The 72,089-nt window shown below is 44.6% G+C and overlaps 1 protein-coding gene and 1 non-coding gene across 3 annotated transcripts; both read left to right on the top strand.

Annotated features, from left to right (window-relative positions):
• Nucleotides 1-34,228: 34,228 nt before the first annotated feature.
• Nucleotides 34,229-37,396, top strand: LOC123444715 (ubiquitin-conjugating enzyme E2-17 kDa-like). Of its 2 annotated transcripts, none has more exons than XM_045121531.1 (5): nt 34,229-34,342; nt 35,320-35,398; nt 35,890-36,017; nt 36,389-36,493; nt 37,050-37,396. In XM_045121531.1, the coding sequence occupies exons 2-5, from the start codon at nt 35,329-35,331 to the stop codon at nt 37,191-37,193; spliced, it is 447 nt and encodes a 148-aa protein (XP_044977466.1). In that variant the 5' UTR covers nt 34,229-34,342; nt 35,320-35,328; the 3' UTR covers nt 37,194-37,396. The 2 variants fall into 2 exon arrangements, with proteins under 2 accessions (XP_044977466.1, XP_044977467.1); XM_045121532.1 differs by lacking the exon at nt 34,229-34,342 and adding an exon at nt 34,405-34,435.
• A 999-nt stretch (nt 37,397-38,395) lies between these two features.
• Nucleotides 38,396-38,469, top strand: TRNAI-AAU. Its single transcript has one exon. It is a non-coding gene; the product is annotated as a tRNA-Ile (tRNA).
• The last annotated feature ends 33,620 nt before the right edge of the window (nt 38,470-72,089 follow it).

Here is a 72,089-nt window from a genome sequence, read left to right on the forward strand (position 1 = left end):
TCGCCGGCCTCCTCGCGCCCTCGATCCCGGCCAGAGTGCAGTACCTCGCCGGAGCCGGTGCTCGCGCGTGCCTTGCTCCCTCGTCCAACCGGTGGCCGGATCCGGCGAGGTCCGGCCAGATCCGGTCGATCCCCGCAGTTCCCCGGCCGCCTGCAGCTCCTCCGGCCGAGAACCGTCGCCGGCGTGCTCCTCGATCCAGCGGGATCGGGAGAGCCTGGAGGTGCCGCTCGAACGGAGCGTTGACCGGCCTCCCGTGGCCAGCGCGTCGCTCGCCCAGGCCGGCCCCGTCCCGCAGTGGCCCAGTGCACCGAGCCGCCGGCCCAGCTCCACACCGCCGCGGCCCACCAGCTCCTCCCCTCCACCGAGCCGGCCCAGAGCCGAGGTAAGCCCCGGCCTCCTATGTTGCGCCCGAGCGGCGTATAGCTTACCTGCACCGCCCTATTAGGCCCATTTAGTTTTAGGTTTTTCTGCGAATTTATATTTTCAGGAATTATATAGATATTCAAAAGTTCGTAGGTTTTAAACCGTATATTCGTTCAAGACGTGTAATATATGGTTTTCATGTAGCTTCTCGCGTAGAATGCGATTTCACGACTTGCATAATTGTTTGACGTCGTTTAGCGCACCGTATGCCTAGAAACACGTGTTGTCCTAATATGTTTTGCCCGTAGTTTATTTTTCACGCGTGTTCGGGTTGCTCAAATGCCTTAGATAAATGCCCCTGTTTTAGGGACCATTATTCCACGTATTTTAGAGCAGTCATTGATATTTTTGCGTGTAGGGATTTGCCGCTAGATTATTTTCTGTCTCTAGGATTATTTCTCGCATTTTTTCGTGTGGCTTTATTTTGTTGTGCAACCCCACATATTTTATATGTTTTCGGGTTAGAAAATCCATGGGATTTTTCTGTGCAATTAGTTTTAGCATTCGAGCAAGTTAGTTCGTGCATATTTTTGCCGTGATGCCCTTTTGTTTAATTCGTAGGATTTATTCCGTGCTTCGTTTGTCGGAGTTGTCAACTAGAGAGTTGATCTTGGGTGTTTAGACTAGCTCCTAGTATTTTTGGTTGCAATAGAAAGGCATGTTTAGGTGTTTTTTGATTGCCCTCAAGTTGCTAGAAATAGTGCTGTTTTAGACGTGCTGAAATATTTCTAAGTCTGAAATCTGTTATTATTTTGTTGCTGTCTTGTCTTGCTTGCATCTTGTGATCTGTAGCTCTTTTGAGGTTGGTCCAATGGAGTTAGTTGTACCCCTTGTGTTTCTCTAGGATGCTGTAAATTTTCATCCATTTGGAGTCCTATTGCTATAGGTTTTGCTGCTGTCAATATTGCTTCAGATCGAAAACTGCACTTTCATGAGGTGTAATATTCACTAAGTCTGAAATAGAGTGTGAGATGTCATTTTGTGTCTTCTTTCCCTAGTGATCCATGATGCCATGCTAGTTGTTGTTAGTTGGTTGTAGTAGTGTTTCTTGCCCTCTTCCATTCCATGCCTTGCTTGAGCATATCGGAGTTGTGTAGCCGTAGATGTGGGGCGTAGAAAATGCTATGTGGCTGATTTTGGCAGATTGTAGTCATTTCTTGTTTTGCTCGTAGTTTTTCAACCGTAGCTCCGATTTGATCGTGTCCTACATGAAACTTGCTTAGAATCTTGTGTAGTTTCATTTTCTCTTGCTGTTTGTATGTTTTGAAGTGCTCGTGACCGTAGTTGCACACATTTTGCATTCATGCCATCATATCTTGCGGTGCTTGTAACTTTTGATCCGTAGCTCCGTTGGAGATGTGCTTTATGTGTAGATTGCTTGAAATGACGCGTAGAATCACGTGAACCTATTTGTTGTGCTGTTTAACAACTAATTAAAGGTCTTAGTTCAGATCTGGTCAGATTTGTAAAGTAACATGTGAGGTCGTCTCGGAGATGCTATATGTCATTTCCGACCTCATTTGAAATGTCTAGATAGGTAGTTTAATTTGTGCTTTACCTCTTGCCATGTTTAACCACATTTAACATTGCCGTGTATCTAATCGGGATAGAACTAAATAATTAACGTGGAGTTTCGTCAATATGCAACTCATTGCATATTGAACTTCACTTAATGTGTAGTGTTTGATTGTGTGAATTATCATGCCGTGACGTGCATGTATCCAGCTACTCATGCATCATTTGTATTGTGCATCGTGTGGTGAATTCCGTGTGTTGATTTGTGTTTCCGGTTTGCTTCGTCTCGATAGAGTTCCGCAGCATGTCGGATTCTGAGGACCCGTTCGACTACATCGGTCCGTCTGCTTCACGGAGGCATTCTTCTTCCAAGCGGGATATCAGGCAAGATGATCATTTCCCCACCATTACTATCATTGCCATGCTAGTTATTTCGATGCTATTGCTTATGTCTCGTTGCCTACCACATGTTAAATATCAGCCTCTCAACAATGCCATGTTAACCTTCAACCTATTCGACCTAGCAAACCACTGATTGGCTATGTTACTGCTTGCTTAACCCTGTGTTAGCGTTGCTAGTTGCAGGTGCAGTTGCTTCCATGAGAAAACATGGCTTCCTTGTTATATCACCATATTTAAATGCTATTTAATTTAATGCACCTATATACTTGGTAAAAGGAGGAAGGCTCGGCCTTTCTAGCCTGGTGTTTTGTTCCATCTTTGCCCCCTTAGTTTTCGGCTACCGATGTTATGTTCCATAAATGAGCGCTCCTAACACGATCGGGGTTGTTATGGGGACCCCCTTGATAATTCGTTTTAGATTAAAGCTGGTCTGGCAAGGCCCAAATTTGGTACTACATTTGCCTAATAACCTAATAATAATGCATAGGGACCCGCCGGCACCCGCGGACTATTTTAATCAACCCCCGGGCCAGTGCTCCTCATGAGTGTTGGTCCCACCTGAGCGATGTCCGGCGCCCCTCTGGTCACCCGGAGGTTTAGCGATCCCGATGTCTAGCTCATCCATCGTGTTCTGAGAACGAGATACGCGGCTCCTATCGGGATCGTCGACACGTCGGGCGGCCTTGCTGGATTAGTTTTACCTTTGACGAGATATCTTGTGCATCGGGATTCCGGTGATGCTTTGGGTAATCTCAGAGTTGAGGTTTTCCACTAGGGAATCCGACGAGATCGCGAGCTTCGTGATTGAGGATTTCTATGCGGCTTGTCGTAATTTGTGATGGACTAGTTGGAGCACCCCTGCAGGGTTAAATCTTTTCGGAAAGCCGTGCCCGCGGTTATGTGGCAACGTGGAAGCTTTGTTTAACACTGGTTCTAGCTAACTTGAAGTTAACTTAATTAAAATATGCCAATTGTGTGCGTAACCGTGACTGTCTCTTTCGTGAGTTCCTTCTCCGATCGAGGACACGGTGGGGTTATGTCTGGCGTAGGTAGGTGTTCAGGATCATTCATTTGATCATGAGTAGTTCATGTCCGTTATGCGTAGATCTTCCCCTTCTTATTTCTGGTACTCGTAAGTTAGCCACCAAACATATGCTTAGTCACTGCTGCAACCTCACCACTTTACCATGCCCCACCTAATAAGCTTTGCTAGTCTTGATACCTTTGGAAATGAGATTGCTGAGTCCCCTGTGGCTCACAGATTACTACAACACCAGTTGCAGGTACAGGTAAAGATTACTTGACGCGAGCGCGTTGATTGTTCATTTGGAGTTGCTTCTTCTTCTTCTTCTTCATCGATCTAGGATGGGTTCCAGGCCGGCAGCCTGGGATAGCAAGGATGGACGTCGTTTCATTTTCTCGTTTGTTTTCGTCCGTAGTCGGACCCTGCTCTTACTCTTGATGATTATGTAATGTGCTGTTGTGACTCTGATGTAGCTTGTGGCGAGTGTAAGCCAAGTCTCTATGTATATCTCTTCTTTTCAGTACATGTACTTGTAACGATATCCATTCTTGCGACACAACGAGATGCGCTTCTATCCCTGACGAGGCCTTCATGCCAAATTGAGGATAGGGTCGCATCTTGGGCATGACAAGTTGGTATCAGATCAGTACCGACCTAGGAGCCCCCTTGATTGATCGAACTTCGCCGAGTCGAGTCTAGTGAAAAAACTGCTTTGAGTCTAGTTATATATCGGAGAGTAGGATTCTTTTTTCTCCTCTTCTATGATCCGGTGAGGACTCTTGACGTAATAATTTATTCTACTCCTCTTCTCACTCAAAAAAAATTAGGATCACGCGGATATTTTTGGAATCTATATGATGCCGATGTGACAGAGTTCTGTCTTGGTGCCTCCTATCTTCTTTAAGTCTAAGGGGAGTTGAGCTCTAGGGGATTCTCGAGCACATCGTTATCATTCAGGTTTCTTAGTATCTCAGGACGAAGGATATTCGTAATTGCTTCAATACTAGTAGTGGCGAGATAACCCCGATGTCCCCAGTACTGGTGCAGATTGTTCGGGAGTACTGCCATACTTTGTATCGTTGTGATCACGAGGGTCTGTTGTAGATGAAGGTCCGAGAATCTGGTCGTGTGTTGACGGATGTGATACAGGTGACGGGTTAGTATAGGAGTTGTGTGATATTACTCCTTGTATCCGTGTACCAGATTGCATGACCAGATATTTCGGGAATTCTTAGGTGGGAATTCAAGTAGTTGCTTATAGGACAATTTTCCAACAAATGCATGATGTTAGGTTGGGGTTCGACATCTAGTGGATTCCTGTCCACGAAAATATCGAACGAAATCTTTCTCATGAGTTCGTTCTGGCTTGTTTCATAAGCCTCATCCCTTGTTTTTGCTGAATATGGTAATTCAAGTTGCTTCGATGTCAAGTGATGTTTCAGATCTTTCCTAAGAGGTGTTCTCATATTTTTATGTGAATGCTAATCCTTTTGCTCAATCAATTGTCTTATCAATTATTGTCAACCGGAGTTGTTTTGTGTCAATTCTTTTCAACCGGTGTGTCTCTCTTCAAGTAATTTTATCCTTTCCAATTTTGTGAGATTATTCTCTCTTTTATGCCGGAGTTCATCTCATCTGTTCCAAGTCGTCTTTGTTTTTCCCCGCCCTCCCACCCTTTTCTTTAGTGATTGTATTTTCATCCAAGAGTTTCTTTTCATTGTGCTTCCGCTGTGTGTTCTTTTCTCTCTTACCCGGTGATTCATTGTGAAGATTCTCAGGAGTTCTAGTTTATCATTCCTTCAACCTGGTTATCTTTTTCCAATGAATTTAATTCAGCTATCCGTGTTCATTGTATCCTATTCATCCTTGTAATTTTTCCCATGTGGGAAATTCTCATCAGTCTTCTTATTGTTATTTCTCTCTATTCCATCCGGAGTGCTGAAGTTTTCTCAGAGGTTCTTATTTCCAATCCTTTTAATTATTTTGAGGTGCTATCCTCATCTAGTTTTCTTTATACCGGTGCAATCTCTCTTTCTAATCTATTGTTTTAACGGTGGTTTCTTTGAGTGGGCCCATAACCCACAGGTTTTCCCATGATCTTTCCTGGCTCTTTTAATCTTTTTCCGAAGATCATTAATCTTTCAACTATGACGTAAGTATGAATTTCATCAGTCATATCCCTTCTCCAAGATCTATTTGAATTAATTCTCATATTTGGCTCAACCTTGCATTCTTCATTATTCCGGAGTGTCTTAGTTATTCTTGGTGGTGTTCTCCTTTTCATTTCAGCTTTGAAGATTTGAAGGAGTGTTTCTCTTAATCTTTGTCCATTCTCTTGGAGATTCATCATTTCAGCTTGGTGTCGTCATTTTATTTGTTCCAATCATGAGTATCCCTTTCTTGCCATCCGTTGCGTTTCTGAGTTGTTTTTATTCTCGATCCTCCGAAGGCCATCATTTTAGAAGATTATTCGTTCTCAGCTTTCAGCTTTCATCCTCAATTCTTCTCCATTGTTGTCTCTTCGTTCGTCTCTCGATTATCCGGTGCCTTGTTCTAGTTTTATTTCAGGTGGATCATGATCTCTTCATTCTCATATATCTCCATTCATTCTTGGTATCCCCATTCAATTGTGAATTCTTGCCGGTGCTTCCTTCAATTTTGCCTCAAGTGCTGCTTATCTCTCTGTCTCTTCAAGATTCATTTCAAGAAGAATAAGTTGTATGCTAAATCCGTTGCTTGTCATCAATTAAACTTGATGAAGGATAAGCATAACATAATTCTTATTCTTGTTCATAATAATCTGAATTCTTCTTCCGGAGTGGCTCACGGTGTCAATTCCTTTTTATCAAAGTGTTCTTATCTTTTCTTTTCCGGAGTTCCAAGTTCTATCAAGTATCTCTTTTTGAAGCTTCATCTAAATCTTGGCAAGCTCATAATCTTATTCTTTCTACCTTCATATCTTTGCATCATTCATTTGTATATGGAGGTCCTTCATGGTGGTTCATCAAGGTTTCAATCCATTCTCAAGTGTTCTTCGGGATTCTTTTTGGAGAAACTTAAGTATCATTTCTCTTGCATTTATACGTGCAATTGTTCTTCCTTTATCCTTCGAGGTGGTATTATAGCATTCTTGTTAGTGTAGGAGCCTCGAAGAGTTTTCCTTTCAAGTATGAGATAATTAAACCCACCAATTCTATGATCATGAGATATTTTCAAACCATGATTTCTTCTTTGAGTTATCTTGGTTTGGATGTCACCTAAAGCTTTTCCTATGGATTGTGCTATCATGGTGCTTGTCATTAATCCAAGTTCTCATTGTATCCTCTTGGTTTAAGAAATTGTTCATATCTTGTTTCTCCCATCAACCCCTGTTTCTTTTAGTGATTGGTTGTCACCTCATAAATGTTGTGATGATTTCCATAAGCCCACTACTGTCTTGTTCTTTTCGTAGTTGTTTTTCCAACAACTTCATCCAATTCTTCTTGCAAGGATGCTTGCCAAGTTCATTGGAGTTAGTAGTTGTCATTCTCTCTTCATTCTCATCTTCCGTATGAGCTAGTTCCTATTCTATTGTTCCGGAGGCATTGTGTTGTTGCTCTTTTGGGTCAATCTTGTTGCTCTATCAAGATCATGGTGTTCCCTTGCTCTATTTACTTGTTTGTTGTGAATATTGTCTATTTCTTCCACCTTGTCGAATTTTTTGTCCCATTTTCCTACCGAAGTGCTGCCGAAATTTTCCGTGAATTCTGGCTTCTTTCTCATGTCATTCCTCATCTCCTTGCAACCTTCAAGGATCGTTGGTTTCACTCGTTTGTCAAGAAGCGACTAAATTTTACCTTGTTCTTTCTCATCCTCTCCCCCTTTCATTCTTGGATCTCGGGGCGAGATCCTCTTGTAGTGTAGGAGAGTTGTGACAGCCTGATGCCGACGTTCCAGAAGATTCCTTTTTCTTTTCGTTTTCGTCGTGTGGGTATTTTCATTTGTCGCATCATCAGCGCATCATTCACATCATCTACATTGCATCGGCGTCTCCGTTGCCGCCCGTATTCAAAACTTGCATCCGTTGTTAGTTGTCGGTTCTCGCCGTTGTCCGTTCTGAGCCCGACTGCACTCGCACGCGCCCGCGGCATCGTCGAAACCCTGTGTTTAAAAAGTGTGCGTAAAACTTTCTCTGATCGGGGTGAAACTTGGCATGTGGTCGTAATTAGTTCTAGCTAGGCCGCCTGTCGAATTTCGTCGCGATCGGAGACCGTCTGGTACCCGAACGGTCGACCGTAGCGGCACCGTATTCGGTCTACCGTCGGACGTTTGTCGGTGTTTTAAAAATCGTTGCCGCGCCGCCCATTCTCCCTCTCGTCTCCGGTAAACCACCCTACACGGCCACGTACCCATTCCCGCGTGCGTAATCGTCCGAATCCGACCGCACGGTTGGATCCGGATCGAAATTCCGACTAAGCTAGCCCCCCTTTTCTCTATAAATAGACCCCCTTCCTAATTATTTAGAGAACCAACCCCGTGCCTCAGGATCCGCGCACCTACCCCTCAAACCCTAGCCTCCCACCAGCCTCCAGCCGCCGCGGGCCCGTCGAGCCCATCCGAGGCCCGCCCGGGCCCGAACCGCCGCCGCCGCCTCCCGTGCCCCTGGCACCGAGCAACGCCTCCCGTGACAGCCACCTCGTCGGAGGCCCGTCGGCCGCCGCCTCCTACATGCCGTCGGTGGCCCTCCTCGCCTCCGCCACCCACCAACGCCGAGCAGCCGAGTCGCTGGCCTCCTGCCACCCTCGATCCCAGCTGGAGTGCAGCACCTCGCCGGAGCCGATGCTCGCGCGCGCCTTGCTCCCTCGTCCAACCGGTGGCCGGATCCGGGGAGGTCCGGCCAGATCCGGTCGATCCTCGCAGTTCCCCGGCCGCCTGCAGCTCCTCCGGCCGAGAACCGTCGCCGGCATGCTCCTTGATCCAACGGGATCGGGAGAGCCTGGAGGTGCCGCTCGAACGGAGCGTTGACCGGCCTCCCATGGCCAGCGCATCGCTCGCCCAGGTCGGCCCCGTCCCGCAGTGGCACTGCGCACCGAGCCGCCGGCCCAGCTCCACACCGCCGCGGCCCACCATCTCCTCCCCTCCACCTAGCTGGCCCAGAGCCGAGGTAAGCCCCGACCTCCTATGTTGCGCCCGAGCGGCGTATAGCTTACCTGCACCGCCCTATTAGGCCCATTTAGTTTTAGGTTTTTCTGCGAATTTATATTTTCAGGAATTATATAGATACTCAAAAGTTCGTAGGTTTTAAACCGTATATCGGTTCGAGACGTGTAATATATAGTTTTCATGTAGTTTCTCACGTAGAATGCGATTTCACAACTTGCATAATTGTTTGACGTCGTTTAGCGCACCGTATGCCTAGAAACACGTGATGTCCCAATATGTTTTGCCCGTAGTTTATTTTTCGCGCGTGTTCGGGTTGCTCGAATGCCTTAGATAAATGCCCATGTTTTAGGGACCATTATTCCACGTATTTTAGAGCGGTCATTGATATTTTTGCGTGTAGGGATTTGCCGCTAGATTATTTTCCGTGTCTAGGATTATTTCTCGCATTTTTTCGTGTGGCTTTATTTTGTTGTGCAACCCCACATATTTTATATGTCCATGGGATTTTTCTGTGCAATTATTTTTAGCATTCGACAAAGTTAGTTCGCGCGATATTTTTGCCGTGATGCCCTTTTGTTTAATTCGTAGGATTTATTCCGTGCTTCGTTTGTCGGAGTTGTCAACTAGAGAGTTGATCTTGTGTGTTTAGACTAGCCCCTAGTATTTTTGGTTGCAATAGAAAGGCATGTTTAGGTGTGTTTTGATTGCCCTCAAGTTGCTAGAAATAGTGCTGTTTTAGACGTGCTGAAATATTTCTAAGTCTGAAATCTGTTATTATTTTGTTGCTGTCTTGTCTTGCTTGCATCTTGTGATCTGTAGCTCTTTTGAGGTTGGTCCAATGGAGTTAGTTGTACCCCTTGTGTTTCTCTAGCATGCTGTAAATTTTCATGCCATTTGGAGTCTTGTAGCTATAGGTTTTGCTGCTGTCAATATTGCTTCAGATCGAAAACTGCACTTTCATGAGGTGTAATATTCACTAAGTCTGAAATAGAGTGTGAGATGCCATTTTGTGTCTTCTTTCCCTAGTGATCCATGATGCCATGCTAGTTGTTGTTAGTTGGTTGTAGTAGTGTTTCTTGCCCTCTTCCGTGCCATGCCTTGCTTGAGCATATCGGAGTTGTGTAGCCGTAGATGTGCGGCGTAGAAAATGCTATGTGGCTGATTTTGGCAGATTGTAGTCATTTCTTGTTTTGCTCGTAGTTTTTGAACCGTAGCTCCGATTTGATCGTGTCCTACATGAAACTTGCTTAGAATCTTGTGTAGTTTCATTTTCTCTTGCTGTTTGTATGTTTTGAATTGCTCGTGACCGTCGTTGCACACATTTTGCATTCATGCCATCATATCTTGCGGTGCTTGTAACTTTTGATCCGTAGCTCCGTTGGAGATGTGCTTTATGTGTAGATTGCTTGAAATGATGCGTAGAATCACGTGAACCTAGTTATTGTGCTGTTTAACAACTAATTAAAGGTGTTAGTTCAGATCTGGTCAGATTTGTAAAGTAACATGTGAGGTCGTCTCGGAGATGCTATATGTCATTTCCGACCTCATTTAAAATGTCTAGATAGGTAGTTTAATTTGTGCTTCACCTCTTGCCATGTTTAACCACATTTGATATTGCCGTGTATCTAATCGGGATAGAACTAAATAATTAACATGGAGTTTCGTCAATATGCAACTCGTTGCATATTGAACTTCACTTAATGTGTAGTGTTTGATTGTGTGAATTATCATGCCGTGACGTGCATGTATCCAGCTGTTCATGCATCATTTGTGTTGTGCATCGTGTGGTGAATTCCGTGTGTTGATTTATGTTTCCGGTTTGCTTCGTCTCGATAGAGTTCCGCAGCGTGTCGGATTGTGAGGACCCATTCGACTACATCGGTTCGTCTGCTTCACGGAGGCATTCTTCTTCCAAGAGGGATCTCAGGCAAGATGATCATTTCCCCAGATACCATTACTATCATTGCCATGCTAGTTATTTTGATGCTATCGCTTATGTCTCGTTGCCTACAACATATTAAATATCAGCCTCTCAACAATGCTATGTTAACCTTCAACCTGTTCGACCTAGCAAACCACTGATTGGCTATGTTACTGCTTGCTTAACCCTGTGTTAGCGTTGCTAGTTGCAGGTGCAGTTGCTTCCATGAGAAAACATGGGTTCCTTGTTATATCACCATATTTAAATGCTATTTAATTTAATGCACCTATATACTTGGTAAAAGGTGGAAGGCTCGGCCTTTCTAGCCTGGTGTTTTGTTCCACCTTTGCCCCCTTAGTTTTCGGCTACCGGTGTTATGTTCCATAAATGAGCGCTCCTAACACGATCGGGGTTGTTATGGGGACCCCCTTGATAATTCGTTTTAGATTAAAGCTGGTCTGGCAAGGCCCAACTTTGGTACTACATTTGCCTAATAACCTAATAATAATGCATAGGGACCCGCCAGCACCCGCGGACTATTTTAATCAACCCCCGGGCCAGTGCTCCTCATGAGTGTTGGTCCCACCTGAGCGATGTCTGGCGCCCCTCTGGTCATCCGGAGGTTTAGCGATCCTGACGTCTAGCTCATCTGTCGTGTTCTGAGAACGAGATACGCGGCTCCTATCGGGATCGTCGACACGTCGGGCGGCCTTGCTGGATTAGTTTTACCTTTGACGAGATATCTTGTGCATCGGGATTCCGGTGATGCTTTGGGTAATCTCAGAGTTGAGGTTTTGCACTAGGGAATCCGATGAGATCGCGAGCTTCGTGATTGAGGATTTCTATGCGGCTTGTGGTAATTTATGATGGACTAGTTGGAGCACCCGTGCAGGGTTAAATCTTTTCGAAAAGCCGTGCCCGCGGTTATGTGTCAACGTGGAAGCTTTGTTTAACACTGGTTCTAGCTAACTTGAAGTTAACTTAATTAAAATATGCCAACTGTGTGCGTAACCGTGACTGTCTCTTTCGTGAGTTCCTTCTCCGATCGAGGACACGGTGGGGTTATGTCTGGCGTAGGTAGGTGTTTAGGATCATTCATTTGATCATGAGTAGTTCACATCCGTTATGCGTAGATCTTCCCCCTCTTATTTCTGATACTCGTAAGTTAGCCACCAAACATATGCTTAGTCGCTGCTGAAACCTCACCACTTTACCATGCCCCACCTAATAAGCTTTGCTAGTCTTGATACCTTTGGAAATGAGATTGCTGAGTCCCGCGTGGCTCACAGATTACTACAACACCAGTTGCAGGTACATGTAAAGATTACTTGACGCGAGCGCGTTGATTGCTCATTTGGAGTTGCTTCTTCTTCTTCTTCATCATCGATCTAGGATGGGTTCGAGGCCGGCAGCCTGGGATAGCAAGGATGGACGTCGTTTCATTTTCTCGTTTGTTTTCGTCCGTAGTCGGACCCTGCTCTTACTCATGATGATTATGTAATGTGTTGTTGTGACTCTGATGTAGCTTGTGGCGAGTGTAAGCCAAGTCTCTATGTATATCTCTTCTTTTCAGTACATGTACTTGTAACGATATCCATTCTTGCGACACGACGAGATGTGCTTATATCCCTGACGAGGCCTTCGTGCCAAATTGAGGATAGGGTCGCATCTTGGGCGCGACAGGCAGCTCACAAGGATTAACCATTGAAGCACAAGATTGGAGAGAAGACATCACATAGCTACTGGTCATGGACCCGTGGTCCAAGGAGGACTACTCACGACACGTCCGGGAAGCGTCCGTGGCGGTGGAGAAGCTCTCGGAGGTCAATCCTCCCTCCGACAAGGTGCCAGGAAGAGGTCTCCTGAGGCTCCCAATCTCGGAAGCGCTGTGGCGGCGGAACGATGGAGAAATTCGCGATTCTGGAAGTTGTGGAAGGGTTTCCTCTCGGGACTCTAAATATAGGCGAAAGGAGGGCATCAGAGGAGGTGGGGCCCACCCAGGCGGCCTCCTCGCGCGGCCTAGGGCCTGGCCGCGCCATCAGGTTGCCTGGGCAGCCCGTGGCCCCCCTCTGGCTCATCTTCAGTGATCCAGAAGCTTCTGTTTTGCTGATTTTTTATATATTTTTCCTGGAGTTTTTTGGGCTTCGAGAAATTGGGTAAAAGCCCGTGCAAAATAGACATGAACAGACAGAAACTGGCACTGGGTGCACTGAGTTAGTAGGTTAGTCCAAATATGTGTAAAATGATATAAAAGTGTAGCAAAACATATAACAATGTCACATAAAAGATCATGGAACAAGCAGAAATTATAGATACATTTGGGACGTATCAACATCCCCAAGCTTAATTTCTTCTCGCCCTCGAGTAGATAAATGATAACACAATAATTTGTGTGGTGACATGCTAACACATATATAAGAACTTCAAAGTAAATCAAGTAAGATATGCAATTCAAGTCACGATAATAACAAGCAAGAGTCTATGTCTAGTATTGAGTTTAGCAAAGTAAGAACATAGAGGTGCAAGAGCTCTCATTGTCCGTGACTCGAATGTCTCCAAATGGTGTTTGTGTGCAAGAAGTGGGAGATGGGTTGAGATCATATTTTTTTTAATCGAGAACTCAATCTACTAAAATTTCACACCTGATCTCCTTCAGAATCTTATTTTGACTCATCCCCACACCACTAGTCAGGCACAAGTCAAAATGATCCTCTCCTTTTCGACTTCGAGCACTCATGCAATGGATGAGCATAAGCAAGATATGTTGGAACTTAGGATGGAAAATAGAATAATGATGGGGAAGGAAGACAAAAAGGTGTGAAAGGCTCACATTAATGAGGACAACCATAGGTGACAGAAAGCCAAATGATAGATATGATGTGAGGAGTAGGGATTGCCATGTAACATATGCACATATGAGCTAAGGTAAGCTCTTCAATGGAACTAGTGGGGGTGCATCCAACTTGTTTGCTCATGAAGACCTAGAGCTCATTTGAGGAGGCTCGTCATTGGAATATGCAAACTAAGTTCTATAGTGTAAGGGTCCCCACATAGTTATGCATGAATGATAATCTCTATGTAGTACAAATATAGCAATGGAGTACGAGTGTGGATCTTCAAAAGGAATAGTAGTGTTGCCCCTTTCTCTCTTTTTATTTCTTTATTTCTTTTCATTTTTCTCTTTATTTTTTATTTTTTTGTGGCCTCTTTGACTCTTTATTTTTATCTCTCATTTGTCCTCTTTGGAATCTTTTCCTCACTTAAGGGCAACACTCTATGTTTTACATGAATAAAAAGAAGATCATCACACTTTATAAGAAGTACTCAACATAAAGACAAGTGAAAACTATCATGATGTATGCAAATGTATGCAGGGCCGGGCCGGCAAAATCTGAGGCCCTGTGCGAAACTAAAAAATAGGGCCCTACCTCACTGAAAAAATGAATTAACGAGCAATTATAGAAACCAAACTAATATTTTCCACGATAACGCAAATCTGTATTATTGGAGCATAAGATAAAAAAGATGAATTAAATTAAATTAAATTATAAAGTAGCATATATTAATTGGATATCAGTCATCAATATTTGAATGTTAGACAAACCATTTAACTTACCTAATTTTGGGTCATGTTTGGTTAAACTGCTAAACTATGATCTTTAACCGAGGAGGTAAATACTGATTTTTAACGAAGTAACGATCCCTGCCAAAAGTTAACTAAGAAATTCAGAACTAGGAATAAGAATCGAAGTTAATCGAAAAAGAGGACTCACTAAGCACTTGAAGGCTAGAATCGGTCACGAATCGATCCGACGAAGCGACGACTTTGAAATTTGGGAGAGGAAGGTACGAAGGCAACAGCGACAACAGTCTAAATGCGATCGATCTGATGAGACGAAGGCAATGAGACGATCATGTTGCCTATAGCGACGGTATGCTTTTTAGACCGACGGTAACGTTTTCATATTATCGATCGAGCTGTTTCCTCTTTTTTTTTGAAAAATACCGATCAAGCACATGTGTTTGATGGTCTCATCTCGGGCCCAATCCCAGCTTCCGATTGACTTAGTCCTAATTCCAGTGAGTATGATATTTTTTTGAGAAACACTACTAGTTCTATATACTAAATTTGGGGCCCCTTAAAATTATGGGCCCTGTGCAAGTGGCACAGTTGGCACCATGGTTGGCCCGGCCCTGAATGTATGCCTCTGCGAGTGTAGCAGGATATGCAATGATACTAGCGCGTCATGTAGCAATAATTGGGGCAAAGCCCAACTATCATGCAACTCTATGATCAAGCAAATGACATGAAGATCAAGTCATGATATGATGGATGTTGCATGGCAATGTATCTCGGAAAGGCTATGAAAATGCCTTAATAGGTAGGTATGGTGGTTGTTTTGACAAAAGATATAATGAGGCTTATGTATGACAGAGCGTATCATGTCATGGGTTTGAATTCACCGGCAGATTTGGCACCAACTCTCAATGTGAGAAAGGGCAATGCACGGTACCGAAGAGGCTAGCAAAATATGGATGGTGGAAGTGCCAACAATCGAATACTCCCATTAGTCCAAAGAACTCATACACTTATTATCGGTAACTCTCTATCTAGTTAGGAAATTCACAAAGATACAAGCACCCCGAGGAGGAGTGTTTGGGGGTGTGGTTATCCTTGTGCATCCTCGACTCATGGTAACGTGAGGGTACTCTATATATTCCAACCCCTCCAGAGGTTAGCGATCAATTTAGTAGCTAGAGTTCTCAACTAATTTTTAGTTTTTGAAAAACACACGGATTTCTCAAAATACGACACCTATCACTAATAGGCTCAATCTCTTGGCACCAATAGTACAAACATTACTCAAATCAATACCTCAAAACTATTGCAGGTTACTACTATACTTAAATAGCAATCTTAATTTCCTACTCATGCAAGACACACAACTCAGTGCAACGAGCCAACTCTCTAAACAAGATAAGCATGATAACTCAAGAGAGTTCCAATAGCAACCTAAATGAAAGCTCGTAAAAAGATAAGCATGAAAACTAAGAGCTAAGCATGACAGTAGCTATGTAAAGATGAAGAACACACAAAAAAGATAAGCATGAAAACCTATGTTGTCTTCTAGAGTGGAATGGAGCATGTCTCTCTCCCAAACAAGGTAGCCTAGGTTCCGACTTGTTATGAACAACAAGAAAAACTAAAACAAACTAAAAAGCAAATAGTGGGACGCTCCTAGCATAGCACATAACATATGAAGTGATAAAAATATAGCATGGAGATGGACGAACTGATGATTGTTGATAGAGAAGGGGATGCACGGGGGCATCCCCAAGCTTAGACGCTTGAGTCTCCTTGAATATTTCTCGGGGTGCATGGGGGCATCCCCAAGCTTGAGCGCTTGACACTCCTGTATCTTCTTTCATCACCTCCCATCGCATACTTGAAAACTCCCTTCATACGAAACTCATCATAAGCTGATTAAAGTGATTAGTACCCTTAATAAAATAATTCATTATCTGCTGGAAATAAAGATTTTCATGAAAAGCTATTGCTTCTCATGATTTCCAAAAGGTTTTTGCAAATAAAAAGTAAGCTTAGGATTTGCAAAACAATGAAAACGCAAAAGATGGCAGAATCTGTGAAAAACTGAATAGCATGTAGTAAACAATTTATTCGGGGAACTTATGAAAATCAAATCAAAAAACTCAGAACAGATGCCAGAAGGGCAATTATATATGTCATGTTGTCAAAACAATTCAGATCCAAAATATGACCTGGTGATTTTTGGCGAATTTTTCCGTCACGCCGACAGAATCTGTTTCTGGACAGCATGTCACAATTTTTGAACTTTCTTGCAATCGGAGGCTATAACTTGGCACAAAGCTTAAAAATAAAGATACAATGATGTTGCTACAGTAGTAACAAGCATCAAGACCACTAAAACTGAAGGTAAAAACAAATTGGGTTGCCTCCCAACAAGCGCTTTCTTTTATGCCTTTGAGCTAGGCATAATGCAAGAAGGAGGATCAAGGTTCTCCGAGGTCATCGAAATTATAAAAACCTTCAAATAGATCCTCAACAAGTTCATCCTTATTTTTCCTAGGGAACGGGTACGTACCTTTTGCTTTCCCACGTAAGCGTATGTGTCCTTTACCTATATCAATGAAGCCTCTCATGGATCGGAGGAAGTCCCTTCCAAGCACTCTATTCCCTTTGTTGGGCTCCATGATGAAGAAATCAACCGTTGCATTCGTTTTAGAGAATGTAACCTAGACATCTTTTACCTTTCCTTGGATTTCAGAAATATCACCATTAGGATGTTCATGATAAAATGAAATTTTTTCCATGTCTAACCACTGAGAATCATAATCTACTTTTGGCATAGTAGAAACCATGGATCCAATATCAAAATAAGCAAGGAAGTCTTGGTTAGAGATGTTAATTCTAACAAAAGGTTCCCAGTCATCATCTATTTTAAAAATATGTTCCTTATCAACCATGGGTTTCTCTCTTTCTCTTAAGTCTAGAGCATCTATTTTCCTTTCAATGGTAGCAAGTCGATCTATAATAGTGTCATAGCCATGATTATAAACAAAATTATTAGATAGACCATGTATAATATCAAGAGCTCTTGCCTCATCACACTCTAAAAAATCTCCTCTAGCTATAATATCAAGAGAGTTTTGCACCAAATAAAAAGATCATGATAAAAATTTCTAAGCAGAATTTTGATAGGTATCCAAGGCATAATTCTTTTGTGTTCTTGAGAAATTCTATCCCATGCTTCCTTCATATTTTCTCCATTCCTTTGATGGAAATCTAGGACCTCAAATTCCTTCCAAGCATCAAACCTTAACATGCTTGACAACTAAAAGCAAATTAACTATTTTTTTGTGGTTTTTGGTATAAGACTCTAAGGCAAAAACTAGAAAGCAAGCTAACAAGACTAAAAAGCAAACGTAAAGGATAGCGTGCAACTCCCCTATCTTGAAGACTGGAGTCCCCGGCAACGGCGCCAGAAAACTTTGCTTGATGACGAGATGATGTATATACTTCTCGCACCTTGTTGGTTACCCCAAGTGGAAGGTTGAGATGTAGTCAGCAGCAAGTTTTCCCTCACACGGGAACTGTAAGGTATATCAAACCAGAGGGCTCCTAGGACCAACAAGTAGGTGTCTCCTGTCCTGGTCAGCAGAAGACGTGGACCTACACACACAACAAATAACTTTGCTCCCAACGATTACACAGAGGTTGTCAATCTCTCCGGCCTTGTAGTTTGCAAAGGATCAAAACACAAGCGGGAAGGTAATAGTGATTGCAACGGGAAAGTAAATGAAAACTGTAAATGATGGAGCTGTAAACAACGATGGTGATATGGACCGGAGTCACATGATGTTCACTAGTGATGTCTCTCTCCCAAAAGAAGATAAACAACTATGCTTGGGTAAACAAATCATAGTTGGTCAATTGACAGAATTAGGAACGCACCGAAATGCTAATTATGCTACTTGATAGTTAGAGGTTCAATAGTAATGGGCAGTACGCCAAGACAAGTAGACCGTTTATTCATCAGCATCTACTTACTAATCATCCACCTTGAGATATCTATCGAGAACATCTCTCCGGTATTAAGTTGCGAGCCCCACCCAAAGTGTAAACTCAAAGCAACAGATAACTGCATTAACGAACTATGCATAAGGTAAACAATCCTTGCAACTGTGGTCACAAGCACCGTTGTTTTCTCCCTGGTGGCAACAACACATCCCCTAGTCTCATGTTTCTGTGACTCAAGCTAGACATCGAGGGGCATGAACCCACAATCATGCATAACGCTCCCTCTTGGAGTTACAATCTACTACTCGGCCAAAGCAATAAATAGCAACGGAGAACATGCATGAATCACTAAGGAACATAATATAAAAGGATAATCAAATATATAACTCATAAAAATCTGAACATAATCTCATAATCCATCAGATCCCAACAAACCGAGCATAGCAATAGCAAGAGAATTACATAGATGCCTTGATCATGTAGGGCAACTCACAAGGACTAACCATTGAAGCACAAGATTGGAGAGAAGACATCACATAGCTACTGGTCATGGACCCATGGGCCAAGGAGGACTACTCACGGCACATCCGGGAAGTGTCCATGGCGGTGAGGAAGCACCCGGAGGTCAATCCTCCCCCTGACAGGGTGCCGGGAAGAGGTCTCCTGATGCTCCCGATCTCGGAAGCGCTGCGGCGGCGGAATGATGGAGAAATTCGCGATTCTGGAAGTTGTGGAAGGGTTTCATCTTGGGACTCTAAATATAGGCCAAAGGAAGCCACCGGAGGAGGTGCGGCCCACCCAGGCGGCCTCCTGGCGCGGCCTAAGGCCTGGCCGCGCCAGCAGGTCGCCTGGGCAGCCCCTGTCCCCCTGTGGCCCATCTTCGGTGATCCGGAAGCTTCTGTTTCGCTGATTTTTATATATTTTCCCTGGATTTTTTTGGCCTTTGGAAAATTGGGTAAAAGCCCGTGCAAAATAGACATCAATAGACAGAAACTGGCACTGAGTGCACTGAGTTAGTAGGTTAGTCCAAATATGTGTAAAATGATATAAAAGTGTAGCAAAAACATATAACAATGTCACCCAAAAGATCATGGAACAAGCAGAAATTATAGATACGTTTGGGACTGATACGTCTCCAACGTATCTATAATTTTTTATGGTTTCATACTACTAGTAAGCTTGCACGTGAAACGCACGATAGCATAATATAAAAAAAATCACATTCATCTATATAAACTTATGAACCAACAAAAAAACATCATATATAAATTTGCAGATGCAAGATTTAAATCGAATGGTTGTTTTAAGTAAGATTTCTGAACCTCTGAGGTTGCAAATTGCAGACAGAAACATCTGATCATTGTAATAATGCTTGATCATCCAAAAATCTAATAGCCAAAATGAGTTGTAATCATCTAAACATTATATAAAAGTATATTTATGTGAAGCAAGTTGATTACATAAGTACAATGTTTCGTTAACTATCAAAAAAGTACAATATTCAATTCAAGAAATCCTTAAGTATGCAAACACAAAAATATCAAGTATATCCACATAACATCACAAAACAAGTATTTTTGTACTATGTCTTAAAGGAAGTATTTTTATGAAATTGTTTACTAAAGGAAAAAAGATTGGTAGTTCAGTTTAGAAACAAGAAGTCTTTTTGTTATATGTGTCTGTGTTGTGCTGTGTGGCTCCATTGAATATTCAGTAGTAAATACACATTATGAAATAAATCATGTAATGAAAAAGATATCATAATTAATTATTTAACTTTCCTACTAGTGTATCCATTGAAATGTCGCTACAAAAATTAGCTGTAACAAGTAGGTGTTCCTCTTGTTTCCTCAAAACTTATATACAATAAAATTGGGGATGAGTGAACACTTCCGGTAACCAAACTATAGCATTCCCGAGATGGCCACCGCCATGGCTTGCCGGCAAGGTTCACCCATTTCGCTTCCCCAAATCTCCTGACCAAAGTGCTCCTTAGCTCAGAAGAGCTATGGAACGCTCCTCCCAATGCTACCACCTTTAGTTTGGGTGAGGTCTCATGTGCGTCTCCTGGTCCTGTTTCAATGTTATGACCAAAACATATCATCTTCACTTCAAGTTGATGCCATCTCAAAAATTATCTATGGGATTCTTCAGAATTTCAAATCTAGTCATGACTTGGTATGAGCATCATATAGTATTCTCTAAGATGGCAATTTCAGTAGAGATACTTATGAACAAACATGATAAATTACCTTCTCTACAAACCAACCCAAAATATTTCTCCAACTCCACAATGGCTATCGCTGGTGCTCCATTGGTAACCTCACCCAAGATAATTGAATAGTAAAATTACTTCCAAGTAGTTGAGAACCGAAACATTGGATAGAAATAATGAATAATATATGGATTCAGGTACTCCAAAATAATATATGGATTTAATTACACATGATCATTCAAGCTAGCTTTCTAGAGATTGTTTAGAAAATCATTATTCAAAGCAGTACAACGAATTGTATATTTTTTTACAAAACACATGATGTGCGACATTCATACAATCTTTGACCGTATACTTTAAGCATGTTCAAGTTATATTTGTCCAGATATGAGATTTACATTCATGATTATAAACTAAAACCTACTATTATGCTTTAACGAAACTCATCACAAGGATGACTACAACACCTGTATCATGAAAAATTATGAGCTTGATGACGTACACACATACTGCTCGTAGGGTCATTGTTCATGTACATCTTTGACGGCCGAAGAGACAAGAGGCCTCCACCATCGGCGTGGCTCCATGAGGCCATCACATGTGACATTGTTGCTGCTGGAATGTGATCCTAGCGACAAAGGGTCTGTGGTTAGGAGGGGGCGGTGATGCCATACCTACGTTGATACTTCACAAACCAAAAATTACATGTTATTACAACATATGAAAACATAATGAAGGAAAGAGGAACATAAAAAACATAAGATGCAAATTGAATTCAAATTTTCATCAACAATTGTAAGAAAGCGGGCGACACCGAGTGACTGAAACATGTGTCGATGCAAAATAAATACTGATCAATGTAAATGACTGTTAGATATCGAGTTTCATGAATATGCAAATATTTTTGTCAGATGATTTGAGAAATAACAAATAACATAATTACAAGCGTCATTTTTGTGTCGTAATTTATAATAAAATTGGCTTAGAAATGATTGATTACACAAGCTAGTATGTCATAACTAAACACATGAATAGTATAGTGCTCAGCGTTGACAACAACCATCAAAATCACAACCCTCAATAGCCAGCCCTACCAACGGCAAGGTATATATTGCAGACTTTCATATTGGGAAGAATAGCATCAAAATGTCATCACAACATTGAACAGCAAACTATCTTGATGGCTTAGCTAAAAAGAGAAGAAACGTAGAAGGAGTGCTTCACGTGAATAAGCAGTTGGAAGTCTGAAAGATGTGATGAACGGTGAACGAAAAATTATCTCCATCGTCTAGCACACCATCGCCTGTTGGAATTAAACACGACATGTTTTCTTGTCCATCCTACTTTCACTAGGTCCTAAATTGTTGCAATATAGATATGCATGTGCCTCAAAGTGTTTCTTGTGTACGTTGGCTACTGTGCATCCAGCCGAAATAGTTCATGGCAGCCTACGATCTGTCTTTGTGTAGGAAATGATAACATTCGCTGCAACAGAGTTTCTACCTAAAGATATTGTTAGAACATGTTCCAGAAAATTTGTCTCATGAGTATTGTTAGAACCACTATGTGGATAATAAAGGCAGATAACATACTTGTTCAAGTAAACATCTGCAATATATCCAAATCATTGTACAAATTTGATAAATTATTCGTGGGCCATCACATATGGGTGAAGTTTCTTCCAGCCTACAAATCATACCTCTGCGTTCTAGCCAAAAATCATCTTTGATGAAATACCATCCCTTGCATCCTAAATTCCCAAAGGATTAAAAATTACAGTTATGAAGGAATGATGACACAATTCGAAGGGTAGGAGCAGTAATGCAACCTTTTGATGGTACCTATCAGCACAAACACAAACCCAAAGGGTGATACGATTCTATCATCTTTTATATTTTACTTTGAATCCTATCTGCAGCCACACAAACCCAAAGGATGATACACACACGATTCATAATTGTGTAGAGCAGGGACACATTTGTGAACTTGAAATGCAATATATACCTTTTTTTAGAAATGTTTTTATCCTACAACTACCGCATAGGCCTCAAATACAATTATTTATGATAACTGATCTCCTGCATCTTCATTTATTCCATTTGTCTACTAATTTTGGTGAAATCATGAAGTATGTTCTTTCTGTAAGTTGTTGGACATGACATATACGATGCAATGCTAGAAACATACCTTCAATAAAACAACACACCTGAACATCACCGATCATGGTAGGTTATGTGGCCAGGCGGACTCCCCTATTCTACATGGATGCCAGGGCGACAACCGATGTAGCGACATCGTCAGTTGGGATAACAATTTAGGATGGATCATGGTGGGAGGTGGGAGCAGGCTCTCACACGGACATGGCCGCAGTGGAGGTGGGCTCGCGTGGTGGGAGGGCTATCGTACGGTGGTGGCGGGTGCAGGAGATGCGGGCTCATGAAGCGGAGGCCTCGGTGGAAGCCGGTTGGCGTGGCGATGACAGGCTCGCGTGGCAGCCCTTCCCCAACCGCGAGCTCACCCTCAACAGCTACCTCTGCGACAAGCCCACCCTCGCGTCTGCCGCCGCCGAGGCCGCTGCTTCAGCGGCCGCGGCAGCGCCGGGCCCATCCTCCCCTCCCAACCCCGACGTTGTCGCGGACGCCGCCAACGCCACGCTCTGCGTCGAGCGCGACTTCCTCCACCTCTCCGCGCCCAAGCGCGGCGATCCCCCCGGGGACGACTCCTCCGTGGTCAGCGGGAAGAAGCCCTGCCTCGACTCCCTGCAGCTCTCGCTCTCCCTCAAGTCCGACGGGCCCGGGCAGGGGCAACAGCTCCCGTCGCTCCTCTCGTCGGCCCCCGCCGCCAATGGAGATCTCCGAGCCGCGTCGGTCGGGGCTGCCGCCGCGCCGCCGCCCAGGCGGACCTACAGCGCCACCACGGGTCGCACCCGGAGCATCAACTCCGACGACATGTCCTACTCCTACTCCATGTTCTCGCACAACCCCAGCTGCTCCCCGACGCACAACTCCACCGACATCTACGCCGCAGGGGAGGGCACCAACGGCTCCGTGCACACCCAGTTCAATTTCCCTTTTTTCTGCAACTATCACGCGATGGGAGGGGCTGTGGATGCGTCATTTTCTTTTTGGTGAAGTACGGTCAGCCAAGATAAATTGCTAAACATACACCAGACCGTGATTAGACGGTTAGATTTTGATTTATCGGACTAATCGTGTGATGCTGGTTGGTTGTGGGTCAATTTATTGGGTGCACTTAAGAAAGTTCTTGTTTGCTTGTTTAATAGTAGTATAGATTATCTTGTCAAACTTTGGATGTTTTCTATGCCTTTAATATATTTTTTGGGACTAACTTATTAACTCAGTGCCAAGTGTCAGTTCCTGTTTTTTCCATGTTTTTGACCCCTTTCGGAGCATATTTTGAAACGGAGTCCAAACGAAAGAAAATCCCCGAAAAGATTTTTTCCAGAACGGAAGAAGATCGGGAAGCTTGAGAGCCAAGGCAGGGGAGCCTCAGGGGCCCCACAAGCCCCCACCCCGCTGCAAGGGGGGAGGTCGCGCCATCCAGGCTTGTGGGCCCCCTGGGCGCCCTCTGCCCTAGGGGTTGCGCCTATAAATTCCCTAAACATCCTAAAAAAATGAAGAGATCATCGAAAGTACTTTTCCGCCGCCGCAAGCTTCTGTCTCCGCAAGATCCCATCTGGGGCACGTTCTGGTGCCCTACCGGAGGGGAGATTCGGATACAGAGGGCTTCTTCATCAACACCATGACCTCTCCGATGATGCATGAGTAGTTCACCATAGACGTACGGGTCCATAGCTACTAACTAGATGGCTTCTTCTCTCTCTTGGATCTTCAATACAAAGTTCTTCATGATCTTCGTGGAGATCTATCCGATGTAATCTTCTTTTCCGGTGTGTTTGTCGAGATCCGATGAATTGTGGATTTATGATCAGATTATCTATGAATCTTATTTGAGTTTCTTCTGATCTCTCTTATGCATGATTTCATATCCTTGTAATTCTCTTCGAGTTGTGGGTTTTGTCTGGCCAACTAGATCTATGATTCTTGCAATGGGAGAAGTGCTTGGTTTTGGGTTCATACCGTGCGGTGACCTCACCCAGTGACAGAAGGGGTAGCGAGGCACGCATCGTGTTGTTGCCATCAAGGGTAAAAAGATGGGGTTTTCATCATTGGTTTGAGATTATCCCTCTACATCATGTCATCTTTCTTAAGGCGTTACTCTGTTCGTCATGAACTCAATACACTAGATGCATGCTGGATAGCGGTCGATGTGTGGAGGTTAGAGCATATATCTCCATATGTGGTTTTGGTAATTGATGACAATTCCTATGGAATAATGGTTGCCTTAAGTTACATTTATAGGATTTGTCCATAGGCACTTCTTGAAGTCCATCTGTTGGGTTCAAGGAGTTTATATGATGACCAAGATGGTATTCAAGGTATTATCCAAAGAATGGTCATAGAGACACATGGTTGATCAAGATCTCAGACAAAGAGTAAATCAAGATGATCAACACACAAAGCGTACAAGATGTACCGAGAGGGATCAAGTGATCCCATGGTATGGTAAGCATTGTCCATTACGTGTTTGTGTACTAACCCATGGTCTTCGTGAGAGTTCTATGTGGGGGTTAGGTGTGTTTCCATGGGCTTGCATCAAAGGAAAGATCTCATACAACCCATGAAGTATGACGTCAAGTTGTGATCGTCATCAAGATTGCGATGTGCAAGTTCAAGTGGATCAGCACGAAGATATCATGCTTGAAGCTTGCCGTCCATTGTGGTGGCAATGGACTTGTGAAGATATGCTGAAGAGTGGCTCACCCTTAGTGAGTATGGGGGAGCAATCAACTAGTCTTCATCAAGCCAACGCAATCAAGAAAGGTGGTCCATCTTGAGGAAGCCAAGATCATCATCATCTAGCTCAAGAGGACGAGGTGCAAGGTATAGGTTTGCCCTTGATAGGTTTTCTGTTTAGGATAGATTTTTGTACTATCAAGGGGGGCTCTCAAGTGAGTAGCTTGATCGTATCGCTCGTTGAGAGCTCAAACCATTTGCATCCTTGCATCATACTTCTTGGTTCTTGTTTGGTGTTTCTCTTTGTGAGTTTTAGAGCTTATGGTCATCTTCGTGACAAGCTCGAGTTCATCGAAAAAGGAGTCCATATGCATCTACTATGATGTTTTCGATGTTGGAGTTTTTGTCGGTTCTTCATTCATAGAGTACTCACATCTCTATATCATTGGCATTTTCATATCTATCGGTCGCTGTTTGGATATCTCTTGTCGTCCTGAATCCAACAAGCTTGGGTTTGCTCGATTTGGAGCTCGTATGCGAAAGTTATGGCTGTTTCAGTGGCGAGAGGTAGTACCGCTGGACCTAGCGGTAGTACCGCTAGAGTTGGGGGTAGTACCGCTGGCCCAGCGGTAGTACCGCTCCAAGTTTTTAGTACCGTCATCTTTGCGGTTGTACTGCATCGGACATTTTTGCGAAGACTTTCTTGGCGGTGGTTGGCCCGGTAGTATCTTTGCGCTACCATGCGCTCAGCGGTAGTACCCCTGCAGCCATCGGTAGTACCGCTGGAAGGTCAGCGGTAGTACCGCTGCAGCCAGCGGTAGTACCGTCGGAGGGTCAGCGGTAGTACCGCTGGGCTCGGGCTGTAAGTGGGGGTAACGGTCTGATTCCTTCCCCCACTATATAAAGGGGGTCTTCTTCCCCCTTGGCCTTATCTATCCGTTGAGCTCTTGTTCTACCTCCATTGTTGACATTCTTAGAGCTTGCTTACTCTCAATCCCTCCAATGATTCTTGCTTGTTCTTGAGGGAAAAGAGAGAGGAGATCTAGATCCACATCTCCACCAATCACTTTCTCCTCTATGTGAGGGGAACCCCTTGGATCTAGATCTTGGAGTTCTTTGTGAGCTCCTTGTTCTTCCTCTCATATTTCTCCATAGCTTTCGTTGTTGTGGAGGGATTTGAGTGTGAGGGACTTGACCACTTCGTGTGTTCTTTCCATTGCATTGGTTGCATCGGTTTGAGTTCTCCACGGTGATACGTGGAAGTGAAGTTTGAGAAGCTTATTACCTTTGGTACTTAGTACCCTAGATATCGTTCTTCGTGGATGCTTTGGTGTCCTAGAAGCTTGGTGGTGTCTCGGAGCTCAATCATTGTGGTGTGAAGCTCCGGGCAAGCGTCGGGGTCTCCAATTAGGTTGTGGAGATTGCCCCGAGCAATTTGTACGGGTATCGGTAACCGCCCCCAAGGGTTGCCACGTGTACAGGTTCAGTGACCGCCCCCAAGGTTTGCCATTTGTACGGGTTCGGTGACCGCCCTCAAGGGTCCCTTAGTGGAATCACGGCATCTTGCATTGTGCGAGGGTGTGAGGAGATTACGGTGGCCTTAGTGGCATCTTGGGGAGCATTGTGCCTCCACACCGCTCCAATAGAGATTAGCATCCGCAAGGGTGTGAACTTCGGGATACATCATCGTCTCCGCGTACCTCGGTTATCTCTTACCCGGACCCTTTACTTATGCACTTTACTTTGTGATAGCCATATTGTCTCTTGTCATATATCTTGCTATCACTTAGTTGTTTATCTTGCTTAGCATAAGTTGTTGGTGCACATAGGTGAGACTAGTTGTTTGAGGTTTTGTGCTTGACATATTAAACGTTAGTTTTATTCCGCATTTTTTCAAGCCTAAACCCTAATTATTTTAAAGCGCCTATTCACCCCCCCCCTCTAGGCGACATCCACGTCCTTTCAGCCATCAAGGGTAAAAATATGGGGTTTTCATCATTGGTTTGAAATTATCCCTCTACATCATGTCATCTTGCTTAAAGCGTTACTCTGTTCGTCATGAACTCAATACACTAGATGCATGCTGGATAGCGGTCGATGTGTGGAGTAATAGTAGTAGATGCAGAAAGTATCGGTCTACTTGTCTCGGACGTGATGCCTATATGTATGATCATTGCCTTAGATATCTTCATGACATTGCGCGGTTCTATCAATTGCTCGCACAGTAATTTGTTCACCCACCGTAATACTTGCTATTTTGAGAGAAGCCTCTAGTGAACACCATGCCCCCCACGGTCTACTCCACACCATATTTTCAGCCTTACACTTTTTACTTCGTTGCACTTTCCGCCTTCAGATCTCACTTTGCAAACAATCTTGAAGGGATTGACAACCCCTTTGAAGCGTTGGGTGCAAGCTTGTTTGTGTTTGCGCAGGTACTCTGGACTTGACGAGACCCTCCTTTTGGATCGATACCTTGGTTCTCAAACTCAGAGATATACTTACTACTCCTGTGTTGCATCACCCTTTCCTCTTCAAGGGAAAAACCGACGCAAACCAGAGAAGTAGCAAGAAGAATTCCTAGTGCCAAGGAAGGACTTTTGTTACCGTAGCAGGGACGTATCAGATATACGGGAAAGATAGTCAAGTGCTTTCGCCATATTCCGTCTAGTACTATGTTTTGTATTGATAAGTGTTATGTGGGTGGATCTTTGTTGGTGCACCGTCTAGGCTAAGACAAGTACACTCTTATGGTTAAACCCCTTGCAAGCATCCGCATATACAAGAGATAAAGTAAGGCAAAGCGTAACCATAACAATAAACTTTAGGATCCAACACTCCCTCGTGCAAAAGCATGCGAACTGGGGTTCAGGTTTCTGTCACTCCGACAACCCACCATAAGCATTGTTTATACATGATGCATTCCCCTAGGTCCATAAAAAGGCGAAGTGTTATGTAGTCGATGTTCACATAACACCACTAGAAGAATAACACCATAACTTAAATATCAATCAACACATATTACTTCAACATCATATGACTACTAGCAACTAGACTTCTCCCATGCCCTCAAGAACTAAAGGAACTACTCACAAGACATAAAAGAGATCATGATCAGAGGGGATGAAAATATGATGAACAATCTGGTCATAACAATAATTCTCCAACAATACTCAATAGCATTCACCACAAAAGAGTAATCAACGCCGGTAGAGTAAAGGGGATGAGTAGTGCAAGGTACAACTCCGATTGCAATGGTAAAGTGAGATGGGGTGAAGATGGAGATGGTGCTGGTGATGATGATCTCGATGATGCCCGAGACGATGGTGATGACGATGAGGACGATCTCCCCTTCCGGGAGGAGTTCTCCTCGGCGAAATCTGCTCATCGGATAGGTCTTTTCTTCTCTGTAGGTTTTCGCCGCGAAGCGGCGGCGGAACTGCGAAAACTCTTATCGCCTCGGGATTTTTGGGCCACGAGGGTCATATAGGCCAAAGGAGAGTACCGGAGGCGGGACCCACCACCCAAGCGGCCACTTGGCGCGGCCTAGGGGTGACCCGCGCCACCAGGTCGATTGGGTGCCTGGTGGCCCCCTCCGGCCCTTCTTCGGCCTGTCTTCGTGATTTGTTCGGAAACTCCTTCCCCGTAAATTTCAGCTCAGTTGGAGATGTTCCGATACGGCAACTCTTCATGCTATTTTCTCCGTTGAATCCTGCGTTTGCTGTTTCGGCACCGGGAAGTTGTAAACCGTGTAAAATAAGCCAAAACACAATAAGAACAACATCATATTGTGAAATATATCAATGAATAGAGACAAATTATGATACAAAATAGTGATGCATTTTGGACGTATCAGCCTCGCATGGTCTTCTCGTTCATCAAATGGACGTTAAGACAACTTTCCTGAACGGAGAGCTAAACGAGGAAATCTATATGCAACAGCCAAATGGCTTTGTGATAGAAGGTCAGGAAGGAAAGGTGTGTAAGTTGCTGAAATATTTATATGGTATGAGACAAGCACCTATGCAATGGCATGAGAAGTTTAATACAACTCTGACATCTATTGGCTTCATTGTTAATGAAGCTGACAAATGTGTATACTATCGCCATGGTGGAGGCGAAGGAGTTATATTGTGCTTGTATGTTGATGACATACTAATATTTGGAACCAACCTCAAAGTGATTGAGGAGGTTAAGTCTTTTTTGTCTCAAAACTTTTAGATGAAGGACCTTGGGGTGGCTGATATTATCTTGAACATCAAGCTTTTGAGAGATGATGAGGGTGGGATTACACTTCTGCAATCCCACTATGTTGAGAAGATTTTGAGTCGTTTTGGATATTCAGACTGCAAAATTTCTCAAACACCATATGATCCTAGTGTGTTGATTCGAAAGTTCAAAGGCACAACTATAGATCAATTGAGATTCTCTGAAATTATTGGTTCGCTTATGTATCTAGCTAGCGCAACGAGGCCTGACATCGCGTTTGTTGTGAGCAAACTTAGTCGGTTTGTTGCCAATCCGGGCGATGTTCATTGGCGTGCTTTTGAAAGAATCATGCGCTACCTGAAAGGTACTGTCGACCACAGACTTCACTATATGGGATACCCATCGGTACTTGAAGAGTACAGTGATGCGAATTGGATCTCTGATGCTGATGAGATGAAGGCCACTACTGGGTATATATTTACTCTTGGAGGTGTTGTTGTTTCCTGGAAGTCTTGAAGCAAACGATCTTAACGAGATCGACAATGGAAGCAGAATTAACAGCATTAGACACATCTGGTGTCAAAGCAGAATTTCTTCGAGATCTTTTGATGGACTTACCTGTGGTTGAGAATCTGGTTCCGGCTATACTTATGAACTGCGGTAATTAGACAGTCATTGTCAAAGTGAAGAGTTCAAAGGACAATACAAAGTCCAACAAACATATAAGAATGAGATTGAAGTCTGTCAAACGTTTGAGAAACTCCGGAGTGATAGCGTTGGATTACATCCAAACGGCTAAGAATCTGGCAGATCCCTTTACTAAACGGCTATCACGTGTTGTGATAGATAGTACATCGAGGGAGATGGGTATGAGACCCACATGAGTTGCCATGGCAGTAACCCAACCTATATGATCGGAGATCCCGTGAAGTAGGACCTGGGAAAACAAGCCAGTGGTGAACCGAGGAGAGTAACTTTACCAACCCACTCCGTTGGAGATGCAATGCTCTTGGATAATGTATGCTAGGATGACTACTATCTTAATGTGTTCTAAAGCTTATGTGTAAGCAAGATGTTGTCCTACAGAGCGATCTTTGGAGGAACACACCTATATGACCCTCACTGTTGGTCACAGTCTATGAGATTGGGGTGATCTCTAGTAAACTCATGAATAGGCCAGGAGTGCGACTTATATGCTCCACCCGAGGGGTCAGCCTTCAGTAGCCTAGTACTAGTAAGACTTGTGGTGAAGCTTCTTTACGCCAAACTGACAATTCAAGGCATAGTCTATTGTTCAGTTGTAAAGGGGTGTAGCTACTTGTTCTAGGTGAAGCTCAACCTTAACAGGTCTTCACTGAAATGCCGGTATATTAAAACAGTGGTTGGAACGAGGGAACATGATGTGCCCTTGAGATCTGGTGGGGGATTGTTGGAAATTATTGGTGGGCTTTAGACCCATAAGAGAATTTCGGAAATCTCCAAGGGCCCATGTAGGTGGTGGCATGACAAGGTGGTGGTGGGAAGTTTAGTCCCACCCCGCGAGTGGAGAAGAAGTTGGACTCCTTTATAAGGGTCTCTCTTCTACATTCTATTGGAGAGTGAGAAGAGAAGAGGCCCTCGCGCATTACTCCTCCGCCGCCCGCCACGCCACGACGCGGTTTGCGGGAATGAGCCGAGTCGAGCTCATACCTACGCGCTTATTTTTAGCCGTCACGAGATCAGATCACCTCTGCCTCACGCGCTCGTTCCTTTGCTGCTGCTGCCGCCGGCGACTCCGTCCCGTTCACCGCGTACACGGTCGACGGGAGAGCAGGCCTCCGAAACCCCGCCTCTCTGGTTCTTGTATGGGAGAGGGGCGATTAGGTTTTTGGGGAGTGATCACGCGGCTACTCGCCTCCGTTCGTCTGCTTCGTCTATGTCCGCGTCGTCCTCATCATCGCCATGGCTGAACCAAGCGAAGCCAACTGTCTCCTCCTCGAGAAGGCCGAAGCCGAGAAGAAGAAGGCAGAGGATGCTGCCGCCGCCAACGCTGCTGTTACGACCAAGTGGCCAATCGGAGGGATAACCTGTTTATCCCGCTCCTGTTTACTTCTGCCCTAGCAGTACTAGCTATATGCGTAGATGTTTATCCTATATGCGTAGTACTTGCTACTATGCTGTGTGATCAGTATGTCATGAATCTAGTCAATGCCATGTTAGTAATTATTTCATGAATTAATCTACTCGGAAAATTGCCTATTTACTCAACAACAACTATGTCTACTATCTTACGGATAACATCTACCCCAGGTGACAAACATTTGTGAAGCCGATGACGACACCGCAAGGTAAGAAAAATCTTGATTTCCATAATGCTCATTCGGCGGCTAGAAAAGATGTGGAGAGAGCTTTTGGAATTTTGCAAGCCTAATTTGCTATTGTGAGAGGACCGGCTAGATTTTGGGATCAAGATATCTGTCGGTACATCATGAACGCTTGCGTTATAATGCATAACATGATCATCGAGAATGAGCGTGGGCATGATTTAAGCTATTCTCAGTATGAGTTATTGTGAAATCCCGTGCGAGTGCGAAGGACGGCTGCGAGGATAAACACGATTTATTGCCTTCTATCAATGTCATTCAACGTGTCGAAACGCATGATGATCTTCAGAAGGATCTAATCATGAAGAGGTGGGCATGGCATGACCGTTAAATTAATTTGATGTTGTATGTCTCATGTAATATTGTTGAACTATTTGTTGTACTGAAAATAAACTATTTATTTGAGTTGCAATAATAGTTGGACTATTTATTATTAATTTATTTTATTTTGGTGAGAAATATTGTTTGGGTTAAGCGCGGCGTTGTAAATATAGCGCGCCTGCATTTTGCAGCGTCTGCTGGAGCGACAACGCCCCACGTCTGCTGGAGTTACAACATCATGCAAAAGGATGGAAGGATGATTTTTTTTTCTTTTTGTTCTTCTTTTGCCGATGTAGCTCATTTCAGAATTGATACTACTATTATGTTGATCGCTATTAAAAGGGGTACAGTCAGCAACTTGATGAGGCTGTCTTTGGTAATCAACAGCTTTGGCGTGAAGTTCTTTCTGTTGTACTGAAACTTTAGTTGTCTTAGCTTTTTTGAATGGTTTATATCTTTACCTAATAATAAAGAGGCTATCGCTTTCGTCGGAAAACCCACCGAGCTGATTTTACAAAAATGTCCTTACTGTTTATGACATTAAACTCGTAGTATATATTAAATATTTTTTAAAATACTCATATCTTTTAAACCGTAACTCCAAATTTAACATATTATACATGGAATTTGATTAGAAAAATATGTAGAATTTAAATATGATATTATTTTATCTGTTAAACGTTTAATAAAAATACTATCTAGGGTGCAATCTTAATAAATAAGTCATTATTCGTCTTTCTTTCATACCGGTACTCATCCGGGTTAGGAATGAGCACGTCAACAAAATCAGGATTAGAGATGAAACTGAAGGTCACTTGACTAATTCTTTGTACGTATTAAATCTACATGCAAGCCGTGTTAAAATAGAAGACCTGTGAAATTTTGAACTGCATTTTTGTAGGATAAGACCATCTTTATTTGTATCGTAACTATAAATTCTTAAATTATAGACATTTTTTATAAATTAAGAGCGTGTGCCGTGTGGTATTTCTTTCTCCCGTTGTAATTTTTGTTATTCAACCCGCGCTCCATCATTTATCTGCAACGCAAAAGGAAAAACGATTCGCTGCAAAAATTATACCCGTACGCATCGCCTCCTCCCGTTGACCCTGGGCCACCCCGGACTGTGCCCAGGCCGCCGCCACACCACTCGCCGCCGCGGCCGACCTCAACTGCCACCGCTGCCGATCTCAACCCACCCGCCTCCGCGGCCGTACCTCTCCCCGCTCACTGCCCCCGTTGCGGCGCTCGAGCGCATCGCGTCGACCCTGGTCCACCCTGACGTGTGCCCAGGCCGCTGCCACACCACTCGCTGCCGCGGCCGACCTCAACCACCACTGTTGTCGATCTCAACCCACCCGCCTCCAAGGCCGTACCTCTGCCCGCTTGCTACCCCCGTTTCGACGCTCGAGCACAGCTTCTGGATCAAATCAACGCGACATCTACAGTGACTGGGGATGATGCGTCTGCTCGATGCAGAACGACGGAGGGAAGTACTTGCAGGTGGAGGCGGGCCTCCATGGCTCACACGGGGAACTCCGAGGTTATGGCGCGGCAACGGCGACTCCTTATGGCCAGATAGAGGCGCCTAACCCTTGCTCCCCTCATCGTATCCCCTCCTCCGGCAGGAACTCATCATCTGGTGAGATCCCCTCCTCATGCCTCCAACAGTGTGCCAAGCACCGGCAAGAAATTTTATTTTGTGGGGATTTGTTTGCTGATGAATGAATGTATTGAATGTAAGATTGTATTGTTGTACAGACAGAGAATGGAACACCACCTTCAGTTTGTCATCTGATCCCACATTCTCTATCCCATGAGTGAAATAAGATAGCAATCCGTTGATCAATTCACGTAGCCGCTTTGTTTTGCTTTGCTTGTCCCGCTCAATTTCTCATCATGGTGGAATTAACAATGGATGGGTTGATTTCTCAACAAAATAGGATAGGACTGACTACATTAGTTAGTTAACTTATTATTTTAATAAATGAAAATGATTATAAAAAGATTAAAAGTGTGTGGTATTTTTTTCTCCCGTTGCAACGCACGGGCCCTTTTGCTAGTATATCTTAAAGAGAAAAAGAAAAGAAAAACCGCATCCCCATCTTTTGAATGGTTTATATGCACCGGTAGTAAGGTTCCATAGTTGAATAATTTGGACCCGTTCAACACGCCTAACTTGGACCGCCGAAATTCCCCGTTGGGCACTCATCACTGTGTCGACATCGCCTTCACACCAGAGAACCGTATTCCGACGCCTCGTCCGCTGCTAGATTTCCTTGCCGTAATTATTTCAGCAAGGAAAATATAACGCCCTGTATCGGGTTCGGGTGCCAACAAAACAGAGGGAGCAAAACACACCCCGAGCGGAAAAGGAGCGAGGGCCTCTCTCTCCATCCCCGACCTCTCGTGGCCGCTGCGAAGAAAAGGTACCCCTCCCTCCGCCTCCTCCTTCGATTCCGTCAGATCGGCGCAAGTAGCTCCGTGTCCCGATCCCGATCCGCCCCCGTCCCGGCCTTCGCGTAATTTATCCCCCGATTCCGTTGGCCGTGTCTGGATTTATCTTTTGTTTTGTGGTAGATCCGTGGCCCGGCGCCCGGCGTCGCCGCGCCGCCTGCGGCAGGGCCTGTGCTGCGCGTTAGATTTGTTGCGCGCCGGTGGCGATTCGCCCACCGGCCCGTCGATTCGATGCGTGTTCGCTCAACCCGCTGGGTCGTCATCGTCGATCTGTTGCGTGACGTGATTCGTTAGAACCAATCGTCGTGTTTTGTTGTTCCTCTTGTCGTGTAGGCTAAACGGTTTTTGCTAGGTCTCAATCGACTGGGAATTTGTAAGTCTCGATCGATTCAAAAAAAGTGCGACTTGTTTTTTTTTTTTCTGCGCGTGGAAGGCGTCGTTGCTTGTCAGTGATCTGTTGTATGGTCGGATGGATTTGTGAACCTGTGGGATTGATCTGGTGGGATATGCCTTGCTTGTTAATGTAGCTTAGCAGCCAGATGATTTCTACAGATCGTTATCTGTTAATGTTAATTTGATAACCGCATTAATTTTTATTTATTTATCCCAGTATGAGTCTTGCACCAGTTTGTTTGATTTTGCCACCTTTAAGATAACTTGGTTGTGTTGGTGTGATGGAACAAATATGTTAAGGTTAACGAATCATTACTTAATCGAAGCTTCGTGTTCTAGATTACTTTGGACAAATATATACGAGTAAGTAGTGAAGTTACTTCAGCGCCAGGCTAAATACTTTGAAGCAATAAACCCGTATTGTTGTATCTTTTGCTTTTTATTATTCTTATGCTGCCAACTTATTGCAGTATGTGGTGAACGAAAATATGTTTAAACTCTAGAGTTAGTAACTTATTCTTGAGTCTCATAAACATGCAAATGTAACTCAAAGCAGGAGCTTATCATGGCTTCAAAACGTATCCTGAAGGAACTCAAGGACTTGCAGAAAGATCCTCCGACATCATGCAGTGCAGGTACGAGCCAGATATATAATTCACTGATGACTAATATCCATGTTGTGTGTATCTTAGCAGCGTTGATATGCTATGGTCATGTGAACTATCACCGGAAGTTTTTATGGCGTCGGCCCATTGATAAATTGGATTATTTCCTAATATACTTTTCATTTTGCTCAGTCACTTATCCAGGAAATTGAACTATAACACACAGTTTCATTCACTGTTCTTGCCCAAAGAGATTGTATCACTATGCCAGTTTCTGTCTGTCAGTGTCCTTTTACGGTTGACTAGCTAAATTGATGTTTTTATTTAAGAAAGGTATCTTGCATAGAGTCTTCCTAAGTACTCTGTATATTCCAACTTAGTAACTGATGAACAGTCATCAACAACCACTACAATTGACCATCAGTTCTATAATCAGGATTATGTCGTGCTGCTGCTTGGTGCTTACTCCCTTGTTTGCACAAATGATTGTAGTGATTTATTATAGGTTCCTTTTTATTTAGGTCCTTCTGGCGAGGATATGTTCCATTGGCAGGCAACCATCATGGGCCCTCCTGATAGTCCCTATGCTGGAGGTGTTTTCTTGGTGAATATCCATTTCCCCCCGGACTACCCCTTCAAGCCTCCGAAGGTTAGTGCTGAACAATGTTGAGCCAAACAAATTTCCTTGCATCTTTGCCATCTTTATTGGAACATGAATCTTGTCAAACTGTCAGTATGTCTACCCTCTTCATGTTCCATTGATGTTTCAGTGTTAGCTTGTCTGATTTATGTTCATCCCTACATTTTGACATTAAGGACCAACTATATCTTTTTATATCTCAATGTTTTTACAGAAATCGTTATTATATCACCTCTTCTTTTTTAGAAAAATATTCTGTTTCTGAATCTATCTTTTCTTTTATCACCCCATTCTATGACAGGGTCAACTTTGTGGCCCTACTTGTTTTTTTAATCTTCTCTTTTCCTCCTTGTACTGTTCTAAAGTGTCTCTTCCTTCAGGTATCGTTCAAGACAAAGGTCTTCCATCCGAACATCAATAGCAATGGAAGCATATGCCTCGACATTCTGAAGGAGCAATGGAGTCCTGCTTTGACGATCTCTAAGGTGCTCTCAAAGCATTTCATTCCTTTACATCTTCTCTGTTGTGCTGTATATACAATAGTAAATGAGTTATTTCCATGCCCTTGCACTCTCGATGAGCTACAGTTGTTTGTATTGCCTCATTACACAATTTATAATCTCAACTTACATGTTTGATGTGATTTGCTGGACACTACTACAAAAAGTTTTAATTTTTGTCATCTGGTACTGTCATGACCTTTTGGCTGGAGTCTTAATGTTAGTCATGACCTTTTGGCCGGAGTCTTAATTGTTTGTCATGACCTTTTGGCCGGAGTCTTAATTGTTTGTCATGACCTTTTGGCCGGAGTCCTAAGTGTTTGTCTAAATGCAGTTATTTGGTGTTACCTCATGTTGATGCTAGCATATTGTTAGCAAATATTAAGCTCAACTACTTTTTTGGGGTTCAAGACATTGCAAACCGTCCCAACAATAACTGTATAGTTGGGATAAAAACATCCTACAGCCCTTTCCTTTGCATTTGGTGCATTATGCAGAATGTAGCTACACTACTAACTCCCAGTACTGTTGTTTTCACCAGGTTCTGCTTTCAATCTGCTCGCTGCTTACCGACCCTAACCCGGACGACCCTCTCGTCCCTGAGATTGCCCACATGTACAAGACGGATCGGTCTAAGTACGAGACGACAGCCCGCAGCTGGACGCAGAAGTATGCCATGGGATGATACGGAGCCCATGCTCGTATCCACTGCTTGCATGCAGAAGATTGTGTTGCTGTCCCGGGAAACTATCTCTGGGTCATTATTTTCTTTGATTACTTGTCGGTTGCGTGTGTCTCCCTGATCCATGTAGGATCGCGTCGTAGTCAAAACATCAACCTATCATTGCCAAAGTCCATAATGAAATTGACATATGCTTCTCGTGATAACTATGCTAGTCTTGGTTCTCCCATTCGCTGTATGGGGCCCGTGGCTGGAAATGTTTGTTCTGTGTCCACTTTGGGTGTTTTGCTCAGTCGCATGCATGTGTTAGTCTCCGCTCTATTTGTTGATACTGGAATAGTTGTGTATTTTAACTTGAGCTAAGGCTAACCCATGCACGTTTTCATAAAATAATACAGTACGATCTGCGAACCTTATGAAATGAGGAAGCTGGAATGCTAAATTGAAGTTGCAAAACTTAAACTGTGGTGCTCCTATTTTCTAAATTTTATCCAAGGTCACAAAATTATATGATACTCCATCTGCTCACAAATACAAGATGTTCTCACTTATTATGAATCTGATGTATATAGACACGTCTTAGTGTATTTCTTTACTCATTTCAGTCTATATGTAGTCCATATTAAAATAATTTTATTAAAATTTGTGTAAGTTGTAATCAATATCTATGTGCTCTATTTTCTAAAAGAAGGAATCCCAATTTTAAGTGGACTTCAATTTATCCGAATTCTTTAGACCGTCTCTACAATGTCTGAGTAGGCACGTGCATTGAGTTACTAAATCCCTATTTTAATTGAAGGAATCTATTATGAAAGCTTTTTTGGAGCACTGGAATTTGGGTCTTCAAAATCAACATGGAATATATTCCTATAGTTTTCATCCCATTGGAACTCAACATAAGCACACACCTCTCTTTTAAAAAAAACGCATGGAACTTTATCTCTCTCATCAATTCGTGGGGTTTTCCCCTATTATGCATCACCTGAAGTCAGCTCCTATAAAATTCCGGTGTTTTGAGACCATGTAGAAATTTACCGTGTGTTTCCCTATCCCTATTCATATGTTTTCAGTTTCATGTTCCTGCAACTTTTGTTTGGAACAGACTGCATACCAAGGCCGAATGCTGAAACCAAGTCTAGGTCGATTGTGGGGTTCGCTAAAATCATATGTATTATTAAAAAACATGAAAGTTTGGCATATCAATCGGCCTATTAGCTCAGCTGGTTAGAGCGTCGTGCTAATAACGCGAAGGTCGCAGGTTCGAGACCTGCATGGGCCAATATTTTTTTAGATAAAAAGTCGTTGCGAATTTTTGTTGTTAAATTCCATTTCTTTTACAACAGTGCTAAATTCTGTTTTGCCCGCATGCACACTCCTCTCCTGATGTTCGCCTAGTGTGACAGTTAGGCCATGTTCGGATACTCTCCGCTCCTCGATCGCAGCTCCCGGAGTGGAAAGAGCGTCAACACAATTGCAGGGAGCAGCTCAAACCCAGCTCCTCGCGCGGAGCGGACTTATGATGCGGGAGAGCTTCCGAACAGGCACTTAGATTTGCCGCTGTTTTTTTCTTCTTTTATGATTTTGGCATGCCTTCAGCACACAAGTACACAAACCATTGTTCTCCTAGCTCTACCCAGCACGCACCGTGTTGAACAGAAGCAAAAACAAGTTATCGCTCTCGTGTTCCTGAAAATAACAGTTCACAAAACCATGACCGCACAGGCTATTTATCATCTCTTTTCTGATTGCTAAGTTCTGTTCAAGTGTTTGTTGAATCCAATCGCACAGGCTTCTGGCTTCTGTATTGTTGTCTGAATCTGTTTCTTTACGTTGAAGTCCCCGTGTTCGACTTCTGGTGGTGGTGGGAAACATCTCCCCGTTTGGGTTGAGGATACCGCAAACTTGAACGACCATAACAGTGTTCATAAACCAAAAGAATTACCAATGAGAGAACGGCGGTGGTTCTGAACAAAAAAAAAGATACTCCCTCCATCCTATAATATAAGAGCGTTTTTGACACCACGCATTTGTTGAGCATATTTTTTGAGGAGGATAAAACAACTCAGAGATTTGTTGGTAGTACCGCACAAAACAGAGCGGTTGACAGAGTGAAAAATCTTCAGAAAAGACCTAAGTCGTAACTTAGAAGTTCAAACGGAAAGAAGCAGATATTGCAAACTTATACCGTGATTTCGAGATAGCTCAGAAGTGCCGATGAAAATGTATGCTTAGAAGTCCCAAGAGAAGGTTTGACTTGAGGTCGGCATTTCTGGAACAAATGAAATGGTGATTCTGGAGTGTTGAAACTCCGTTTAATCTCCGGGTACGAATAACCCCAAGTAGCTTCAGTATTGGAAAAAAATATTGGGAAGTACTATGGTTTAATGAAAGTCGTAGAAAGAACGGCTGAGTGATTTGGATAAATCTGGCTTACAACCTATTCTTGGAGTTCATACAAAAGTACTTGCTTGAGGACTTTTGACTTTACTTTCCAACGAAATTTTAAGAGTTAACGACAATGCGCATAGTTAGTCAACCTTCTTATCCGAGGACGAGCAAGGCCTAAATTTGGAAAGGTTGATGACTCTATTTTATGCATATTTTTAAAGACTATTTGTTGCATATTATCTCCATATATCATGTCCCACTAAACCAAGTACATTGCCCATTATGCATGATTTTCGGCTTTTTACACTTTTCATTTGTGAGCATTGCATAGTTTGTAGTTTGTGTTAGTTTTTATTAGTTTTCTTTGTTTTGTTGTGTCCACTAGTGTTTTGGAGCAACCATGGACCAAACACGACGAAAAGCGTTTCGGGGTCACCGGAAGGGTTCTCGAGAGTATCGGGTAATACCGGGTATTACTCGTAAATAATATATAGGTGCAAATTATTTTCGGGGATCTTAAATATATATAAATGGTCTGGAAGTATTTAGAACAATTTTATATTTAATTTAATATTAGCGGGCGTTAAAAGGCCAATAGGTGGAAGGGAACTTGGGCCACAAGGGCCCAAGTGGGAGGCGCCTCCCTTCCCTAAGGAAGGAGGCCGAATTGGGGTGGGGTGTTAGAGCACTTTTTTTTCCTAAGTGATTTTGGTGATTGATGACAATGCCCTTTGCGGACTACCCGTGTGCATTTAGATTTTAGATATTATCACGTGGCACGAGACAGTTTGTTTCCCCTCGGTGCTTAAAGAGGAGAAAATTACTTTTCGACGATTTCATTTTGGTGGTTTTGAGTCATAAGAAATCCGTACTATCAAGAGGGGTTCACATTTGGAAAGGTTAGGATGGAATCAACACGTACACATCTGCACACTCTTTCCTTCCCGGCTCTTTGGAGCGTCTATCCTCTACTTAGGATCACCCAGAATCACCTAAGCGAAAGTACAACGCTGGGGTGCGGTAGTATTGCTCCAACAGTACTGCCGCCCTCAAGTGCTAAGGTCACTGCCGCTTATATTTTGCTTCTAGTGCCTTGGCTCCTGTTGAGCGGAAGTACCGCTGCAAATGGAGCGGTAGTACCGCTCGGGCGGTACTGCCGTTCTCCATCTATGCTCGTACTTCTGCTTATATTTTGCTTCTGGTTTCCTTTGCCACTCGAGGGGAAGTAGAGTTGTAGTACCACTCCGCGTGGCACTGTTGTACTACCCTCCTCTACTTCTTCTGAACTCCCCTCTTCATACAATGAAAGGCAGAAGTACTATTGGCACAAGCGGTAGTACTGCTCCGGCGGTACTGCTGCTTCCTTCATAGAGTGAGCTTTGAGCGGAGCCCGGAACTTCCGTGCGGGCGGTAGTACCTCTTATGCACGACTAGTGGGCAGAAAACGGGCAGATCCCCCCTCCTCTATATAAGTGGGTCTTCTTCTCGAAGTTGACTCACCTCTTTTCCCCCAAGCTCTATTGTTGCTCCTAAGCTCATTTTCGTCCGGTCTCTCTCCCTAGCCATCGAACCTTGTTGATGCTCTAGGTTTTGGAGGAGAAGGCCTCGATCTACACTCCCAGCAAGAGAATTTTGATTCCCCCCACTAATCCCTTACTGATCTTGTTACTCTTGGGTGTTTGAGCACTCTAGACGGAAGAGGTCACCTCGAAGCCACAATCCATTATGGTGAAACTTTGTGGTGGTGTTGGGAGCCTCCAATTAAGTTGTGAAGATTGCCCCAACCTTGTTCGTAAAGGTTCGATCGCTGCCTTCAATGGCACCACTAGTGGAATGACGAGATCTCGCATTGTGTGAGGGTGTGAGGAGAATACGGTGGCTCTAGTGGCTTCTTGGGAGTATTGTGCCTCCACATCGCTCTAACGGAGACTTACTTCCCCTCAAAGGGAAGGAACTTCTGTAACACATCCTTGTCTCCATCGGCTCCACTTGTGATCATTTCTTACCTTTACTTTGTGCAAGCTATATTTTGTTGTATCCTTTGCTTGCTTGCATTGTTGTTGCGCTAGCATCATATAGGTTGCTCACCTAGTTGCATATCTACACAACCTATTTGTTGCTAAACCTAACTTGTTAATAAAAGCTAAAAATTGGTATTTTCCTATTCACCCCCCTCTAATCAACCATATTGGTCCTTTCAATTGGTATCAGAGCTATGTTTCTTTTAAAGGCTTAACTGCCCAAAGAGTATGGTTGACGACGGGATTGAGGGAGGGGAGAACTCCACAGCTGCGACGGTGACTTCTGTCACCCGTGATGATTTGAATGAGGCAATCGCCTCTCTCAAATCATCCATGGTGAGCGAGGTCAAGGACACACTAGATAAAATTCTTGAGAATCTTAAACTCCCCACCGACCCGAAGGATGTAGTTAACCCATTCTCTATGGATATGAATTTCGATTCCATCAAGGAATCGGCTAGTGCCTATATCCCTAAAGCCTCTCATGGAAATAATGGACCGGGCACCAATGTCGCGGTTTCTCCTCCCCTCTCCTATGGTGGACCGGTTCCCTCATCTCATATTAACCCTAATGGTCCTCCACCCAAGCTTCATTTGGCTAGCTTTCCTAATTGATTTTTTCTTATCAAGTCTCATTTGAATCTCAGCTCAACAGAACTATGGAGGGTGATCGAGCAAGGCTTTAACCCTCATGATCACAACAACATGACTCCAAGATAAGAAGTGGATAACCAACTAGATGCTTTCCTAATTGATATTTTTCTTATCAAGTCTCATTTGAATCTCAACTCAACAGAACTATGGAGGGTGATCGAGCAAGGCTTTAACCCTCATGATCACAACAACATGACTCCAAGATAAGAAGTGGACAACCAACTAAATGCTTCCTTCTTTTTCATTCTTCAATCCGCCATGACACCCGAAGAGCTCTCCCACTTGCGCCCTTTCACCATTGCCAAAGATGCATGGGCGCACATCAACTCATTGTACAAAGGGAGCGCAAGCATTCAACAATGCAACTTTGAGGTGGTCCTTGATGAGGCCAATGAGTTTGTGATGAATGAAGACAAAGACCCAAGGGAGATCTACTGAAGAGTGACCACCCTTCCCGTATTTCTCCGAGATCATGGAATCAAGGACACGGATGACACTTGGGTCAAGCGCAAGTTCCTCAAGGCCATCATGCCATTCAACAAAGGCATGTCTTCTGTGATCCGTCAAAGACCAAACTTCCACTCCTTGTCTTAGAGCAAGGTGTTGGATGAGTTCGTTGCTATGAACATCTTGAACAAGACCGTGGACAACACTCTAGCTCGTGTTCAATGATCAAAGAAGCACAACCTTGCTTTGAAGGCCAATGAAATCTTGGAGGAGGAAGAAGAAGAATAAGAAGAGTGTTGCCCCGAGGACACCCAATATGCTTACCACAAGCACATGCTTCTTGCATCTAGGCAATTTTGGGGCAACAAGAGGAACACCAAGCCCAACTTTTCAAAGAGCAACTCAAATGCTTCCAAGGGAAATCAAAGGGTGAGGACGTCCTAAAATTGTGGTAATGTGAGTCACTTTGTTGTAGATTACCCCTACGAGAAGTGTGAAGACATTGGAGGCAGGCTCATTCGCACGGACAAGTCCAAGTCCTTCCCCAAAAAGAACAACTTCTCGAAGAGGGTACATCAAAAGGGGTTGATGTTTCAAGAAGATTACAACTCCGATGATGATGATGAGAGTGGAGAATGAATGGAAACAACCTCCATGGCCATTTCCATCTCTTCTCCTACCACAGTGTCACTCTTTGACTCACCCAACGAGGACCACATCCCCATCGCCAAGTGCGTAATGGACAAATCCTCCAACAAGGACTTTGTTTCAAGAGGAGGTTCATGGTTTCTTGATAGTGGAGTGCTACGGTAACAAAAGTCCTTCCTTGGCGCCAGGAATTCTTCTTGCTACTTCTCTTGTTTGCGTCGGTTTTCCCTTGAAGAGGAAAGGGTGATGCAGCACAGGAGCAGTAAGTATTTCCCTCAGTTTGAGAAGCAAGGTATCGATCTAGAAGGAGGGTCTCGTCAAGTCCAGAGTACCTGCGCAAACACAAACAAGCTTGCACCCAACGCTTCAAAGGGGTTGTCAATCCCTTCAAGATTGTTTGCAAAGTGAGATCTAAAGGCGGAAAGTGCAACGAAGTAAAAAGTGTAAGGCTGAAAATATGGTGTGGAGTAGACCCGGGGCCATAGTGTTCACTAGAGGCTTCTCTCAAAATAGCAAATATCACGGTGGGTGAACAAATTACTGTCGAGCAATTGATAGAACCGCGCAAAGTCATGAAGATATCTAAGGCAATGATCATACATATAGGCATCACGTCCGAGACAAGTAGACCGATACTTTCTGCATCTACTACTATTACTCCACACATCGACCGCTATCTAGCATGCATCTAGTGTATTGAGTTCATGATGAACAGAGCAACGCCTTAAACAAGATGACATGATGTAGAGGGATAATCTCAAACCAATGATGAAAACCCCATCTTTTTACCCTTGATGGCAACAACACGATGCGTGCCTCGCTACCCCTTCTGTCACTAGGTGAGGTCACCGCACGGTATGAACCCAAAACCAAGCACTTCTCCCATTGCAAGAATCATAGATCTAGTTGGCCAGACAAAACCCACAACTCGAAGAGAATTACAAGGATATGAAATCATGCATAAGAGAGATCAGAAGAAACTCAAATAAGATTCATAGATAATCTGATCATAAATCCATAATTCATCTAATCTCGACAAACACACCGCAAAAGAAGATTACATCGGAAAGATCTCCATGAAGATCATGGAGAACTTTGTATTGAAGATCCAAGAGAGAGAAGAAGCCATCTAGTTACTAGCTATGGACCCATAGGTCTATGGTGAACTACTCACGCATCATCGGAGAGGTCATGGTGTTGATGAAGAAGCCCTCCGTGTCTGAATCCCCCCTCCGGCACGGCACCAGAACGTGCCCCAGATGGGATCTTGCGGAGACAGAAGCTTGCGGCGGCGGAAAAGTACTTTCGATGATCTCCTGATTTTTTTGGGATTTTTAGGGAATATATAGGCGCAACCCCTAGGGCAGAGGGCGCCCAGAGGGCCCAGAAGCCTGTAGGCCGCGGCCTACCCCCTGGCCGCGGGGTGGGGGCTTGTGGGGCCCCTCAGGCTCCCCTGCCTTGGCTCTCAAGCTTCCCGATCTTCTTCCTTTACAGAAAAAATCTTTTCGGGGATTTTCTTTCGTTTGGACCCTGTTTCAAAATCTCCTCTGAAAGGGGTCAAAAACATGGAAAAAAGAGGAACTGGCACTTGGCATTGAGTAAATAAGTTACTCTGTTCGTCATACTTTCAAAATCTCCATTGGAGACGTATCAAGCATCCCCAAGCTTAACTCCTGTTCGTCCTCGAGTAGGGAAGTGATAAAGAATGAATTTTTGATGTGGAATGCTACCTAGCATAGTTGGCCTTTGCAACTTCTTTCACGTGACATGAATGTTTAGATCCGTAAGATTCAAAACAATAGTTTGTTATTGACATGAAAACAATAATACTCCAAGCAAACTAGCAAGGTAATCATGAACTTTCAAAATAAGAAGGCCAATGAAAGTTATCCCTACAAAATCATATAGTTTGGCTATGCTCCATCATCCTCACACAACTAATGTAAATCATGCACAACCCCGGAATTGGCCAAGTAATTGTTTTCACACTCTTACTTTCTCAAACTTTTTATAACTATCACGCAATACATGAGCGTGAGCCATGGATATAGCACTATAGGTGGAATAGAGTGTGGTGGTGGTTGTGAGACAAAAAGGAGGAGATAGTCACATTGACTCGGCGTATCAAAAGGCATAGAGATGCCCATTGATAGATATCAATGTGAATGAGTAGGGATTGCCATACAAGAGATGCACTAGAGCTATAAGTATGTGAAAGCTCAAAAGGAAAACTAGTGGGTGTGCATCCAACTTGCTTGCTCACGAAGACGTAGGGCAATTTTGAGGAAGCCCATGATTGGAATATACAAGCCAAGTTATATAATGAAGATTCCCACTAGCATATGGTAGTGACAAAGCAAGAAGCTCTCAATCATGAAGAAAATGGTGCTATCATGAAGCACAAGTGTGGAAAAATATAGTAGCATTGTCCCTTCTTTTTTTTTTATTTGGGCTCTTAGGCCTTTTTTTCTTTTCTCTTTTTTTTTGTTTTTGTTTTTGGACTCTTTGGCCTTTTTTCTATTTACTCACATGGGACAATGCTCTAATAATGATGATCATCACACTTTTATTTACTCATAGCTCAAAATGGTGATGACTCTATAGGAAATGCCTCCGGCAGTGTACCGGGATGTGCAACGATCTAGCATGGCGTCTGACGTTGAAAACATCTCGCTAGCTATCTTACGATCTTGCAAAGGCAATATGAGAGTGACGACACAAGTCATGAGACGGAACGGTGGGAGTTTCATGGCGATATATCTCGGAATGGCTATGAAAATGCCATCATAGGTAGGTATGGTGGCTGTTTTGAGGAAGGCATATGGTGGGTTTGTGCACCGGCGAGAATTGCGCTGCACTAGAGAGGCTAGCAATGGTGGAAGGTGAAAGTGCATCTATACCATGGACTCACATTAGTCATGAAGAACTCACATACTTGTTGCGAAAGTTTTTATTAGTAATCGAAACAAAGTGCTAAACGCATACTCCGAGGGGAAGGGTTGGTAGGTGTTAACCATCGCACGATCCCGACCTCAACACAAAGGATGACAATCAATAGATCAATTATGCTCCGACTTCCTAACATAGCGGTTCACCATACGTGCATGCTACGGGAATCACTAACTTGAACACAAGTATTTCTAGATTCACAACACCCTACTAACATAGCTCTTAATATTACCAAATCCACGTCTCAAAACCAATTTTGGAGGAATCAAAACTTCTCTTTCTACTCAATGCACATGAAGATGGAGGTTTTTGCATCCTCTTTGGGTACTTATCACATTTGGGACTACTTTCATAGCATAAGCCAACTACAAAATCACGCACCGCCGTGCTCTAAAGATATAAGTGAAGCACTAGAGCAAAAGTATCTAGCTCAAAAGATATAAGTGAAACACACAGAGCAAAAGTATCTAGCTCAAAAGATATAAGTGAAGCACTATGAGCATTCTAGCAAAATCACGATGAGTGCATGTCTATCTCTCTCAAAAAGGTGTGCAACAAGGATGATTTTGACACAACAAAAAGAAAAGACTCCTACGGTACAAGAAGCTCCAAGCAAAACACATATCATGTGGTGAATAAAAATATAGCTCCAAGTAATGTTACTGATGGATTGAAGACGAAAGAGGGGATGCCTTCCTGGGGCATCCCCAAGCTTAGGCTTTTTGGTGTCCTTGAATTTGGCTTGGGATGCCTTGGGCATCCCCAAGCTTGATCTCTTTCCACTCCTTATATCTTTGTCCATGAGAACATCACCCAAAACTTGAAAACTTCACAACACAAAACTTAAACAGAAACTCGTGATAACATTAGCATAAGAAAACAAACTATCACTTCTTTTGGTACTGTAGCAAACTTGAATTCTATCTATATTGGTGTTGGGCTACTGTATTCTCATGTTTCCATGGCTAGTACCCCCCGATACTAACCATAGTTTCATCAAAACAAGCAACCAACTCAACAAAAATAGAATCTGTCAAAACAGACCAGTCTGTAGCAATCTGTATACTTCGTATACTTATGTTACCTCAAAAAATCTGAAAACTTACGACGGCCTGGGAAAAACATATATCAACCATCAGCAAAAAGAATCAACTCAAAATCTCTTTGTGAATAAAAATGACAAATCATCTCGTGAGCGAAAAGTTTTTGTCTTTTTTCCAGCAGGATCAAACAACCATTACCAAGACTAGTCATAAAGGTTTTGCTTGTCTCAAACACAAAAAGAAACACAAAAAACATAATCACAACAGAATTGTGATGGTGTGGACGCAACAAAAAATAAAGAAAAATATAAATTCATTGGGTTGCCTCCCAACAAGCACTATTGTTTAACGCCCTTAGCTAGGCATACAAGCGATAGAATCACGTATCGTCGTCTTTGGTGCTCAAACCATAAGTGTCCCTCATCATGGATTCATAAGGAAATCTTATTTTCTTTCTAGGAAAGTGTTCCATGCCCTTCCTTAAAGGAAATTGAAATCTAATATTCCCTTCCTTCATATCGATGATAGCACCGATGGTCCTTAGGAAAGGTCTACCAAGAATAATAGGGCATGTAGGATTGCAATCAATGTCAAGCACAATGAAATCCACGGGTACATAGTTACTATTTGCAATAATAAGAACATCATTGATCCTTCCCATGGGCTTTTTGACAGTAGAATCAGCAAGATGCAAATTAAGAGAACACTCTTCAATCTCATTAAAACCCAGAACATCACATAAAGACTTTGGAATCGCAGAAACACTAGCACCCAAACCACACAAAGCATTGCACTCTTAGTTTTTAATTTTGATTTTGATGGTAGGTTCCCACTCATCATGAAGCTTTCTAGGGATAGAGACTTCCAATTCAAGTTTCTCTTCAAGAGATTTTATCATAGCTTCGACGATATGATCGGTAAAGGCCTTGTTTTGGCTATAAGCGTGTGAAGAGTTTAACATGGATTTCATCAAGGAAATGCATTCAATCAAGGTGCAACTATCATAATTAAATTCCTTGAAATCCATAGTAGTAATTTCATCACTACTCAAAGTTTTAACGTCTTCTACTCCACTTTCAATGCTTTTAGCATCAAGATAGATGGACTCCATAGTCCAAATCATTGGGGCACTTTTCAACCAAAGTGGATTCATATACAGCCCCATAATCATTAGGTTTGACACAAGAAAACAAAGATTCAATGGGAGTCACACCAAGCACTTTAAGATCTTCGTGATTCTCATCACGAGAACACACCTTTTTAAGCCATTCATGTCTAGCACGAATTTGGGCGGTTATTTCTTGGCTTTCAATCATGGAAACACGCATAGCTTTCAAAGTTTCATGCATGTTGATTTTGGGAGGAGCACATCTAACTTTCAAAGCATCAACATCACTAGAAATTCTATCAACGCTCTTAGCCAAATCGTCAATTTTGAGTAGTTTTTCCTCTATGGACGCATTGAAAATCTTTTGAGAGTTGATGAACTCTTTGATATTACTCTCTAGATCAGAGGGTAATTTATTGTAATTTCCATGAGTATTGTTGTAGGAGTTGCCAAAGTTATTAGAGGAGTTACTAGGAAAATGCCTAGGAACATAGTTTCCTCTAAAATCATTCTTGTTGCCAGAGTTATTCCTACCAACAAAATTAACGTCCAAGCTAGCGTTGCTACTCTCAATCAAAGAAGACAAGGTCATATCATTAGGATCGAAAGGAGCACTTCTACTAGCAACCAAATTCATTAACTCGTCCATCTTAGCACTCAACGAGTTAATTTCCTCTATAGCGCGTACCTTCTTACTAGTAGGTGACCTTTCAGTGTGCCACCGAGAGTAGTTCGTCATGATGTTGTCTAGGAGCTTTGTGGCTTCCCCTAACGTGATTTCCATGAACGTTCCACCTGAGGTGGAGTCCAAGATATTTCTAGAAGCGAAATTCAAGCCAACGTAAAAGATTTGAATAATCATCCAAAGACTCAAGCCATGAGCGGGACAATTTCTAATCATTAATTTCATTCTCTCCCAAGATTGTGCAACATGTTCATTATCAAGTTGCTTGAAATTCATGATGTCATTACGGAGAGAGATGATCTTAGCCGGTGGAAAATACTTGGATATATAAGCATCTTTGCAGTTATCCCAAGAATCGATACTATTTTTGGGCAAAGAAGAAAACCAAGATTTTGCGCGATCTCGCAACGAGAAAGGAAAAAGCTTCAATTTAATCACGTCATTATCCACATCTTTCTTCTTTTGCATATCGCAAAGCTCAATGAAGGTATTGAGATAGGATGCGGCATCTTCACTAGGAAGGCCAAAGAATTGCTCTTTCATAACAAGATTCAACAAAGCGACATTGATTTCGTATGACTCCGCACTAGTGGTGGGAGCAATCGGAGTACTAATAAAATCATTATTATTAGTATTCGAGAAGTCACAAAGTTTGGTGTTTTCATTCATGGTGACTTCGGCAAGCAGGCAAGCACACAAGCAAACAAAGAGCAAGCGAGGAAAAAGGATGAACGAAAAGGCGAACGAAAAAGGCAAACGAAAAAGGCAAATTGTGAAGTGGGGGAGAGGAAAACAAGAGGCAACTGGCAAACAAAGTAAATGCAAGAGATGAGTTTGCGACACCTACTTGGATGAGTTCTTGACTTGATATTCCTCCCCGGCAACGGCGCCAGAAATTCTTCTGCTACGGTAACAAAAGTCCTCCCTTGGCGCTAGGAATTCTTCTTGCTACTTCTCTTGTTTGTGTCAGTTTTCCCTTGAAGAGGAAAGGGTGATGCAGCACAGGAGTAGTAAGTATTTCCCTCAGCTTGAGAACCAAGGTATCGATCCAGAAGGAGGGTCTTGTCAAGTCCAGAGTACCTGCGCAAACACAAACAAGCTTGCACCCAACGCTTCAAAGGGGTTGTCAATCCCTTCAAGATTGTTTGCAAAGTGAGATCTGAAGGCGGAAAGTGCAACGAAGTAAAAAGTGTAAGGCTGAAAATATGGTGTGGAGTAGACCCGGGGGCCATAGTGTTCACTAGAGGCTTCTCTCAAAATAGCAAATATCACGGTGGATGAACAAATTACTGTCGAGCAATTGATAGAACCGCGCAAAGTCATGACGATATCTAAGGCAATGATCATACATATAGGCATCACGTCCGAGACAAGTAGACCGATACTTTCTGCATCTACTACTATTACTCCACACATCGACCGCTATCTAGCATGCATCTAGTGTATTGAGTTCATGACGAACAGAGTAACGCCTTAAGCAAGATGACATGATGTAGAGGGATAATCTCAAACCAATGATGAAAACCCCATCTTTTTACCATTGCTGGCAACAACACGATGCGTGCCTCGCTACCCCTTCTATCACTGGGTGAGGTCACCGCACGGTATGAACCCAAAACCAAGCACTTCTCCCATTGCAAGAATCATAGGTCTAGTTGGCTAGACAAAACCCACAACTCGAAGAGAATTACAAGGATATGAAATCATGCATAAGAGAGATCAGAAGAAACTCAAATAAGATTCATAGATAATATGATCATAAATCCACAATTCATTAGATCTCGACAAACACACCGCAAAAGAAGATTACATCGGATAGATCTCCATGAAGATCATGGAGATCTTTGTATTGAAGATCCAAGAGAGAGAAGAAGCCATCTAGTTACTAGCTATGGACCCGTAGGTCTATGGTGAACTACTCACGCATCATCGGAGAGGTCATGGTGTTGATGAAGAAGCCCTCCGTGTCCGAATCCCCCCTCCGGCAGGGCACCAGAACGTGCCCAGATGGGATCTTGCGGAGATAGAAGCTTGCGGTGGCGGAAAAGTACTTTCGATGATTTCCTGATTTTTTTGGGATTTTTAGGGAATATATAGGCGCAACCCCTAGGGCAGATGGCGCCCAGGGGGCCCACAAGCCTGTGTGCCGCGGCCTACCCCTTGGCCGCTGGGTGGGAGCTTGTGGGGCCCCTGAGGCTCCCCTGCCTTGGCTCTCAAGCTTCCCGATCTTCTTCCGTTACGGGAAAAATCTTTTCGGGGATTTTCTTCCGTTTGGACTCTGTTTCAAAATCTCCTCTGAAAGGGGTCAAAAACATGGAAAAAACAGGAACTGGCACTTGGCACTGAGTTAATAAGTTAGTCCCAAAAATATATAAAAGGCATGCAAAACATCCAAAGTTTGACAATATAATAGCATGAAACCATAAAAAATTATAGATACGTTGGAGACGTATCATGGAGCAACAAATTATTTGACCGGAAGCAAGGACTTGGTGGTGGACGTTCAAACTAACTCATCTTTGGCCACTCAACTCCAATTCGGTGATGCTAAAACGTCAAAGGTACTCGGTCTTGGCAAGGTGGTGATCTCTATGGGGCTAACCATTGAGAGAGTAATGCTTGTTGAGACCCTTGCATATAATTTACTTTACATTTGTCAACTTGCACTCATGAGATTTTCTTCATTCTTTGATATTAATACCGTGGACCTCATGTGTTGAGAATGATCTCTATGTGGTCAACTTCTTGAACATGCCTACTAAGAACACAACATGTCTAATAGTTAAGTTGATGTGGGATGGCTTTGACATCGCCGTTTATCTCATGTCAATATGAGATTTTTGCAAAGTATCCTCAATGGGGACCATGTTCTTGGACTAACAAATGTTAGTTTCGCCAAAGATCATGCTTGCAGTGCTTGTATCGAAGGAAAGCTACATGAGAGGCCTCATCGCTCCACGACTACTTTTTATTCAAAGAGGCCCCTAGAGCTCCTCCACATGGATCTCTTCGGTCCCCCATCTTTTAATAGTCTTGGACGAAGAAAATATTGCTTAGTGATTGTGGATGATTATTCAAGATACACATGAGTATACTTCTTCAACTGGAAGAGTGACATCCAACAAACCATCATCGACTTTGCAAATGAAGCTTAACGCGAACATGAAGCAAAGATATTGATGATTAGAAGTTACAGTAGCTCTGATTTCAAGAACTACACCTTGGATGAGTTTGTGAGTGATGAGGGGATCAAGCACAAATACTTCGCACCATATACCCCTCAACAAAATGGTGCAACGGAGAGGAAGAACCGAACGTTGATGGACGCGGCAAGAACCATGATGGTAGAATTGAAATCTCCCTACAACTTTTGGGCTGAAGCTTGTCGTTGTTTTCTCACAACAGATGCCAGGGGGTGGCTAATCGAGGTGAGAACAAGGCTGCCATGGAAGATCCAGGACGGGATAGGGTAGTAGCACATGGTGGTTTACCTAGGTCCGGGACCCTCGCGTGGAGGTAACACCCCTAATCCTGCATGTGTGATGATACATATGCAGTGTATCTGGTTGCAGTACAGAGTTGTTCCTGGAGCTGTATTTTTGAAGAAAGAGGGAGTTGTGGGTGCTCTCCCCTTGCCTCACGTGTGTGTGCATGAGAGAGTGAGCCCATGAGAGAGCATGTCCTAAGTGAGTGGGCATGATGCCCTTTATATATAGGTATGAGTGGGTGGCTTGAGATGTAAGCTATAGTGGGTAGCTTACATCCCAAGCTGAAGGTAGCTTGAGAGCTAGGCTACCATGTCTTCATGTCGCGTCCGACGGGACGATGTAGTTGACTTCATAGGGCTACAGTCGGCCAGGCCCCAACCGGTCGGGAGCAGCCGGTAGCCCACAGTCACCCAGGAACAGCCTGCAGCCGGCAAGGCTCTAGCCGAACAGGCCCGAGCTGGACAGGCTCCAGACGGATAAGCTTCCAATCGGTCGGGTGTAGCCTACAACCCACAGTTGGCCAGGAGCATCCAGGAGCCAACAAGGCTCCAGCCAGACATGCTCCAACCAGACACGCTCCAGTTGGACAAGCTCCGACCCAATAGGCTTCCAGCTGGCCGGGTGTAGCCTGCAGCCCGCAGTCGGCCAGGAGCAGCCAGCAGTCGGCAAGGCTCGAGCCGGACCGAGGAGCCAGCCAAGGCAGGGAGCCAGCCGGAGCAGCATGACCAGGTGACGTTAGCCACCCTGATGTTTTAAAATGTTGAGTTGTCTCCTTGAGCCTACCCGGGAGTTATCCCCCCGACAGTAGCCTCCGAGCCTTCGGGTGACTTAAAGAGTCGGGTGGAGTTTTTTTGTTGTTGTCATAGTAGAGTATGTTGGTGACAGTCGGGCCGCGGCTAACGTGGCTTGCCTCTAGTGCGACTTAAATAGTCGGGCGCTGGGTCTTCATAGTTGCTAAAACAGTCGAGGACATCAAGGATGTCGGGTACGGATGTGGAGTCCGTCGTCTGGTGGGCGCGAATCCCTACCATGCGCGGATGCGGGGTCCGCCGGCTGATGGACGCGAGGCGCTGCCGTGCACGGACGCGGAGTCCATTGGCTGGTGGGCGCGGGGCCTTTTAGGGCGTGGATGCGGAGTCAGCCGGCTCGCTGTTTCCACTAGGGGCGCGCAAGCACACCCGTTGGGTGTAGCCTCCGAGCCTCGAGGCAATTCTTAGAGTCGGGCGGAGGCCCTTTGGTGTTGCTAAAGCAGATGGTGGCGTCAAAGGCGTCGGGCGTGAACACAAAGTCTGCCAACTGATGGGCGCGGGGCCCCGCCGAGCGTGGATGTGGGGTCCGCCGGCTGATGGGTGTGGGGCCCCACTAGACGCGGACGCGTACTTCGCCGGCTGATGGGCGCGTGGTGTTGTCGGGCGCGGACGCGTACTCCACCTGCTGTTGGGTGCATGGTGCTATCGGACGTGGACGCATACTCTGCGGGTTGATTGGCGCGTGGAGCTGCCGGATGCGGAGTTCGCCGACAAGCTGTTTCCAGCGGGGGGCACGCAAGCTGGGTGTAGCCTCCCGACGACTTGAAAAGTCGTGCGGAGGGTCTTTGCTGTTGCTAAAGCAGACGGTGGCATCGAAGATGTCGGGCGTGGACACGGAGTCCGCCGAGTAATGGGCGCGAGGCCCTAACGGGCGCGGACGCGGGGTCCGCCAGCTGATGGGCATGGGGCCTTGCCAGACGTGGACGTGAAGTCCGCCGACTGATGGGCTCGTGGTTCTGCCGGACGCGGACGCGGTGTTTGCCGACTGGCTGTTTCGTGTGGGGGTCTGCAAGCGCACCCGCTGGGTGTAGCCTTCGAGCCTCGGGGCGACTTGAAGAGTGGGGCTGAGGGTCTTTGCTGTTGTTGAAGCAGACGGTAGCGTCGAAGGCGTCGGGCGTGGACGCGGAGTCCGCCGACTGATGGGCACGGGGCCCTATCGAGCACGGACGTGGGTTTGTCGGCTGATGGGCGTGGGGCCCTGACAGACACGAATGCGAAGTAAGCCGACTAATGGGCGCGTGGTGCTGTCGGACACAGAGACGGAGTCCGCCGGCTGGCTGTTTCCACCGGGGGGCGCAAGCGCAACCACTGGGTGTAGCCTCCGGGCGACTCGAAGAGTTGGCTAGAGGGTCTTTGCTGTTGCTAAAGCAGACGATGGCATTGAAGACGTCGGGCGTGGATGTGGAGTCTGCCGACTGATGGGCATTGGACCTTGTTGGACGCGGATGCGAATTCTGCCGGCGGATGGGTGCGTTGCACTATGGGGCACAGAGTCTACTCGGGACTGTGCATAACTGGCCAACTAGAAGAGCCGGACGGGGAGGTAGCTGGAGCAGCTGGACCGGGTAGCCGACCAACATGGGAGCCGACCAACCTCGAAGCCGACCAACCTTGGAGCTAGCCAAGTCGGAGCCAGCCGTACCGGGGAGCCAGCTCGACCGGATGAGGGGGTTCCCCATGGAAATGGTCTTGCAAAAGACATAATTAGTTGACACAGATATATCAAATGTTTGGTTCTAGCAGTGCGAGTTTTATGCAGAGGGTGCCGACTCGGTTTCGTTCGAGCCCCTTCCATCTTTTTCATATTCTCTCCACTTTTTGGCTTTTGCTCTTGCCAGCCGGACAACCAGAAGCCGATCTGTAGCTGAGGCAAAGACTGGGCCGCTAAATGGAGCGCAAAATACTCGGAGACTGGGAGCAGACTCGATCGAGCAGATACTCACAAATGAAGCGACCGTGTCGCCCAAGCCGTTTTATCCCCGGACGTTTTTCTCATGTGGTGACCTCCACCTTTTGCTCTCGTTAGCCGGACAGCCGCGGTGCGGTCTATAACCGAGGCAAAGAGTGGGCCTTCGGTACCGTACACGCTACTAAGCCATCCTGTGGTAACGAATGTATCACGCCAAGATACCGGCCCCGGGCGAGACTAGTTGGCGCTGGGGTGAACAATAAAGTAGCTGAATAAATGCAGCGACAAACCCGAGGCTGTTGTTGTCGATGACGACCGACACGGCTTGCAACATTGTGGCCTTTTGCCAACGGAGCGCGCCAGCGCACCCGCTGGGTGTAGTCGCCGAGCCCCTAGCGGTCGATGGGTGTGCCAGCCGACCGGACCCAACCGACCGGGTGTCGAAGCGGATGGGCAGCTGGAGCCGGTACGATGTTGAAGTAGGTGGGCAGGCCAGCCGTCCAGGCAGCGACGTAGGTCGGGAGACCGAGGGGTGATGCAAAGAAGCGACACAGTTTGCCACCTTTTCTTCTGTTCTGCTGTGAGCATTTATATTATATTTACCCGGTACATGCCTTTTCTTTTTCTCCAACTGACCATGATAGTTGGGCGGAGCGGGAGCCGGTCGAGGCGGTGGGCGGGTGGCCGGGCCGGAGCCGTGCGAAGCCAGCTGGCGCGACCGGAGGCGGGACCCGGCCAACCGGTGTCGGGGCGTATGCGAGCTGGAGAAAGGCCGGGCGAGGCCACGCGATGGGAGGGCAGCCGTCTGCGGAGTGGGGCATGGGCGGGGCATAGAGGGCGGTGAGGCGTCTGGAGCAGCGCGGCAGGGGCAACGCGGAAACGGATGGCACGCTGAGGCGGGGTTGTGAAGGTGCGTTATATCGACTAGAGGGGGATGTGAATAGGAGATTTATAGAATTTCATCACTTAGGAAATTCCTTGTGAGGAAATTCATCAGTTACGAACTTAGTGGAGCGGAATTGGTGCAGGATCATGAGTGCAAAACGACTACAACAACGTACTCGATGAAATTGTGACAGCCCGAGACCGACGCCCCAGAAGATTCTCCTTCATTTCCGTTTCCGTCGTGTGATTAGTTTTATTTTGTGGCATCATCATGTAGTTTGCATCATGCCTTCTTGCATTGCATTCTTTCCTCTTGTTGTGGTTGTGTTTATGTGGGTGTCCTTGTTGTGATGTGCAAGTGTTGTGTTGTCGTGCTTCGTGTTTGTTTAGGTGTGGGGGCAACAAGTGCATGTCAAACCCACATGTTGCTCCTTAGGGAAAACCCTTCTCTCTCTCTATGTTATTTGCGGAAGGTTTAAAAGGCTTTGTTTCTCCCCTTTAAAAAAATGTTCATCTTTCCCTTTAAAAAATCCTTTTCATATTGTGGAGGCAACCCCTCTGGTTTCTACTCTATTTTTTTCCTTTTGGTTTTAGTTAAAAAATTAGCGTCCTATTTTATTTATAAACAAAGGGTTTTATTTTATTCTTCAAAAAAGGGTTTCATTTTTATTCTTAAAAGATGCCCGATCTATTTTTACAGTTGGGTTATATTTTTTTTCAAAGGAGCCCAAAAGCATTTATTTTATTTTCTTTAGTTTATACCTTTTTCTTTTGCGTGTGTGTTCTGTTTAAAAAAACTAGAAGGGAGAGAGAGGAGGACCCGAGGCCCAGCAGGCCAAGGCCAACTGGCCCAACCCTAGCGCAGCCAGGAGCCCGAGCCCCCTCGTCCCTCCTGCGCCTGTTGGAAATATGCCCTAGAGGCAATAATAAATTAGTTATTATTATATTTCTTAGTTCATGATAATCGTTTATTATCCATGCTATAATTGTATTGATTGGAAACACAATACTTGTGTGGATACATAGACAAAACACTGTCCCTAGTAAGCCTCTAGTTGACTAGCTCGTTGATCAAAGATGGTCAAGGTTTCCTGGCCATAGGCAAGTGTTGTCACTTGATAACGGGATCACATCATTAGGAGAATCATGTGATGGACTAGACCCAAACTAATAGACGTAGCATGTTGATCGTGTCATTTTGTTGCTACCGTTTTCTGCGTGTCAAGTATTTGTTCCTATGACCATGAGATCATATAACTCACGGACACCGGAGGAATGCTTTGTGTGTATCAAACGTCGCAACGTAACTGGGTGACTATAAAGATGCTCTACAGGTATCTTCGAAGGTGTTCGTTGATTAGTATAGATCGAGACTGGGATTTGTCACTCTGTGTGAAGGAGAGGTATCTCGGGGCCCACTCGGTAATACAACATCACACACAAGCTTTGCAAGCAATGTAACTAAATGTAAGTTGCGGGATCTTGTATTACGGAACGAGTAAAGAGACTTGCCGGTAAAAGAGATTGAAATAGGTATGCGGATACTAACGATCGAATCTCGGGCAAGTAACATACCGAAGGACAAAGGGAATGACATACGGGATTATACGAATCCTTGGCACTGAGGTTCAAACGATAAGATCTTCGTAGAATATGTAGGATCCAATATGGGCATCCAGGTCCCGCTATTGGATATTGACCGAGGAGTTTCTCGGGTCATGTCTACATAGTTCTCGAACCCGCAGGGTCTGCACACTTAAGGTTCGACGTTGTTTTATGCGTATTTGAGTTATATGGTTGGTTACCGAATGTTGTTCGGAGTCCCGGATGAGATCACGGACGTCACGAGGGTTTCCGAAATGGTCCGGAAACGAAGATTGATATATAGGATGACCTCATTTGATTACCGGAAGGTTTTTCGGAGTTACCGGGAATGTACCGGGAATGACGAATGGGTTCCGGGAGTTCACCGGGGGGGGGGGGGAACCCACCCCGGGGAAGCCCATAGGCCATAAGGGTGGCGCACCAGACCTTAGTGGGCTGGTGGGACAGCCCAAAAGGGCCCTATGCGCCAAGGATAAGAAATCAAAGGAAAAAGGAAAAAAAGGAGGAGGTGGAAAGGGAGGGGGACTCCCTCCCACCAAACCTAGTCCAACTCGGTTTGGGGGGGGGGGAGAGTCCTCCCCCTTGGCTCGGCCGACCCCTTGAGGGTCCTTGGACCCCAAGGCAAGGCCCCCCTCCCTCCCACCTATATATACGGAGGTTTTAGGGATGATTTGAGACGACTTTTCCACGGCAGCCCGACCACGTACCTCCACGGTTTTTCCTCTAGATCGCGTTTCTGCGGAGCTCGGGCGGAGCCCTGCTGAGACAAGGTCATCACCAACCTCCGGAGCGCCGTCACACTGCCGGAGAACTCTTCTACCTCTCTGTCTCTCTTGCTGGATCAAGAAGGCCGAGATCATCGTCGAGCTGTACGTGCGCTGAACGCGGAGGTGCCGTCCGTTCGGTACTAGATCGTGGGACTGATCGCCGGATTGTTCGCGGGGCGGATCGAGGGACGTGAGGACGTTCCACTACATCAACCGCGTTCACTAACGCTTCTACTGTACGATCTACCAGGGTACGTAGATCACTCATCCCCTCTCGTAGATGGACATCACCATGATAGGTCTTCGTGCGCGTAGGAAATTTTTTGTTTCCCATGCGACGTTCCCCAACAGTGGCATCATGAGCTAGGTTCATGCGTAGATGTCTTCTCGAGTAGAACACAAAAGTTTTTGTGGGCGGTGATGTGCGTTTTGCTGCCCTCCTTAGTCTTTTCTTGATTCCGCGGTATTGTTGGATTGAAGCGGCTTGGACCGACATTACTCGTACGCTTACGAGAGACTGGTTTCATCGCTACGAGTAACCCCGTTGCTCAAAGTTGACTGGCAAGTGTCGGTTTCTCCAACTTTAGTTGAATCGGATTTGACCGAGGAGGTCCTTGGATGAGGTTAAATAGCAACTCATTTATCTCCGTTGTGGTGTTTGCGTAAGTAAGATGCGATCCTACTAGATACCCATGGTCACCACGTAAAACATGCAACAACAAAATTAGAGGACGTCTAACTTGTTTTTGCAGGGTATGCTTGTGATGTGATATGGCCAACGATGTGATGTGATATATTGGATGTATGAGATGATCATGTTGTAATAGATAATATCGACTTGCACGTCGATGGTACGGCAACCGGCAGGAGCCATAGGGTTGTCTTTATAACTAACGTTTGTGCTTGCAGATGCGTTTACTATTTTGCTAGGACGTAGCTTTTGTAGTAATAGCATGAGTAGCACGACAACCCCGATGGCGACACGTTGATGGAGATCATGATGATGGAGATCATGGTGTGACGCCGGTGACAAGAAGATCGTGCCGGTGCTTTGGTGATGGAGATCAAGAAGCACGTGATGATGGCCATATGATGTCACTTATAAATTGCATGTGATGTTAATCCTTTTATGCACCTTATTTTGCTTAGAACGACGGTAGCATTATGAGGTGATCTCTCACTAAAATTTCAAGACGAAATTGTGTTCTCCCCGACTGTGCACCGTTGCTACAGTTCGTCGTTTCGAGACACCACGTGATGATCGGGTGTGATAGACTCAACGTTCACATACAACGGGTGCAAAACAGTTGCGCACGCGGAACACTCGGGTTAAGCTTGACGAGCCTAGCATGTGGAGACATGGCCTCGGAACACATGAGACCAAAAGGTCGAGCATGAATCGTATAGTTGATATGATTAGCATAGAGATGCTTACCACTGAAACTATTCTCGACTCACGTGATGATCGGACTTGAGATAGTGGATTTGGATCATGTACCACTCAAATGACTAGAGAGATGTACTTTTTGAGTGGGAATTACGATGTAGCTTGCGCTATAGCTCTACTGTTTTATATGTTCCTAGAGAAAATTTAGTTGAAAGTTGATAGTAGCAAACTTTGCAGACTGAGTCTGTAAAACCGAGGATTGTCCGCGTTGCTGCACAGAAGGCTTATGTCCTTAATGCACCACTCGGTGTGCTGCACCTCGAGCGTTGTCTGTGGATGCTGTGAACATCCGACATACACGTTTCTGATGACTACACGATAGTTCAGTACAAAAATACTTAATGGCTTAGAAGCAAGGCGCCGAAAACGTTGTAAAACGTCACGGAACATAAGTGATGTTCTAAAGAGATGAAATTGTGATTTCATGCTTGTGCCCTTGTTAAGAGGTACGAGACCTCCGACAAGATTATTTGTCCACAAAGCACAGGAGAAAAGGCTCAATCGTTGAGCATGTGCTCAGATTGTCTGAGTACGACAATCGCTTGAATCAAGTGGGAGTTAATCTTCCAGATGAGATAGTGATAGTTCTCCAAAGTCACTGCCACCAAGCTGTGAGAGCTTCGTGATGAACTATAACATATCAAGGATACATACAATGATCCTTGAGCGATTCGCGATGTTTGACACTGCGAAAGTAGAAATCAAGAAGGAGCATCAATAGTTGATGGTTTGTAAAACCACTAAGTTTCAAGAAAGGCAAGGGCTAGAAGGGATACTTCGTGAAACGGCAAAACAGTTGCTGCACTAATGAAGAGACCCAATATTAAACCCAAACCCGAGACTAAGTGCTTCTGTAATGAGGGGAACAATCACTGAGGCAGAGCAACTCAAGATACTTGGTAGATAAGAAGGCTGGCAAAAGTCGAAAGAAGTGTATTTGATATACATGATGTTGATGTGTACTTTACTAGTACTCCTAGTAGCACGAGGGTATTGGATACCGGTTCGGTTGCTAAGTGATTAGTGATGCGAAATGAAAGCTACGGCATAAACGGAGACTAGCTAAAGGCGAGGTGACGATACGTGTTGGAAGTGTTTCCAAGATTGATATGATCAAACGTCGCACGCTCCCTCTACCATCGGGATTGGTGTTAAACCTAAATAATTGTTATTTGGTGCTTGCGTTAAGCATGAACATGATTGGATCGTGTTTATTGCAATATGATTATTCATTTAAAGAGAATAATGGTTACTCTATTTTCTTGAATAATCACCTTCAATGGTTTATTGAATCTCGATCGTAGTGTTACACATGTTCATGATATTGGTGCCAAGAGATACGAGTTGATGATGATAGTACCACTTACTTGTGGCACTGCCGCTTGAGTCATGTTAGTATAAATTGCATGAACAGGCTCCATGCTGATGGATCTTTGTACTCACCTGATTTCGAATCACTAGTGACATGCGAATCATACCACATGAGCAAGGCCTTGTTTTCATTGAGATGAAATAAGATAGTAACTTGTTGGAAGTGATACATTTTGATGTATGCAGTCCAATGGGTGCTGAGGCACGCAGTGGATATCATTATGTTCTTACTTCACTGACGATTTGAGTAGATACAGGAGTATTTACTTAATGAATCACAAGTCTAAAATGTTGAAAAGTTCAATTCCGTTTCAGAGTGAAGTTCGTCGTAACAAGAGGATAAACTGTCTACGATATGATCATGGAAATGAATATCTGAGTTACGAGTTTTGGTACACAGTTAAGACAATGTGGAAATTGTTTCGCAGTTCATGCCACCTGGAACATCATAGTGTGATGATGTGTCTGAACGTCATAGCCACGCACTATTTGGTATGGTGCATACTATGATGTCTCTTATCGAATTACCACTATCGTTTATGGGTTATGCATTAGAGACAACCGCACTCACTTTAAATAGGGCACCGCGTATTTCCGTTCAGATGACACAATATAGACTGAGGTTTAGATAAATCTAAACTGTCGTTTCTTGAAAGTTTGGGGTTTCGACACTTATGTGAAAAAGTTTCAGTCTGATAAGCTCGAACCCAAAGCGGATAAATGCATCTTCATAGGATATCCAAAACAGTTGGGTACATCTCCTATCTCTGATCCGAAAGCAAAGTGTTTGTTTCTAGAAACGGATCCTTTCTCGAGGAAAGGTTTCTCTCGAAAGAATTGAGTGGGAGGGTAGTAGAACTTGATGAGGTTATTGAACCATCACTTCAACCAGTGTGTAGCAGGGCGCAGGAAGTTGTTCATGTGGCGCCTACACCAATTGAAGTGGAAGCTGATGATGATGATCATTGAGCTTCGAATCAAGTTACTACAAACCTCGTAGGTCGACAAGGTCGCGTACTGCTGTAGAGTAGTACGGTAACCCTGTCTTGGAGGTCATGTTGTTGAGCAACAGTGAACCTACAAGTTATGGAGAAAGCGATGGTGGGCCCAGATTCCGACAAATGGCTAGAAGCCATGAAATCCGAGAGAGGATCCATGTGTGAAAACAAAGTGTAGACTTTGGTAGAACTACTTGATGGTCATAGGACTATTGAGTAAAAATGGATCTTTAAAAGAAGACAGACGATGATGGTGATAAGTCACTATTAAGAAAAGCTCGACTTGTCGCAAAGATGTTTTCGATAAGATCAAACAGTTGACTATGATGAGACTTTCTCACTCGTAGCGGTGCTAAAAGTCTGTTAGAATTATGTTAGTTGTTGATGCATTATTTATGAAATATTGCACGTAGGATGTCAAAACATTGTTTTCTCGACGGTTTCCTTGAGCAAACATTGTATGTGATACAACCAGAAGGTTTTGTCGATCCTAAAGATACTAGCAAGTATGCAAGCTCCAGTGATCCTTCAATGGACTGGTGCAAGCATCTCGGAGTTGGAATATACACTTTGATGAGATGATCAAAGATTTTGGGTTTGTACAAGGTTTATGAGAAACTTGTATTTCCAAAGAAGTGAGTGGGAGCACTATAGAATTTCTGATAGGTATATGTGGTTGACATATTGTGGATCGGAAGTAATGTAGAATTTCTGTAAAGCATACAAGGTTGTTTGAAAGAAGTTTTCAAAGGAGTACCTGGATTACGCTACTTGAACGTTGAGCATCAAAGATCTATGGAGATAGATCGAAAGCGCTTAATAGAAGTTTCAACAAGATGCATGCCTTGACAAGTTTTTGAAAGAGTTCAAAATAGATCAGCAAAGAAGGAGTTCTTGGTTGCGTTGTGAGGTGTGAATTTGAGTAAGACTCAAAACCCGACCACGGCTGAATAAAGAGAATAGACGAAGGTCGTCTTCTATGCCTTAGCCGTAGAATCTAAAGTATGCCATGCTGTGTACCGCACCTGAAGTGTGCCTTGACTCAAAGTATGTTGAGAGGTACAGAGTGATCCATGATTGAATCACTAGCAGCGGTCGAAATTTATCCTTAGTAACTAATGGACTAAGGAATTTTTCTCGATTATGGAGGTGGTTAAAGAGTTTGTCGTAAAGGGTTACGTCAATGCAAGCTTTGACACTAATCCGGATAACTATGAGTAGTGAAACGGATTCGTATAGTAGAGTAGATATTTGGAGCATTTCTGAATAGCATGTAGTAGCAGCATCTATAAGATGACATAAAGATTTGTAAAGAATGCACGAATCTGAAAGTTTCAGAACCGTTGACTAAAACCTCTCTCACGAGCAAGACGTGATCAGACCCCATAACTATATGGGTGTTGGATTCGTTGGAATCACATGGTGATGTGAACTAGATTATTGACTCTAGTGCAAGTGGGAGACTGTTGGAAATATGCCCTAGAGGCAATAATAAATTAGTTATTATTATATTTCTTAGTTCATGATAATCGTTTATTATCCATGCTATAATTGTATTGATTGGAAACACAATACTTGTGTGGATACATAGACAAAACACTGTCCCTAGTAAGCCTCTAGTTGACTAGCTCGTTGATCAAAGATGGTCAAGGTTTCCTGGCCATAGGCAAGTGTTGTCACTTGATAACGGGATCACATCATTAGGAGAATCATGTGATGGACTAGACCCAAACTAATAGACGTAGCATGTTGATCGTGTCATTTTGTTGCTACCGTTTTCTGCGTGTCAAGTATTTGTTCCTATGACCATGAGATCATATAACTCACGGACACCGGAGGAATGCTTTGTGTGTATCAAACGTCGCAACGTAACTGGGTGACTATAAAGATGCTCTACAGGTATCTCCGAAGGTGTTCGTTGAGTTAGTATAGATCGAGACTGGGATTTGTCACTCCGTGTGACGGAGAGGTATCTCGGGGCCCACTCGGTAATACAACATCACACACAAGCCTTGCAAGCAATGTAACTTAATGTAAGTTGCGGGATCTTGTATTACGGAACGAGTAAAGAGACTTGCCGGTAAACGAGATTGAAATAGGTATGCGGATACTAACGATCGAATCTCGGGCAAGTAACATACCGAAGGACAAAGGGAATGACATACGGGATTATATGAATCCTTGGCACTGAGGTTCAAACGATAAGATCTTCGTAGAATATGTAGGATCCAATATGGGCATCCAGGTCCCGCTATTGGATATTGACCGAGGAGTTTCTCGGGTCATGTCTACATAGTTCTCGAACCCGCAGGGTCTGCACACTTAAGGTTCGACGTTGTTTTATGCGTATTTGAGTTATATGGTTGGTTACCGAATGTTGTTCGGAGTCCCGGATGAGATCACGGACGTCACGAGGGTTTCCGAAATGGTCCGGAAACGAAGATTGATATATAGGATGACCTCATTTGATTACCGGAAGGTTTTTCGGAGTTACCGGGAATGTACCGGGAATGACGAATGGGTTCCGGGAGTTCACCGGGGGGGCAACCCACCCCGGGGAAGCCCATAGGCCATAAGGGTGGCGCACCAGCCCTTAGTGGGCTGGTGGGACAGCCCAAAAGGGCCCTATGCGCCAAGGATAAGAAATCAAAGGAAAAAGGAAAAAAAAGGAGGAGGTGGAAAGGGAGGGGGACTCCCTCCCACCAAACCTAGTCCAACTCGGCTGGGGGGGGGAGTCCTCCCCCTTGGCTCGGCCGACCCCTTGAGGGTCCTTGGACCCCAAGGCAAGGCCCCCCTCCCTCCCACCTATATATACGGAGGTTTTAGGGCTGATTTGAGATGACTTTTCCACGGCAGCCCGACCACATACCTCCACGGTTTTTCCTCTAGATCGCGTTTCTACGGAGCTCGGGCACAGCGCTGCTGAGACAAGGTCATCACCAACCTCCGGAGCGCCGTCACGCTGCCGGAGAACTCTTCTACCTCTCCGTCTCTCTTGCTGGATCAAGAAGGCCGAGATCATCGTCGAGCTGTACGTGTGCTGAACGCGGAGGTGCCGTCCGTTCGGTACTAGATCGTGGGACTGATCGCGGGATTGTTCGCGGGGCGGATCGAGGGACGTGAGGACGTTCCACTACATCAACCGCGTTCACTAACGCTTCTGCTGTACGATCTACCAGGGCATGTAGATCACTCATCCCCTCTCATAGATGGACATCACCATGATAGGTCTTCGTGCGCGTAGGAAATTTTTTGTTTCCCTCCCCAACAGCGCCGTCCTCCCTCTGTTTCCCTCGATCCCCTTCTTCCTCCCGTTTCCTTCTCGATCCAGCTCCCTCCATGCCCGAGCCCCCTGCTCGAGCCGGCTTGCTGCGCCTCCCTGCCTCCCGTGCCGTCATCTCCCACGCCGCCCCTGGCCTCCCGTGGTCGCCGCCCAGCGCCGCCTGCTCCACCCCGCGCCTCCCGTCGCCAGTGCTCGCCCCCTCGACCCGAGCGCACCGTCGGCCGCCGCCATGCTCGCCCGCCAGGCCCTCGCTGCCGTTCCCCTCGAGGAGCTCCTCCACCGCGCGCCGCCTCGCCCTAGGCCCCACAGCAGCTGGACGCCGTGTCGACCTCGCCTCCCCGCGCTGCCGACCTCGTCCGTCCCCGCTGCAGGCACCCATGGCCTCGCCCTCGCGAGCTCGCCGTGCCGCCGTTCCCCTGCCGATGCGCCGCTGCCAAGCCTGCTATGGCCCCGGCCTCCTCCTTTCTTTTGCTCGCCCTGTCGCGTTCCCCATGTAGATGTTGCTGCCGCCTGATGCATGTCGCCAGTTGTAGCTGCTGCTGTGCTTTGCCTGCCGCTAGCTCTTGCTTGCCGCCGAGCTTGTGCTGCTGCCAGTTGCTGTTGGGGATGCTTGCCTGCCGCCGATGCTCTTGCTGGTGCCTGCATGCTGTTGTCACCGATAGTTGCTTAGGTGCTGTTTGCCATGTTGTAGTTGTTAGTTGCTGTGCCGTAGCTTGCTACTGCTTGCCGTCGTCTACTGCAAGCTGCTGCTGCCGTTGCATGCCGTTGCTGCTAGGTGTAGCTGCCTGATGTCGCTTGCTTGCCTTGCTGCTGCCATGTGTTGCTGTTGTTAGTACTGTGTTAGCTGCTGCTGATTGCCTGCTTGCATGCCTAGCTGCTGTGCCGTTGCCTAATGCTGCTTGCAAATCCTCCTATGGCTAGCACCTTTTTGCTGTTGCTAGTTGTTGTAGCTGCTGTAGTCGTGTTGCCGCTGTCGCTGGTTGCGGTCGCCGAAGACCGCGTGCACCATCCCCGCCACCGTGGGTCATCGACAAGTTCGTGAGTCCATGACGTCCTCGACTACCCCCGGAAACGTGTTCGACTACCGATGTGAAGACCGTGTGCCGACGCCAAGAGTACGACTACCATCGACGAGACCCGAGTACCCTCGACGTCCACGACGACCCATGTTCTTCTTTGTCGCATCGATCCGCTCCGATATGCACGCTTCGAAGGTATACCGATGGGACGTGTAGTGTACCGAATGCAAATGTTGTATGAGATGTATCGTATGTTTGCCCGTTGCACGTTGTCTTCCTTTTCGTCGTGCCCTCGACACATGGGAACCCAATAAACGGGATCACCCCATCGTTATTTAAGCGTTCCTGCACACGCTTCCAGTTCGTTGGCATCGACATCTCACGAGTTATCAGGATAGCAAGGTTGCCGTGGCATCGTTTCCGTCTTGCCGCCATGGTTTCCTTTCTCTCGCCGTGGCGACACATGCTTCTTTTCTCTTCTTGCTGTGATGTTATGAACTCGCATGCTTGACACATTCATGGCACAATTATCTTGTGCTGTATGTTTCTTGTGACGTAGCTCCGCGTGTTAACCGACTAGGATGACTTGTAGAATCACCCGCTTCACCCCTTGCCATGTTAAACAACATTTAATATTGCCGTGTAAATTAAACGGGAGTGAACTAAATAATTGAACGTGGAGTTTTGTCGATATGCAACTCGTTGCATATCGAGCTTCACTTAATGTGTAGTGTTTGTGTGAGGTGAATTGCCATGCCATGCCTTGCATCATTGATGTGATCATGCATCATATTAGGGTGTGCATCATGTCTTTCATTTGCCATGGTGAATATCTGTGTTGATGTTTCTTTCCGGTTTGCTCCGTCTCGATAGAGTTCCGCAAGCCTGTCGGAATGTGAGGACCCGTTCGACTACGTTGGTACGCCGACTTCACGGAGTTGTTCTTCTTCCAAGCGGGATCTCAGGCAAGATGACCATTTCCCCAGATACCATTACTATCATTGCCATGGTAGTTTTACCGTTTCTACCGTTTAAGTCTCGTTTCCTACCACATGTTAAATGTCAGCCTCTCTACAATGCCATGATAACCTTCAACCTGTTCGACCTAGCAAACCACTGATTGGCTATGTTACCGCTTGCTTAACCATGTTGTTAGCGTTGCTAGTTGCAGGTGCAGTTGCTTCCATGTGATAACATGGGTTCCTTGTCATATCACCATATTTAATGCTATTTAATTTAATGCACCTATATACTTGGTAAAAGGTGGAAGGCTCGACCTTTCTAGCCTGGTGTTTTGTTCCACCTTTGCCCCTTAGTTTTGGCTACCGGTGTTATGTTCCATATTTGAGCACTCCTAAAACGATCAGGGTTGTTATGGGGACCCCCTTGATAATTCGTTTTAGATTAAAGATGGTCTGGCAAGGCACAACATTAGTACTACATTTTCCCAACATAATAATTTTGATAATACTGAAAGCATAGGGCGTCATGAACCCGAGGAGTAATTTTACATAATACAGGGTGGCGAGTGCTGATGGTGCTGGTCCAACACTAGAGCCGTTTGCGGGGCCAACCCGAGGCAACTCGGGAGATTTCTATCAGGCCACCGTACGATGTGCTTATCCGTCGTGTCCTGAGAATGAGATATGCGGATCCTATCGGGATCGTCGATGCGTCGGGTGGCCTTACTGGATTAGTTTTCCCTTTGACGAGATATTTGTGCATCGGGATTCCGCTGATGCTTTGGGTAATCTCATAGTTGAGGTTTTCCACTAAGGAATCCGACGAGATTGCGAGCTTCGTGATCGAGGATTTCTATGCGGCTTGTGGTAATTTGTGATGGACTAGTTGGAGCACCCCTGCAGGGTTAAATCTTTTCGGAAAGCCGTGCCCGCGGTTATGTGGCAACGTGGAAGCTTTGTTTAACAATGGTTCTAGATAACTTGAAGTTAACTTAATTAAAATATGCCAACTGTGTGCGTAACCGTGACTGTCTCTTTCGTGAGTTCCTTCTCCGATCGAGGACACGGTGGGGTTATGTCTGACGTAGGTAGGTGTTCAGGATCATTCACTTGATCATGAGTATTTCACGTTCGTTATGCGTAGATCATCCCCCTCTTTATTCTTGTGCTCATAAGTTAGCCACCAAATATATGCTTAGCCGCTGCTGCAACCTCACCACTTAACCATGCCTCACCCATTAAGCTTTGCTAGTCATGATACCTTTGGAAATGAGATTGCTGAGTCCCCTGTGGCTCACAGATTACTACAACACCAGTTGCAGGTACAGGTAAAGGTTATTGACGCGAGCGCGTTGATTGTTCATTTGGAGTTGCTTTTTCTTCTTCTTCTTCATCGATCTAGGATGGGTTCCAGGCCGACAGCCTGGGATAGCAAGGATGGACGTCGTTCTTCTTTTCTCATTTGTTTTCTCCGTAGTCGGATCCTGCTCTTACTCATGATGTTTATGTTTTGTACTACTGTGACTCTGATGTAGGTTGTGGCGAGTGTAAGCCAATTCTATATAAATAACTCTTCTTTTCAGTACATGTACTTGTAACGATATCCATTCTTGCAACACGACGAGATGCGCTTCTATCCCTGACGAAGCCCTCGTGCCAAATTGAGGATAGGGTCGCATCTTGGGCGTGACAAGTTGGTATCAGAGCAGTACCGACCTAGGAGCCCCCTTGATTGATCGAACTTGGCCGAGTTGGGTCTAGTGAAAAACTGCTTTGAGTCTAGTTATATATCAGAGTGTAGGATTCTTTTTCTCCTCTTCTATGCTCTGGTGAGGAATCTTGACGTAATATTTTAATTCTACTCCTCTTCTCACTCAAATTTTTTTAGGATCACGCGGATATTTTTGGAATCTATATGATGTCGATGTGACGGAGTTCTGTCTTGGTGCCTCCTGTCTGACTTGATTTCCTCCGGGGAGTTGAGCTCCAGGGGATTCTCGAGCACATCGCTATCATTCAGATTTCTTAGTATCTCAGAACGAAGGATGTTCGTAATTGCTTCAATACTAGTAGTGGCGAGATAACCCCGATGTCCCTAGTACTGGTGCAGATTGTTCGGGAGTACTGCCATACTTTGTATCGTTGTGATCACGAGGGTATGTTGTAGATGAAGGTCCGAGATTCTGGTTTTGTGTTGACGGATGTGATACAGGTGATGGGTTAGTATAGGAGTTGTGTGATTATTACTCCTTGTATCCGTGTACCAGATTGTATGACCAGATATTTCGGGAATTCTTAGGCGGGAATTCAAGTAGTTACTTATAGGACAATGTACCAACAAATGCATGATGTTAGGTTGGGGTTCGACATCTAGTGGATTCGTTTGTTGACGATCGACTTACAGCGGTTCTCGTTGTGTCTTAAAGAGTCCTTGTAGCTTGCTATGACTCGGGGACACTTCGTATGTCGGGTGCACTGCCTTGCACTTGATGGCTACTGTAAGATCGAGCCCGTGCGATCCTGTCCATGAAAATATCGGACGAAATCCTTCTCATGAGTTTGTTCTGGCTTGTTTCGTAAGCCTCATCCCTTTGTTTTGTTGAATATGGTAATTCAAGTTGCTTCGATGTCAAGTGGTGATTTCAGATCTTTCCTAAGAGGTGTTCTCATAATTTTTATGTGAATGCAAATTCTTTTGTCGAATCATATTGTCATATCAATTCTTGTCTACCGGAGTTGTCATATCAATTCTTTTTTAACCGGTGTGCTTCTCTTCAGTGAATTCAATCCTCTCCACTAATTGCGGATCATTCTCTCATTTTATTCCGGAGTTCATCTCATCTGTCCCATGTTGACTTTGTTTTTCCCGCCCTCCCACCCTTTTCTTCAGTGATTCAATTTTCATCCAAGAGTTTTCTTTTCATTGTGCTTCTGCTGTTTGTTCTTTTCTCTCTTACCCGGTGATTCATTATGAAGATTCTCACGAGTTCTAGTTCATCATTCCTTCAACCTGATTATCTTTTCCGGGGAATCCAATTTAGTTGTCCGTGTTCATTATATCCTATTCATCCTTGTAATTCTTTCCTATGTTGGGAATTCTTATCAGCCTATCCTGTTATTCATTCATCTCTTTCCTATCCGGAGTGCTGAAGATATCTGTGAGTTTTGTGTTTTCAATTCTTTTAATTATTTCGAGGTGCTAACCTCATCTAGTTTTCTTTATACAGGTGCTATCTCTCTCTTTCTGACAATCTTTTTAACGGTGGTTTCTTTTCAGTGGGCCCATAACCCACAGGTTTTCCCAGGATCTTATCTGGCTCTTTTAATCTTCTCCGGGAATCTCTAATTCTTTTCAACTATGACGTAAGTATGAATTTCATCAGTCATATTCCTTCTTCAAGTTCAATTTGAATTAATTCATTCTTTGGCTCAACCTTTCATTCTTCGTTATTCCGGAGTGTCTCACTTATTCTTGGTGTTGTTCTCGTCATCATTCTCACCTTGTAATCCGAAGGAGTGTTTCTCTCATTCTTGGTTATGTATCTACAAGATCCATCATTTCAGCTTGGTGTCGTCATCTTATTTGTTCCAATCATGAGTATCCCCTTCTTGCTATCCGGTGCTTCCTTGAGTTGTTTTCATTCTCGATCCTCCGAAGGCCATCATCTTAGAAGATTCTTCGTTCTCAGCTTTCAGCTTTCTCCCTCAATTCTTCTCCATTGTTGTCTCTTCGTTCGTCTCTCGATTATCCGGTGCCTTGTTCAAGTTTTCTCTCAGGTGGCTCATGATCTCTTCTTTATCATGTATCTCCATTAATTCATGGTGTTTCCATTCAATTGTGAATTCTTACCGGTGCTTCCTTCAATTATGCCTCAAGTGGTGCTTATCTCTCTGTCTCTTCAAGATTCTTTCAAGAAGAATAAGTGCTACGCTAAATTCGTTGCTTGTCATCAATTATACTTGATGAAGGATAAGCATAACATAATTCTTATTCCTGTTTCATAGTGATTTGAATTCTTCTTCCGGAGTGGCTCATGATATCAATTCCTTTTTCTCATGTGATCTTATCTTTTCTTTTCCGGAGTTCCAAGTTTTATCAAGTATCTCTTCATGAAGCTTCATCGAAGTCTTTGCAAGGCTTCAATCTTATTCTTTCATCCTTCATATCTTTGCATCATTCATTTGTATACGGAGGTCCTTCATGGTGGTTCGTCATGATATCAATTCATTCTCAAGTGTTCTTCAAGATTCTTGTTGGAGAACCTCAAGTTTTTCTTCTCTTGCATTTCGAAGTGCATTTGTTCTTCCTTTAGCCTTTGAGGTGGTATTATAGCATTCTTGTTAGTGTAGGAGCCTCGAAGAGTTTTCCTTTCAAGAGTGAGATAATTAAATCCACCAATTCTTTGATCATGA

The sequence above is a fragment of the Hordeum vulgare genome, chromosome 3H (assembly GCF_904849725.1).
Source record: "Hordeum vulgare subsp. vulgare chromosome 3H, MorexV3_pseudomolecules_assembly, whole genome shotgun sequence".
In the NCBI taxonomy this organism is placed as follows: domain Eukaryota; kingdom Viridiplantae; phylum Streptophyta; class Magnoliopsida; order Poales; family Poaceae; genus Hordeum; species Hordeum vulgare.

Bases quoted from the DNA above. Each gene is read 5' to 3' on its own strand.
- LOC123444715 (XM_045121531.1), top strand. From the start codon at position 35,329: ATGGCTTCAAAACGTATCCTGAAGGAACTCAAGGACTTGCAGAAAGAT. The intron at 36,018-36,388 runs GTTAGTGCTGAA...CTCTTCCTTCAG, and splicing joins ACCCCTTCAAGCCTCCGAAG to GTATCGTTCAAGACAAAGGT. The intron at 36,494-37,049 runs GTGCTCTCAAAG...TGTTTTCACCAG, and splicing joins CTGCTTTGACGATCTCTAAG to GTTCTGCTTTCAATCTGCTC.